Source organism: Rutidosis leptorrhynchoides, chromosome 9 (genome assembly GCF_046630445.1).
Source record: "Rutidosis leptorrhynchoides isolate AG116_Rl617_1_P2 chromosome 9, CSIRO_AGI_Rlap_v1, whole genome shotgun sequence".
Lineage (NCBI taxonomy): Eukaryota > Viridiplantae > Streptophyta > Magnoliopsida > Asterales > Asteraceae > Rutidosis > Rutidosis leptorrhynchoides.
The window spans coordinates 100996449-101068537 of record NC_092341.1 but is presented as its reverse complement, the minus strand read 5'-3'; the positions used below and the strand labels follow the sequence as shown (position 1 = coordinate 101068537).

Genomic DNA, 72089 nt, shown 5'->3' with positions numbered 1-72089 from the left:
AGTCCCATATGCGTCTGCCATTGGGTCAATCATGTATGCAATGATATGCACTAGACCGGATGTGTCATGCGCTCTTAGCCTGACAAGCAGATACCAGAATAACCCAGGAAACAGTCATTGGATTGCTGTTAAAAGTATATTGAAATACCTTAGGAGGACTAAGGATATGTTTCTAATATATGGGTCTGGTGAGGAGGAACTCGCTGTAAGAGGTTACGTGGACGCGAGTTTCCAAACTGATCGTGATGATTCTCGATCACAATCCGGTTATGTCTTCACATTAAATGGAGGTGCAGTCTCTTGGAAGAGTTCAAAACAGGATGTTGTTGCATTATCCACTACAGAGTCGGAGTACATTGCCGCCTCATTGGCAGCTCAGGAAGCTGCATGGATGAAGAAATTCATCGACGACTTAGGAGTAGTCCCTTCCATTCAGGACCCTCTTGAGATCTTTTGTGACAACGAGGGTGCGATTGCTCAAATCAAGGAACCTCGTGCTCACCAAAAGACCCGTCACATTAAGCGGAGATTCAACTACATAAGGGATGAAGTTGAAAAGGGAAAGATATGTATTCACAAAGTTCACACAGATCTTAATATAGCGGATCCACTCACGAAGCTCTTACATGGTGCGAAACATCAAGGGCATGTTAGCGCATTAGGGCTTCGATATTCTAGTGATTGGTTGTGATCTGTTTTAAGTATTGTAACGGAACGAAATTGTTCAAACTCATCAATATAATTATGGTATTAATTTATTTTGAGTCAAGTTCCTATTTTGCATATTTTATCCATGAATAAGTAATTATTCTAAATTTCGTAGTCGATCACATTTGTGGGAACAAGTGTGAGGTTTAGACTATTATGAACTTGGATTGGTATACATTCACGGGATGAATGTAGGGCAAGGTTGCAACCAAGGTTCATAGATATTTGTGGGATACAAATATTGAAAGACCCGCCCTCAAGATTTACTAAATGGAGCCTTTGTGGTTGATCACATGTAATCTTGAGTAAAGGCGAATATCATTGTATCCTCTGACCTGAGATACATATTGGGTTCGGATATTTACCAAGTATCGTGCCTTGATTCTTTCCTTCGCTATTCTGAAATATGGTAGTTCACAAGGAAGAGCTCAGGCATAATGCAAGGTACATATTTAGGACGTATGTGGTCAAGATGGAATTTGTCCCTCTTATTCGTTGAGAGTCAGATGTCTAAGGCCTGAAAAGTTAAATCTAAAAGAGAGTGATCATTCTGTGTCTCTTGGGTTTAACATGACATCTAGGATGAAAGGACATAATGAAAAGATTCACCTATTCATATTCGAGATGGGAACTCGAAAAGGATGATGTTATTGAATGGCACAAAGTCATAACATATTGGGGGTGATGGACGGTCGTTAGGTGGTATCCATCACTTGCATTAATTTCTTATGTCTCTCGTGCAAGTGGGAGATTGAAGGTTTTTCGTATGCCCGAGAGGCATATTAATTTAATGTGGCTAATATGTTATGATCCAAGTCGGGTCATACCCAATAACAAGCTTACCGACACCCTAAACGTATTCAAGCTTAACGATTAAATCATTAAGTAAATACGCGACACTTGGATTTTAGAAAAATCGGTTTTCTAAAATGTTATCACTTGAGATAAATTATTTGGATAATTTATATATAATTGTTTATAAGTTTTAAATGATTATATTGTGTTATATTTTATAAAAGGTTTATAAAATATGAAAGTAACATAAAAATATACATGTTTTATATATATATATCAAGTTAATATATATGTAAAGACATTATTATATAATATATATGGTGGCAGATTTTGGGTCTCCAAGACTCATAGGCATGCCATGGTATTGTTACTTTTAAGAACATAAAAAGTCCATATAAGCATGGGGAACTCTTGGACCAAAGCTAGACTTATTCTCTCAAGTGTAACTAGTGTTTAAAAGCTTAAAAAAAACTAATTTTCAGCTTCCTGCTGCTGTCCAAAATCGTGAGGTTTTACACATCAAAGGAGGTTCCAAGTTTGATTTTCAAGCTCACATTAAGTGTCTAATTAAATCCTAACTAAAGGCTAGGGTGTTGGTCATAAGTTTGGGGTATAATCTCTTGAGGTTTCATTGCTTTGAAGCTCCATTTTCGCATCATCTTCATCCACATTCTGCTGTCCATTTTCAGCCCTCAATCTATATTGAGGAGGTAAATTCTTATTCCCTCTTTTAGTTTGTAAGTATATTTTCAAGGCTTGATAACACATAATGGAATTCAATTAAAAGGGTTTAACATATACACTTGTTTATAAATAACATAATGCTTCCGCTTGTCTTAATATTCATGAAATCAGTTTTGTGAACATATACACATATGAATTTGTTGTTATGTTGAATTCCATCACACTTCACTCCAACAAATCGGAGACCTGCACTTTCTACCATAAAGTGCTTCAAACGGCGCCATCTCAATGCTTGAATGGTAGCTGTTGTTGTAGAAAAATTCTACTAACAGTAGATGTCGATCCCAACTGTTTCCGAAATCAATAACACATGCTCGTAGCATGTCTTCAAGCGTTTGTATCGTCCTTTCGCTCTGTCCATCAGTTTGTGGATGATAGGCAGTACTCATGTCTAGACGAGTTCCTAATGCTTGCTGTAATGTCTGCCAGAATCTTGAAATAAATCTGCCATCCCTATCAGAGATAATAGAGATTGGTATTCCATGTCTGGAGACGACTTCCTTCAAATACAGTCGTGCTAACTTCTCCATCTTGTCATCTTCTCTTATTGGTAGGAAGTGTGCTGATTTGGTGAGACGATCAACTATTACCCAAATAGTATCAAAACCACTTGCAGTCCTTGGCAATTTAGTGATGAAATCCATGGTAATGTTTTCCCATTTCCATTCCGGGATTTCGGGTTGTTGAAGTAGACCTGAAGGTTTCTGATGCTCAGCTTTGACCTTAGAACACGTCAAACATTCTCCTACGTATTTAGCAACATCGGCTTTCATACCCGGCCACAAAAATGTTTCTTGAGATCCTTGCACATCTTCCCCGTTCCAGGATGTATTGAGTATATGGTTTTATGAGCTTCTCTAAGTACCATTTCTCTCATATCTCCAAATTTTGGTACCCAAATCCTTTCAGCCCTATACCGGGTTCCATCTTCCTGAATATTAAGATGCTTCTCCGATCCTTTGGGTATTTCATCCTTTAAATTTTCCTCTTTTAAAACTCCTTGTTGCGCCTCCTTTATTTGAGTAGTAAGGTTATTATGAATCATTATATTCATAGATTTTACTCGAATGGGTTCTCTGTCCTTCCTGCTCAAGGCATCGGCTACCACATTTGCCTTCCCCGGGTGGTAACGAATCTCAAAGTCGTAATCATTCAATAATTCAATCCACCTACGCTGCCTCATATTCAGTTGTTTCTGATTAAATATGTGTTGAAGACTTTTGTGGTCGGTATATATAATACTTTTGACCCCATATAAGTAGTGCCTCCAAGTCTTTAATGCAAAAACAACCGCGCCTAATTCCAAATCATGCGTCGTATAATTTTGTTCGTGAATCTTCAATTGTCTAGACGCATAAGCAATCACCTTCGTTCGTTGCATTAATACACAACCGAGACCTTGCATTGATGCATCACAATAAATCACAAAAACATCATTCCCTTCTGGCAATGACAATATAGGTGCCGTAGTTAGCTTTTTCTTCAATAACTGAAACGCTTTCTCTTGTTCATCATTCCATTCAAATTTCTTCCCTTTATGCGTTAATGCAGTCAAGGGTTTTGCTATTCTGGAAAAGTCTTGGATGAACCTTCTGTAGTAGCCAGCTAGTCCTAAAAACTGGCGTATGTGTTTTGGAGTTTTCAGGGTTTCTCACTTTTCAACAGTTTCTATCTTTGCCGGATCCACCTTAATACCTTCTTTGTTCACTATGTGACCGAGGAATTGAACTTCTTCCAACCAAAATACACACTTTGAAAACTTAGCGTACAATTCTTCCTTCCTCAATACTTCTAACACCTTTTTCAAATGTTTACCGTGTTCTTGGTCATTCTTTGAGTAAATAAGTATGTCATCAATGAAAACAATGACAAACTTGTCAAGGTATGGTCCACTAACCTCGGTTCATAAGGTCCATGAACACAGCTGGTGCATTAGTTAAACCAAACGGCATGACCATAAACTCGTAATGACCGTAACGTGTTCTGAAAGCAGTCTTTGGAATATCATCTTCTTTCACCCGCATTTGATGATACCCGGAACGTAAGTCAATCTTTGAATAAATAGACGAGCCTTGTAGTTGATCAAATAAGTCGTCGATTCTCGGTAGTGGGTAGCGGTTCTTGATGGTAAGTTTGTTCAACTCTCGGTAGTCGATACACAACCTGAATGTACCATCTTTCTTCTTGACAAACAAAACAGGAGCTCCCCACGGTGATGTGCTTGGTCGAATGAAACCACGCTCTAAAAGTTCTTGTAATTGGCTTTGCAGTTCTTTCATCTCGCTGGGTGCGAGTCTGTAAGGAGCACGAGCTATTAGTGCAGCTCCTGGTACAAGATCTATTTGAAATTCAACGGATCGATGTGGGGGTAATCCCGGTAATTCTTTCGGAAATACATCGGGAAATTCTTTTGCAATGGGAACATCATTGATGCTCTTTTCTTCACTTTGTACTTTCTCGACGTGTGCTAGAACAGCATAGCAACCTTTTCTTATTAGTTTTTGTGCCTTCAAATTACTAATAAGATGTAGCTTCGTGTTGCCCTTTTCTCCGTACACCATTAAGTGTTTTCCTTTTTCTCGTATAATGCGAATTGCATTTTTGTAACAGACGATCTCTGCTTTCACTTCTTTCAACCAGTCCATACCGATTATCACATCAAAACTCCCTAACTCTACTGGTATCAAATCAATCTTAAATGTTTCGCTAACCAGTTTAATTTCTCGATTCCGACATATATTATCTGCTGAAATTAATTTACCATTTGCTAATTCGAGTAAAAATTTACTATCCAAAGGCGTCAATGGACAATTTAATTTAGCACAAAAATCTCTACTCATATAGCTTCTATCCGCACCCGAATCAAATAAAACGTAAGCAGATTTATTGTCAATAAGAAACGTACCCGTAACAAGCTCCGGGTCTTCCTGTGCCTCTGCCGCATTAATATTGAAAACTCTTTCGCGGCCTTGTCCATTCGTGTTCTCCTGGTTCGGGCAATTTCTAATAATGTGGCCCGGTTTTCCACATTTATAACAAACTACATTGGCATAACTTGCTCCGACACTACTTGCTCCGCCATTACTCGTTCCGACACCATTTGTTCCTTTCTTTCTGTTAACCCCTGGTCCGTAGACCTCACACTTCGCCGAGCTATGACCATTTCTTTTACACTTGTTGCAAAATTTGGTGCAGAACCCCGAGTGATACTTTTCACACCTTTGGCATAGCTGCTTCTGATTGTTGTTGTTGTTGCGGTTATTATTGTCATTGGGATGATTGTTGTAGTTGCTGTTGTTGTTGTTGTTGTTGTTGGGCCGTTTGTTGTAGTTGCGATTGATGTTGCGATTGTTGGGATAATTGTTGCAATTATTGTTGTAATTGCTGTTGGTGTTGTATTGGTGATTCTTATCACCGTTTTCCTCCCACTTTCTTTTGACTTGCTTCACATTGGCCTCTTCAGCAGTCTGTTCTTTAATTCTTTCTTCAATCTGGTTCACTAGTTTGTGAGCCATTCTACATGTCTGTTGTATGGAGGCGGGCTCGTGTGAACTTATATCTTCTTGGATTCTTTCCGGTAATCCTTTCACAAACGCGTCGATCTTCTCTTCCTCATCTTCGAATGCTCCCGGACACAATAGGCACAATTCTGTGAATCGTCTTTCATACGTGGTAATATCAAATCCTTGGGTTCGTAACCCTCTAAGTTCTGTCTTGAGCTTATTGACCTCGGTTCTGGGACGGTACTTATCGTTCATCAAGTGCTTGAATGCTGACCACGGTAGTGCATACGCATCGTCTTGTCCCACTTGCTCTAGATAGGTATTCCACCATGTTAACGCAGAACCTGTGAAGGTATGTGTAGCGTACTTCACTTTGTCCTCTTCAGTACACTTACTTATGGCAAACACCGATTCGACCTTCTCGGTCCACCGTTTCAATCCAATCGGTCCTTCGGTTCCATCAAATTCCAAAGGTTTGCCGGCAGTGAATTCTTTGTAGGTGCATCCTACACGATTTCCTGTACTGCTAGATCCAAGGTTATTGTTGGTATGTAGCGCAGCCTGTACTGCGGCTATGTTTGAAGCTAGAAAAGTACGGAATTCCTCTTCATTCATATTCACGGTGTGTCGAGTAGTCGGTGCCATTTCCTTCAAAATAGTCAAATGGAACAAGTTAATCATACAGAATATTAAGAGTAGTTAATAGTATTTCGTAGCATAATATGAACTCATTTATAAAAGATTTTTCTTCATATTAGCATTTTATAAGTTTAAATTCGGGTAGTACCTACCCGTTAAGTTCATACTTAGTAGCTAATATACAATTCAACTACTACAATTCTATATGAAAAACTGATTATAATAATATTTCGCGTTCAAACTTTTACACAATATTTTACAAACTTACAATACCGCTTATTTTACATATAGCATGAAATATAGCACACAATAAATTTGATACAAGATGGTTGTGAAGATAATTCTAGCTAGTACACAAGTCGTTCAGCAAAGGCAATAAAGACACGTAATTCATACGTCCAGAAACAAGTCATGCATTCTTTTTTTACTAGGATTACTTCCCATCCTTGGTCTTGTGGAACATAACCGTTATGGCCGTTGATAAGATAGCGTGTTTTAATGTCGTCAAAGGGACGAGGGTTACGTAATGTCCAACAGACCCGTAACAATCTAAAAACCTCATTTCTTACCCCAATTACTGACTCCGTCACTTGTGGGAACGTTTTGTTTAATAGTTGTAGCCCGATGTTCTTGTTCTCACTTTGGTGAGAAGCGAACATTACTAATCTGTAAGCATAACATGCATCTTTATGTTGCATGTTAGTCGCTTTTTCTAAATCACGAAGTTCAATATTCGGATATATTGAGTCAAAATAATTTCTTAACTCATTGCGTAAAATAGCATTTGGGTTCCCCGCAATATATGCGTCAAAGTAAACACATCGTAACTTATGGATTTCCCAATGTGATATCCCCCATCTTTCGAACGAAAGCCTTTTATAAACCAAGGCATTCTTGGAACGTTCTTCGAATGTCTTACAAACTGATCTCGCCTTAAATAGTTGTGCCGAAGAATTATGACCGACTCTAGACAAGATTTCATCAATCATGTCTCCGGGTAGGTCTCTTAAAATATTGGGTTGTCTATCCATTTTGTGTTTTTATACTGTAAAATAGACAAGAGTTAGATTCATAAAAAAAAAATACTTATTAATACAAGCAATTTTTACATATATCATAAAGCATAAGCTCACTATATTACATATATTACACCACACGAATACAACTATCTTATTCCGACTCGCTTGTTTCTTCTTCTTCGGTTTTGGTTCGTTTTGCCAAGTTTCTAGGGATATATGATGTTCCCCTAATACGAGCCGTCGTTTTTCACATTGGTTTAGAAAAACCTGGTGGTTTAGAGGTTCCCGGGTCATTGTTACAACTTAAGGACTTCGGGGGTTGACGATACATATAAAGTTCATCGGGGTTGGAATTAGATTTCTCTATTTTTATGCCCTTTCCCTTATTATTTTCTTTTGCCTTTTTAAATTCAGTTGGGGTAATTTCTATAACATCATCGGAATTCTAGTCGGAATCCGATTCATCGGAGAATTGGTAATCCTCCCAATATTTTGCTTCCTTGGCGGAAACACCATTGACCATAATTAACCTTGGTCGGTTGGTTGAGGATTTTCTTTTACTTAACCATTTTATTATTTCCCCCACCGGTTCTATTTCTTCATCCGGTTCCGATTCTTCTTCCGGTTCCGATTCTTCTTCCGGTTCCGACTCTTCTTCCGGTTCCTCTTCGGGAACTTGTGAATCAGTCCACGAATCATTCCAATTTACATTTGACTCTTCATTATTATTAGGTGAGTCAATGGGACTTGTTCTAGAGGTAGACATCTATCACATAATATCAAACGCGTTAAGAGATTAATATATCACATAATATTCACATGTTAAAAATATATAGTTTCCAACAAAATTTGTTAAGCAATCATTTTTCAAGTAAACACGGTCGAAGTCCAGACTCACTAATGCATCCTAACAAACTCGATAAGACTCACTAATGCAAAATTCTGGTTCTCTAAGACCAACGCTCGGATACCAACTGAAATGTCCCGTTCTTATTGATTAAAAACGTTCCATATTAATTGATTTCGTTGCGAGGTTTTGACCTCTATATGAGACGTTTTTCAAAGACTGCATTCATTTTAAAACAAACCATAACCTTTATTTCATCAATAAAGGTTTAAAAAGCTTTACGTAGATTATCAAATAATGATAATCTAAAATATCCTGTTTACACACGACCATTACATAATGGTTTACAATACAAATATGTTACAACAAAATAAGTTTCTTGAATGCAGTTTTTACACAATATCATACAAGCATGGACTACAAATCTCGTCCTTATTTAAGTATGCGACAGCAAAAGCTCTTAATAATCACCTGAGAATAAACATGCTTAAAACGTCAACAAAAATGTTGGTGAGTTATAGGTTTAACCTATATATATCAAATCATAATAATAGACCACAAGATTTCATATTTCAATACACATCCATACATAGAGATAAAAATCATTCATATGGTGAACACTTGGTAACCGACATTAACAAGATGCATATATAAGAATATCCCCATCATTCCGGGACACCCTTCGGATATGATATAAATTTCGAAGTACTAAAGCATCCGGTACTTTGGATGGGGTTTGTTAGGCCCAATAGATCTATCTTTAGGATTCGCGTCAATTAGGGTGTCTGTTCCCTAATTCTTAGATTACCAGACTTAATAAAAAGGGGCATATTCGATTTCAATAATTCAACCATAGAATGTAGTTTCACGTACTTGTGTCTATTTTGTAAATCATTTATAAAACCTGCATGTATTCTCATCCCAAAAATATTAGATTTTAAAAGTGGGACTATAACTCACTTTCACAGATTTTTACTTCGTCGGGAAGTAAGACTTGGCCACTGGTTGATTCACGAACCTATAACAATATATACATATATATCAAAGTATGTTCAAAATATATTTACAACACTTTTAATATATTTTGATGTTTTAAGTTTATTAAGTCAGCTGTCCTCGTTAGTAACCTACAACTAGTTGTCCACAGTTAGATGTAGAGAAATAAATCGATAAATATTATCTTGAATCAATCCACGACCCAGTGTATACGTATCTCAGTATTGATCACAACTCAAACTATATATATTTTGGAATCAACCTCAACCCTGTATAGCTAACTCCAACATTCACATATAGAGTGTCTATGGTTGTTCCGAAATATATATAGATGTGTCGACATGATAGGTCAAAACATTGTATACGTGTCTATGGTATCTCAAGATTACATAATATAAAATACAAGTTGATTAAGTTATGGTTGGAATAGATTTGTTACCAATTTTCACGTAGCTAAAATGAGAAAAATTATCCAATCTTGTTTTACCCATAACTTCTTCATTTTAAATCCGTTTTGAGTGAATCAAATTGCTATGGTTTCATATTGAACTCTATTTTATGAATCTAAACAGAAAAAGTATAGGTTTATAGTCGGAAAAATAAGTTACAAGTCGTTTTTGTAAAGGTAGTCATTTCAGTCGAAAGAACGACGTCTAGATGACCATTTTAGAAAACATACTTCCACTTTGAGTTTAACCATAATTTTTGGATATAGTTTCATGTTCATAATAAAAATCATTTTCTCAGAATAACAACTTTTAAATCAAAGTTTATCATAGTTTTTAATTAACTAACCCAAAACAGCCCGCGGTGTTACTACGACGGCGTAAATCCGGTTTTACGGTATTTTTCGTGTTTCTAGGTTTTAAATCATTAAGTTAGCATATCATATAGATATATAACATGTGTTTAGTTGATTTTAAAAGTCAAGTTAGAAGGATTAACTTTTGTTTGCGAACAAGTTTAGAATTAACTAAACTATGTTCTAGTGATTACAAGTTTAAACCTTCGAATAAGATAGCTTTATATGTATGAATCGAATGATGTTATGAAAATCATTACTACCTTAAGTTCCTTGGATAAACCTACTGGAAAAGAGAAAAATGGATCTTGCTTCAACGGATTCTTGGATGGCTCGAAGTTCTTGAAGCAGAATCATGACACGAAAACAAGTTCAAGTAAGATCATCACTTGAAATAAGATTGTTATAGTTATAGAAATTGAACCAAAGTTTGAATATGATTATTACCTTGTATTAGAATGATAACCTACTGTAAGAAATAAAGATTTCTTGAGGTTGGATGATCACCTTACAAGATTGGAAGTGAGCTAGCAAACTTGAAAGTATTCTTGATTTTATGTAACTAGAACTTGTAGAATATATGAAGAACACTTAGAACTTGAAGATAGAACTTGAGAGAGATCAATTAGATGAAGAAAATTGAAGAATGAAAGTGTTTGTAGGTGTTTTTGGTCGTTGGTGTATGGATTAGATATAAAGGATATGTAATTTTGTTTTCATGTAAATAAGTCATGAATGATTACTCATATTTTTGTAATTTTATGAGATATTTCATGCTAGTTGCCAAATGATGGTTCCCAAATGTGTTAGGTGACTCACATGGGCTGCTAAGAGCTGATCATTGGAGTGTATATACCAATAGTACATACATCTAAAAGCTGTGTATTGTACGAGTACAAATACGGGTGCATACGAGTAGAATTGTTGATGAAACTGAACGAGGATGTAATTGTAAGCATTTTTGTTAAGTAGAAGTATTTTGATAAGTGTATTGAAGTCTTTCAAAAGTGTATAAATATATATTAAAACACTACATGTATATACATTTTAACTGAGTCGTTAAGTCATCGTTAGTCGTTACATGTAAGTGTTGTTTTGAAACCTTTAGGTTAACGATCTTGTTAAATGTTGTTAACCCAATGTTTATAATATCAAATGAGATTTTAAATTATTATATTATCATGATATTATCATGTATGAATATCTCTTAATATGATATATATACATTAAATGTCTTTACAACAATAATCGTTATATATATGTCTCGTTTAAAAATCATTAAGTTAGTAGTCTTGTTTTTACATATGTAGTTCATTGTTAATATACTTAATGATATGTTTACTTATCATAGTATCATTTTAACTATATATATCCATATATATGTCATCATATAGTTTTTACAAGTTTTAACGTTCGTGAATCACCGGTCAACTTGGGTGGTCAATTGTCTATATGAAACATATTTCAATTAATCAAGTATTAACAAGTTTGATTACTTAACATGTTGGAAACATTTAATCATGTAAATATCAATCTCAATTAATATATATAAACATGGAAAAGTTCGGGTCACTACATTTCCCTAGCAGACCCTAAAGAACTAGTCTTCTCCCCCCATTCTAAATTTTTATTTTTATTTAGGAAATGAAGACTTCCTGTGAACTAAACCATGGTCTAATGCTACACGCTTTGATCACTAAACGTAATAATGACACACTTCCGAGTGAACTAGTATTAGTAATCAGAGAAAGATTGGACGGAGTAAGAAAAGAATCCAGATGCGAAGATAATAAGTTACAATTTGGTAAAGGAAAATCAAAATCCGCAGCGAAAAGAAGAGCACGACACCTTGAAAGATGTCACAAATGCGGAAAATGGTCACATGGAGGTAAATGTTCAAATAATCAAACCTATTCAAACACCGAATTTGTTACTTTATGCAGAGATGGACCGTTCATATGTTTAGAAGAAAAAACACTGAATGCTCGAGGTTACGCCTATGTAGCCATGGAAAATCAATTAAACCGACTATCTTATGAATGGGATAGATCGTATCACTAAGAATACTATCTCACAGGTAAGTCTGTACAGTTTTTATTTTTTATTTTTATTTTTAACCTTTTGATAATAAACGCTAATTTGTTCTCTATAAAGTATTAAATTGGTATTGAATAAAATTAGGTTTGGCGACCGAAATTATTGATATCATTCAAAAATTTATTACATCACTGCGAAATTTAACGTTTATTCTTAAGGTATAAATATCTTTAATCAATCAACCCAAAATATTTTAAAAATTCGTCATGAGTTAAATTAGGTCATGGAACCGAAATTACTTTACCGAAAAGAGGGGCGTATATTTTTGATAATATTTGATTGATTAAAGTGGGATAAAAGCCAAAAAGATTTTTAATTTTATTTTTACCATGTTTTAAAATTAATATATAAAAATTAAAATAATATTGTAAACTTTTTAAAATTAATATATTTAAAATTGTAAATATTTGAAAAATTAATCTTTTTAATATAAGTTTGTATGTATAATAACAAAAATATAATATAAGTTTGGTGTGAATTTATAATATAAATTTTTAATTAAGTTTGGTGTGAATTTTTAATTTTATGCATTTTAAATTTAAGTTTGGTGTGAATTTAAAATTTTATGCATTTTAAATTTAAGTTTGGTGTGAATTTAAAAACAAAAATTTACTTTATTTCGCTAAGTTAAAAATATGTTTTTTAAAATTCGTCGTGAGTTGAAGACTAGGTCGTTGAACCGAAATTGCTTTACCCGAGGGAGGGACGAGAACTTTTATTATCATTATTTTTAATCTTATTGAATTAAAGTATGCCAAAAACATTAAAAAACCCAAAAATCTTTACTTTTAAAACCGCGCTTTGATTTGACAAATTTTAAAAATTTTGTCAAGGGACAGACTAGGACATCGATCCGAAACACCCTCGCACCTAAAGGAAAACAAATTTTTAAAATTTAATTAATTATAAGTTTTATGAAGTATAAGGTTTTATTTAAAAAAAAAAAGGGCAAAACACTATAGCCGGGTACCCATGCGATCGCATGGGAATCACCCTATACCTCCATGCGATCGCATGGAGGCAAATTTCTGGCCAGATCAAAACAGACAGCGAGTCTGTTCTTCAACACAAACACACACATTTACACGAACCAACCCCAAAATCCTCTCTAAAATTCGCCATTTTTCACCGTAATTCATCATTTTTCTTGCTCTAATCATGCCTAGATTCTCATTCTTCAGCAAAATGGTAAAAATTACACCCATAAACTCATAAATTTGCTAGTTTTTGTGATAAATTCCAATTTTTTACCTAATGAAATTTTGTTAATTTCTAGTGTAATTAGTGTTAAATTGTTAGTATTTTATGCATGTATAACCTAGATTGATGCTATTTAACATGATTTGAAGCCAAAAACTTCAAAATTTTTAGAAATCTAGGGTTTGTGTTCTTGAGCAATTTGGGGCTTTTTGATATAAACAGGTTATGGCCGATTTTTGTCATGAATTATTGCTAAATTGAGTAGTGTAACATGTTTAGATAGTTAAATGATCCAAACATTGATCCTAAACATGATTTTTAGAGATTAAAGTGAACTTTTTAAGTCCAAAATTCATGAACTTGATTAATTTGATATATTTGTCATTTGAGACTTGTTTAATTATTAGTAATGACTATTTTGACATGTTATTTGAGTTAAATGCTTATGAATTTTGTATATATTTTCATATGTGCTTATTTGAAAAGTGTAGAATTGTGAAAAATTGTGAAAATGTGTATAAGTTTAATTTTGATTTAACATGTTATAGTGATTGTTTTAAGTTGTTATTTTGCTAACACTAATGCATATTTGGATGCACAAATATTGTGTTTAATGTGTTTTGCAGAAAGCCGATACGGGAGGTTCAGGAGCATCATCATCTAGACGACCAGCACCGGCACCAGAACCAGAACCAGAAATGCAACACGAACAAGAACCACAACAAGAACCACAACAACAGCCTGATCAGCACATACCTTATTATGATCCGGTACAGTTTGTTGATGAATTCATAGTATTCCCAATGAGGCCGCCAGTAGAATTCCCAACGATTCCTGAGCACACTCTGCATCCTAATCTAAGATTTGATAGGAGATGGAGAGATTACGAGGCATATCAAAGGAACAAATTCAAATTGGTAACAAAAAATGTAGAGGTGCCAAGGGTAATCGATTGGGCCCCTTTGGAAACGGTCCATCTAGCTGACCGTGTTAGACAGCTTTTGGTACAAAGGTATGGCAGTTCTTCTTTTACAGATTGGGAACGTCTTTTCACCATTCGTAGACCTGTATATAAGGAATGGTGTGTTGAGTTGATGAGTACTGTATCACTTGATACAAATATAGTTAGAATAGATGATAGAAGATTTCTTAGGTTTATCCTTGGCGGTAGGATGTACAGAATGTCCAAATAATTACGTGCCTACTCGACCTGCTCATTTTCCGCCACACAGCCCCGATATCTGACCACCCTTTAACCGGTATGACTATAACCAAGCCTATCAGAACACCTATAACCAACAATGAAACCCACCTGATGAGATGAACTGGAACCCCTATCCAGACTGATTTGGTTCCATTTGGTTATTTATATGATTTTTATGTTTTTATCTTTTTACTTATTCATGTTTAAACTTATGTTATTGAATATACTTATGTAATCTTTATCATTTTTATTATTATTGTGTACTAATATTTCACATTTAGGATTTGAAAGTGGGATATTAAGTCCCATTTCAAATTGCCATGCATGTTTATATTTGTATGTATGTATATTGTAAATTGTATAAAATAGGGTAAAAAGCGTATTTTCAAAAACTGGCATTAAGTTCAGCAAAAGCTACTAATTTTGACGACAAGATGACAAATAAATGTGATGTAACAACAGACGGAATGAACAAATGATATGCACCATTTATCATTCAGCAAACAAACGCCAATATGTTTGGAAACTTTCGTAAAATTTAATCATTTTTCTACGCTAATCACCCTCAATAATTTAAAATTGTTACTGATTTCTTGCAAATGAGGGCATTGCAAGATCTTAAGTGTGGGAAGGGGTTAAATTCTTTCGAATTTTTAAATTTTTTTTACTTTAAACACTTGGTTACCATTAGAAATACTAGTAAAGTAGTAGTTGTATTAGAATCTAGTGCTCTCTGATAATAAAGAACAGCCCTAGTCTTATATACTGACTACCCAATTCTAGTAAAATTTTTCAAACTTTTCAATTAAATGAACTCAAAATCATGTTTATACATATTTATGAACGATAAAACTAGGTGTTAACACCGAAATTATTGTTACCTCGGAAAGGACATAAATTGAGAAACAAACCAAAATGTTAAAATTCATTTAAAATGGAATAGAGGACCATAAAAAGGAAAATAAAAGCCAAGTGTGGGAAAAATTACCAAGTTATCTTAAACATATGTCACATATTTCTGTAACAAATAATTGAAGATACTTTTGCTTTGGACTAAACTAAACTGTTTTACCTGATGAAAGAAAAGAAGAGATGTATCTACACGATGAATCAATTCCATCGTTAAAAGGAAGTAAAGTCTTTCGAAAAAGAAACGCGCTTCTTGATTTAGGTCATGAAGTTGTCTTCCAGACCAGCTGTAGGTTGATGAAAAATCTAGAAAAGTCATCTCTAAAATCAGCAGGAAATCCACGGACCTCAGCATAAAACAGGGTCGCCAAGTGGTCAGATTTATCCTAACCATGAGAAGGATTTATCTCGTACAATGGGGGAGCACCGTGCAAATTAGCTTGATAAGACTAATAAATCAGATCCCCAAAAAGGATAATCTCCTTTAAAGATCAAAAATCAGCTTTTAAGACTGATATTACTCAATCCTAGAGATTGACCTTAAAGATTGAGAATTACAAACTCATGGAATCCAATGATATCTAAACTCGAGCTTGAACGAGAAAATATTTTGATAAAATTACAAACCGATTTGTTTTCTGAAAACCCATTTTCAATGCGTTCATTACCATTGAACGTAAAATCCTAGGAATTCATCTGGAATTCATTAGGTCATCTGAACCAAATCGGGTGTCAACCGTAAGAACGGTGGTTGCATAGCATGGTCAAAGACAGGACCTTGTGCCAGACTGAAAAATCATAAGGGTGAGCTTTACTATTGCTCCTACCAAGGATAGTAATTGCGTCCGACACGTTATAGACCATAATTAAAAGCATGTCAGGGGACATTGCCTTAACAGTTGCTTGTTCAACGCTTTCCTTTACAACCGGATGGTAGTTTATCAAAAGGTAATATACGGAGCAAGTAAACTGGACGCGTTGCTTTCCCAATAAAAGGTTAGCAAGTGGGTGACACAAAACCGCAAGTTTTGAGCTAAAGTTTTCAAATCTGAAACCCACCAAACCCACAAAAATATTTTGCAAACACCGGTGAAGGGTTATTCCGGAAAACTTATCCAGGGTAAAAGCTAGATTTAATTTTCAAAAAAATCAAATGTTTTCATAAAGATCCAATTTCCTAAAGGATCTAAATTTTCATAAGTCATGTGAGACTGTAAACCACATCGTTACTACCATTGTTTATACCGCCGTATTGAAATCACTGATGTACAAAGTGTGAAGAATAAAGAAGTGATTCTAGTATTTCAAGACGATATTGCTTGAGGACAAGCAACGCTCAAGTGTGGGAATATTTGATAATGCTAAAAACGAACATATATTTCATAGCATTATTCCTCAAGAAAGACAAGCTTTTAGCTGCAATTGTTCTATTTACAAGTGATATTCGTTTAAATAATAAAAGGTGAAGACACAAGACAGATTCGACGAATTGAAGACGCAAACGGCCAAAAAGCTCAAAAGTACAAAATACAATCAATAAGGTTCCAATTATTGATAAGAAACGTCTCAAAATTACAAGAGTACAAGATTCAAAATGCAAAGTACAAGATATTAAATTATTCGCAAGGACGTTCGAAAATCCGGAACCGGGACCAGAGTCAACTCTCAACGCTTGACGCAACGGACTAAAAATTTCAAGTCAACTATGCACATGAATATAATATAATATATAATTAATTCTTAAAATTAATATATATTATATTATATTTAAAAACCGTCGGCATAAAAAAACAAAGACTTTTGAGTCTCCCCAGCTGGCCATGCGATCGCATGGCCTGGAAGGCATAAATGCATGCGATCGCATGGTGCACAGTTCCAGCCCACATGCCTATAAAAATCGAGCTTTGGTGCACCACAAAAACACATCTTTTTCTTCTCCTCATTCAACGTATAATATTTATATTTATATTATAATTTTAATTTTAATTTATAATAATAAGGGTGTGTTAGCGAATGTTGTAAGGGTGTAAGTCGAAATTCTGTCCGTGTAACGCTACGCTATTTTTAATCATTGTAAGTTATGTTCAACCTTTTTAATTTAATGTCTCGTAGCTAAGTTATTATTATGCTTATTTAATCCGAAGTAATCATGATGTTGGGCTAAAAATATTAAAATTGGGTAATTGGGCTTTGTACCATAATTGGGGTTTGGACAAAAGAACGACACTTGTGGAAATTAGACTATGGGCTATTAGTGGGCTTTATATTTGTTTAACTAAATGATAGTTTGTTAATTTTAATATAAAGATTTACAATTGAACGTCCCTATAAATAACCATATACACTCGATCGGACACGATGGGCGGGGTATTTATATGTACGAATAATCGTTCATTTAACCGGACATGGGAATGGATTAATAGCCACTAGAATTATTAAAACAGGGGTGAAATTATGTACAAGGACACTTGGCATAATTGATAACAAAGTATTAAAACCTTGGGTTACATTCAGTCGACATCCTGGTGTAATTATTAAACAAAGTATTAAAATCTTGTTACAGTTTAAGTCCCCAATTAGTTGGAATATTTAACTTCGGGTATAAGGATAATTTGACGAGGACACTCGCACTTTATATTTATGACTGATGGACTGTTATGGACAAAAACCAGACGGACATATTAAATAATCCAGGACAAAGGACAATTAACCCATGGGCATAAAACTAAAATCAACACGTCAAACATCATGATTACGGAAGTTTAAATAAGCATAATTCTTTTATTTCATATTTAATTTCCTTTATTTTATATTTAATTGCACTTCTAATTATAGCACTTTTATTTATTGTTATTGTATTTAATTGCACTTTTAATTATCGTACTTTTTAATTATCACAAGTTTATTTTATCGCACTTTTATTTATCGCAATCGTTATTTACTTTACGCTTTAAATTAAGTCTTTTATTTATTTAATATTTTACATTTTGTTTTAACTGCGACTAAAGTTTTAAAATCGAAAAACCGGTCATTAAACGGTAAAAACCCCCCTTTATAATAATAATATTACTTATATATATTTGTATTTTTATAAAATAAAACTAATATAGCGTTAAACTTTGATTAAAAGATTTTCCCTGTGGAACGAACCGGACTTACTAAAAACTACACTACTGTACGATTAGGTACACTGCCTATAAGTGTTGTAGCAAGGTTTAAGTATATCCATTCAATAAATAAATAAATATCTTGAGTAAAATTATATCGTATTTAATAGTATTTCCTTGTAAAATATAAGCTATTTTATATACACCTCGCATAACATCATTACCATTTTAGATAATTTAACTTATGGGATCAGAAGCTGCACTTCATCATTTCCTCAATTGGAAGCATACAAAACTGTACAAGATCAACGGCTACAAGCACCAAGACAAAACAGCTTTTTCCTTATTTGTAGAGGTGGTTCCAAAAAGTTTAATGGAGCCTAACCTCAAACTAGAATTAGCTGTTATATCTCTAAGTGTATATAAACACACTTCAACTTGTAAAAACACAGAACACAAGTGTATCAATTCAAAGTTTATGAAAAACTGATCAATACATACAATTACAATCTTTATTTCTCTTAAACAAACATGGTATCAGAGCTAAAGGGATCGATCCATTGATCAAGATTCTCTTTTATGGCTCAATCACTTACCAAAGATGAAGCTACCATGTCCAAAAGTGACAGCAGCTCAAACCAAACTGCCATGTCAAATTTGGACGGCAGCTCAAAACAAAATGAAAGAACATACCTTGATATTCTTTGCCAAACACCACCCATCATCAGAACTGAAAATGCTGTTACGAATCTAGCACCACAACCATTGAGTTGTATTTATTGTGGGAAGTCTTATCACATGGTAATTCAGTGTTTCGAGCTTATCGGTTATCCCAAAGGGTGGAATAAATAGAAGCAGGGCAAAATTGAGATGACAGGAACAAAAGTAACCGGTAGCTACCATAAGGTTACCAGCAACGGTTGTTCTACATCATCTCGGAAAAATGAAAAAGGTATCTCTGATCTCCAATACTTCCGTTCAATTAAAAGGAAAAACCCTAAATTAAATAAATCTGCTGAATGGGTAAGGGTTAAACCCTCAAACCCTAAAGCAACTTAGACCCAAAAACAATCAGACATCCATAGACTCCCTAAATCAGCTTCGTTTAATCACCCAAACCGATTTCAATGTTTACAAACGATTGAAGAAGGAAGGTTAAACTCCTATCATCAATCGAAAGTTTTCTCAATCAACCCTAATTTTATAAAATTAACGTTATCAGATATTCATAAAGAAAACGTAACCTGTGATAAATTTAGGGATAAAATCGATGAAGGGTTGAATCCATGGATGGACTGTAAAGTTCTTGAGGGAAACGATGGGTTAGGAGAACCTTTTAACATTGGGAAACGACAGATACAGGAACCAAGAAGCACGCGTAATAAAGTAGGTGATAAAGTAGGTGCCGATTTTTTAAATACTGGATATAAAACCTGTTCTGGCCTCTTAAACAAGCGTGAAAATGAAAAGACTGGATATAAAACATGTGGGCCTATTTTTTATAAAGAAAGGAGTACAATTAGGCCAAAACTTAATTTGAATATTAACTATGGGCCGATTAAAAATAGTTTTTCTAGGCCAGAACATGGTCAGGCCCAAAATCCAAAACGTTTTGTTGAAAAAACCCAATCTTTGAATTTAAACTGTTTTTATAAAACCCATACTATTGCTACACAAAATCAGGCCCAAAAATGTTACGATTTTAAAAAGGGTAAATGGCTCGAAAGGGTAACCTATGTTGTTAAATTTGACAATCAAGGTAACCCCCAATTTGTCTAAGCCCGAAAGGGACTCTATTTTAATTTTTGCTCGCTAAAAGGACTGCGTGTTTGAAAATTTTAAAATTGGGGTAATTTTCGTCAAATTCATTAACAATCATTAATGATAAATACATAACTGATCCATGAGGTTTGTTAAAAAATTAGGTCAAAAGTCCTCTTCATCATCTTCATTATAAAATCTCAAAAATTCATGAAAATCACCTCAAAAGCCAACCTATTAGTCAATCATGTATTAATTCGAGCTAATTTGACCCAGTTGATATTTACCAAGTTCATGTTATAGTACAGAATTCTATGGCAAACAACTTGTGTTCATCATCATCACCAAACAGCTTCATCTATGGTCTCATGATAACATCACAACAGCTTCATCATCATCACCAAACAGCTTTGTGTTCTTCGTTTTGCAGATTCCGGCGACCATTCCGGCGGCGACAGCTGGTGGTTGGTGGCGGCTAACATGGAAACCACCTCAAAACATGATATAAACGCACCAACTTGTGCAGATTGTAGCGGGTTACCATCACCAATCTTTCTCCATTCTTAGATTTCACAAAAAACATAACGAAATCGTGCCCAAATGAACGAATTCGGAAACTATTTTCGAACACAAAAATGGTGAGATCTCGAGCAATACTTCGAATTAGGACCTGAGATTTAGAGGATATAATCACAAAATTATTTCCAACCTTTCCACGTTTTTAGATTTTTCAGATTCGATCTAATTTTTTAAAACCCTAAAATGAAGCTGTGAATGTACGAATACAATTTGGGATACTGTATGTATTTTTTATTTGATTAATAATTTGAGGACTTTTGAAGAAACTTTTTAACAAACTTCAGGGACCAATCCGATAGTTTCAATAACGACCGTTAATGAATGAGGACCTATGGTACAATTTTATAACAAACATGAGGGACTAATTTTGTATGATTTTTGATGAATATTACCCCAATTTTAAAATTTTCAAACACGCAGTCCTTTTAGCGAGAAAAAATTAAAATAGAGTCCCTTTCGGGCTTAGGCAATTTGGGGGTTACCTTGATTGTCAAATTTGACAACATAGGTTAACCTTTCGGGCCATTTGCCCTTTTAAAAAGGCCCAAAACCCCGTTAATTTTAAAAATAAAAATAAAAATTTAACGAGTAGCCCGTGTTTTACCGGAAAAGCCAACACTGTTTCGAATCATGTTAAGAATAACGAATGGATTTTTGACTGCGGTGCTAACCACACCATGAGTTTTGAAAAATCTTATTTTTATGCTTAATCGAAACCTCGGGTCAATAAAATTCAAACGGCTAACGGGGGCATTGTACAAGTAGAAGGGGGTGGAAAAATTGAAATTACTCCGACTATGAACTTATCAAATTGTTTATATATTCCAACCCTGTCCCATAAGTTGTTGTCCGTTAGCCACGTTACAAAGGAACTAAATTGTTCTGTCGTATTACACCCTACCTTTTGTATCCTTCAAGATATTAGGACTGGGGTGATTATTGGGCGTGGTACCGAACGGGGTGGGTTGTACTATGTGGACGAAGTAACCCAACAAGGTACCGTGATGCTTGCTCACGGAACACCTACGAGGGAAGCTTGGTTATGGCATAGAAGGTTAGGTCACCCATCTGCCGAATACTTACACTCTTTATTTCTAAGTCTTTTTCCATCCAATGTTACGTTAAATTGTGAAACTTGTATTTTGGCTAAAAGTCATCGAAATACGTTTAAACCTAGTAACACTAGGAAAGAAATTCCTTTTGCTTTAATCCATTCTGATGTGTGGGGTCCTGCACCCGTTGTTGGGGGAAATTTTTTTCTATATTTTGTCTTATTTATTGACGATCATACCCGAATGACTTGGATTTATTTTCTAACCCACAAATTAGAGGTTTTTGAGAAATTTTCCCATTTTTATAAAATGATACAAACCCAATTTAACAAAAATATACAAATTTTGAGATCCGATAATGGGAGTGAATTTGTCAATACTTCAATGAAACAATTTTGCGAAAACAACGAGATCATTCACCAAACATCTTGCGCTCATACTCCCGAATAAAATGGCGTAGCCGAACGAAAAATCGACTACTTTTAGAAATGACAAGAGCATTATTAATTGAATCCAAAGTTCCGAAGAGTTTTTGGCCAGAAGCTCTTGCTTCCGCTACTTATCTTATCAATCGTTTACCTACCAAAGTTTTGGGCACAAAAACCCCTAAAGATACCCTTTCCAAATCTCATACCCTTCCGACTTCATTTAGCATCGAACCTCGAATATTTGGGTGCTCGGTCTTTGTATGAGCGCACCAAACTAGATCCATGTGCGGAAAAATGTGTCATGGTTGGCTATGGGATAAACCAAAAAGGATATCGATGTTATAGTCCAAAAAGGCGTCATGTTTTTACCACAATGAACTATGATTTTGTTGAAACTGAATATTTTTACAACAATACCCAACTCACGAGTGAGGGGGAGAATGAAAGTAATGACACTCTCAGTTGGATGACGTGGGTGCCACATCAAATACCTCAAACTCAAATCCCTGAACCTCAAACACAAACCCCTGAACCACCTCAAACACGAGAGCCCGAGCCAACACAAAACCTCAAACCTATTCAAACTCCAACACTAAACCCCGAGCCAACAAAACCAACACAAGACCATGAACCAACGGAAACTATCCCACTAAATCATGAGACTACTGAAACCTCCTCGAACAATGAACATCAAACCCTTGACACAAATCCCGACGAAACCACCCAACGATATGTCCTACCTCAAAGAGCCAATAGAGGTGTCCCACCAAAATGATATTCTCCATAAAAAGAAGCGCAAAGATCTAGATATCCTATGGCTAATATAGCACAAGGAAATCTGTCAAATGAAGCTCAAAAATTTAATTCCGCAATTTACTCTGAAAATATTCCAACTTCTGTTGAACAAGCGTTTAAATCAAAAAACTGGAAAAAGGAAATTGTGACAACCCGGAAATTATTGACCAAATTTAAACTTTATCTTTAAATGATTTAACGTTTCCGACACGATAAGCAAAGTCTATGAAGTTGAATCTTAAAATTTTAGAACTGTTTCATGTATTAAATTACATTTGACTGCTCTCGACGATTCATGAACAATTATATGTATGTATATATATATATGTACAAGTAAAAACGACTTTCCTACCGTAAAACACTATTTGCTACAGTAAAACACTATTTGCTACAGTGAAACCGTATTTTGCTACATTGCTACAGTGAAAACGGCTTTGCTACAGTGATTTGCTACAGTAACCACTATTTGCTACAGTAACACTATTTGCTACAGTAAACACTATTTGATGTTTGCGAACTAGCAAACAAAAACAGGATAAGGCGGCCATGCGATCACATGGCAAAAACAATGAAAACTCATGCGATCGCATGAGGTACTGTAGCAGGCCACATACTATAAAAGCTCGATTCATTCCTCTGTATTATTATTTTTTTATATTATTATTATTATTATTATTATTATTATTATTATTATTATTATTATTATATTATTATTATTATTAAGATTAATATTATTATTATTAATCTTATTATAATATTATTATTAGTAGTATATATACCTAAAATACTACGACAAGGTTATGAGCGTGTCACCTTCAAAATGGGTTTTTGAGCGGGATAGAGCTAAGGAAATTATGGGTTATTGTCAAGGAGGTTATGGGTAATGTTCGAGGGTATATTTGTGAATTCAAATCTAGTGTTTATCATCTCTGTTACGTTTACGTACTTTCCTACAATATTAAATCTCAATATTGATACGTAAGGACTCATATTTTATCTTTTATACATTAATTGTGTATCCATGTCTAGTGCTCGAGTATATATATTTATGCATGCTTGTATGCTAAATTTTGTCGTTAAACAGTTATGATGAATCACGAAGTAAATACATATATTACTGGTAAAAGGTATATGATATACATGTTTTTGGAAAGCTGGCGAAAAATCAATAACTTTTCATTTAGATATCGAATAATTTCGATGAACGGATTAAAAGATATGATCAACTGAATTATGATTAACGTTAATTGAAATTGCTTTTGAATCTACAATTAAGATTTAAACAACTTGTTTACGAGATTGATAAATTGGATTTTTGAATATTACCAACTGAGTAAATGAATCCTTATATAAGGTATGTCTCGTTTTGTTGAACTATTGTCAAAATTGACTTTTTGAAACGACTTTGGATAGCTTTTGTATGTCGATCTCGAGCATTAGGATTGTTATACACTATGACCTAACCTAGCTTGATAGACATTTATTGACCAACATTGTTCTCTAGGTTGAGATCTACGGTTATTTGATATTCCGAGTTTCGGTCACGTTTTGGTGAACAACTTTATGTGCTGCTAAGGTGAGTTTCATTTAATCCCTTTTTAATTGCTTTTGCAATATATTTTTGGGATGAGAATACATGCACTTTATTTTAAACGCAATGGATACAAGTACATACTAAATTCTACACCGAGTTTGAACCGAAAATCTCTTAGCTTTGGTAACTAGTAACTGCCGGTTATAAGAACTGGTGGGCGCGAGTAGTTGTATATGGATCCATAGGGCTTGATATCCCCGTCCGAGCTAGAGCACTAGCCTTTTAACGGACTTATGCTATTTGAGAAGCGTACACGTTGGTTTGCGTGTATTATTAAGATGATTATACAAAGGGTATAAATTATATATACGTTAAGTTTAGTTACCAGGGTGCTCAATTTCGTAGAATATTTTGATAAACGTTTCTGGATGAAACAACTGAAAACCTGTGATCCACCTTTATATATAGATTATACGAAACATTAAAACTATGAACTCACCAACCTTTGTGTTGACACTTGTTAGCATGTTTATTCTCAGGTTTCCTAGAAGTCTTCCGCTGTTGCTTATATGTTAGACAAGCTATGTGCATGGAGTCTTACATGACATACTTTTCAAGGAAACGTTGCATTCACCAAATTATCACCATGTATCTTATTTTGACTGCAATGTCAACGGAAGTACTATTGTAAACTATTATTTACGGTGATTGTCTATATGTAGAAATCATCAGATGTCGAAAACCTTTGATTTAAATATTCATTTATGGTGTGCCTTTTCAAAAGAATGCAATGTTTACAAAACGTATCATATAGAGGTCAAATACCTCGCAATGAAATCAATGAATGACGTATTGTCCATATGGATTTGGAGCGATCGTCACAGTTAGTATCAGAGCGTTGGTCCTAGCGAACCAGGTCTTGCATGAGTGTATCTAACTGATAGTTGTTAGGATACATTAGTAAGTCTGGACTTCGACCGTGTCTGCATGTTAAAAGTTTTGCTTATCATTTCTTGTCGAAAATTACATGTTTATCATTCTTAAGTCTAGACACGTTTTCTTGCATTTATTGCATAAATAGTGTATAGACAAAAATTCATATCTTAGCGTATCTGTTACTGTAAACGTTTCCTGACATCTTCCGAAAATTCCTCCGTGATTTATGGAATTTTGGTATTATATATACATATGTAAATTATGTATTGAAGAGTACCAATCTAAATTCTATAATCTATTTCATATCAAAAATCATCTCTCTAATTATACAAGATGGATCCCGTATCTAGTTCAAATTCCTTAAACTCCGACAGCTATTCCGATATGGATATTCACCTGAATTCCGAAGACAGTGTAACCGGAATGGATCAACCAATCAGCCATCATCTATTCTGGATGAATTGGGGATGGGTTCGTAGCCTACTTAATTATTGGAGACAAGAAGAAGGCGGTCCCTTCCATCCACCACATTGCCCTCTTGGCGAAGAACCTGAAGCACTTACCGGCGAACCTGTTCGTAATACCATTTTCTCTCTCATCTCCAGAATATTTCATCATGATCATATACTCTCTCAAATTCTAGATCTTATTCATCTGCTCGTCCGAACCGCCAATCATCCCGGTGTAGTAGAAGAAGTCAACGAGCTTCGCGCTCGGGTAGTGGATTTGGAGAATATGGTGCAAAGGTTACAAGCAACAGCAGCATCACCGGCATCAACAGTACCACCGACAACAACACCAACAGTACCATTACCACCACCAACAACATCTGCATTGCAAACCTCAACTTCACAATCTGTCCCACGAGCATCAACGTCATACACACCGTAGTTACCAAGAAATACCATCAACAATAACCGATGAAGCATTAACTCATTTTTCCTTGAAGAAATTTTATGTATATTTAATATATATGAATTTTGAAATCAAAATAAATCTTTTTGTACTAAGATATTACGTGTGAACCTTAACTGGCAGGTACTACTAGGTTAGTTCATATTACTAATATGCAATTATGTACATCCTTCCTTAACAACTTAACCATTGTTAACTACAATATCTGTTTCAACTTAATGAATTCCACTTCATAATAAACCAAGTGTATTATTCAATTACATAATTGATTTTACATTTTCATTTACGATGTACTCGAAACTTTTCAGAAAATATCATCTGTGCCTTGTAAGGTTCACAAAAATTCCACGAGCACCAACATCCTTCACTGAGGAATATCAATAAGAATAAATAATGAAGTGTTGATTTCATTAGTGAAATACTCCGCAAAGACTATGTAATCTTTAATGTTTTAGAGATTAATCATTTTTAAGTCAAGTCGAAAATCAAATGAGCTTAATATGATATTAACTCATTAAATCCGTATTACATCTGAAGAAATATACATACATATATTTTCATAAAGACTGTAATAAAAATTCTTTTGTACAAAATATTACTTGTGAAATCTTTAACGGGTAGGTAATTCCCGGGAAATATATAAGTTCACAATTAATATGTTATATGGTACATTCTTCAATTTTGATTCAAAAATCATTAACTATACTCACTATCTTCACAATGATACACAATCATTTCATACAAATTCAATCACTTATTCTGATATCGACGTATCATAATCCAAGCCATAACTCTGAACCGGTGACATCATTCTTAGATCTCTACATCTTTCAAAGCTATATTTTGACTTCAAAACTGTGCAAGATCCTTTAGCGTTATTTTTACCGAAAATAATCTTGCAATCCTTTTCAAAGTATCCAGTTTTATCACACTTCCAACCAACTTCGACTTTTCATATTAGCCTTATTGTGACTTTGATATATACGTTCTTGTTACTGGGAAACCTTTCATGTTCCACCACGTTAACAGTAAATTTACCAACAACTTCATTGATCTTTGACCTTTCGGGAAATCCTTATACTCATTGAAACCCTATCATTTACTCATCAGCATCTTGTAACGAGAATTGCCATAAGAATTATCGGGAATTAGCAATCAGTATTTTGAAATTTTACAGCACGCCTACACCAACAGTTATATGTGTACATATAAACGTCTACCTCCTGGATTCACATACTTCGAATGTGAAGTTTCTGAAAAACATCTCAAACTATGAACTAGTTCTCTGAAATTGGAACAATGCTGATGAAGCAGCAAAAACTGTGAACGACCTTAACAGTCAAAAGTTTGATGATAAAGAATAGTATGGTGGTAAAGCTGAGAAAAAGAGAAGATTTGGAACTTGAAAACGGATTGAGCAAAGTATGAAGGAGGCTGTGGATAAATCACAAAGACTGAACCTGCCTTCAAAGAATCCAAATGATTCAGTGTCTGCTGAAACCATTAGTAAGAACCTTACTTCTTATTCTAAACCTTCACAGACAGATTTTCCTCATCATCCTCTGATATTAGAAATTCTAAGATATCATCGTATCTTCCATTATAAATATCCTCCATATTTCTGAAGATATTTTCATAACTATTCTTATCTGAAATCATTTATCTCTTCACGCTATCTTTGTTACATCATAAAAGAAACTATTTTAGTTTCTAAAATCTGAAAAATTCGAAAAATGGATGTTTTGAAGTAATGTTGGGAACTGAAGCATGAATTAGTATAATATAATGACACTTGATCAACGTGATTATATTACAGTAAGTCATGCTGAGTTTCTAATGGAACGTGATAAAGGTTCACAGATCCCACCCTCATCATGAACCATGTTACATAACTCTTTCATTCTATATAATCTCTAAATATATCAAGAAAATATATTTCTTGATGATTTGGTCTTTTTCGAGGTATTCTAGTAATTTGACAAGTCAGATTGTACTATTACCATTTCTTTCTTAGAACATTAGTTATGTTCATCTGAAACTTCATACCTACGAATTCTGGACCATTATCCGCTTGACTTAAGGTCGGGAAGAGAAAACGAAAGCATGAAGCTCCGTAATATAATGGAGAATATAAAGTCCGATAGCAACCCCGAAATTACAAACCGTGTATATCAATGCGTATAGCAATATAAAGACACGGGAGAATGAAAAACACTATAACCCCAAGGTAATAGTAGAAGAAAATAACTTCCTCTGGTGGCAGATAAAAAAGAAGAATGAAGGATACAATAGCCAGGAAAATATCAAGAATCAGAACTGGATTAAGCATTTTCACAATCTATTGGGATGTATGAAATAAGAAAGAAGATTATAGGAGTGGTGAAAATAAATGAAACGGAAGAGGTCAATTTATAGCGAAATATCAGACATAGCAATCGACGCAGATTACGCATTTAATCAAAGAAAATCCTAATTTCCGCAAATTTCGAAGAATCAAATTTTATTTAGATTATGAAGATTTTCTATTCCTTAAATTCCGGAAATCAATCGTAACTACGTCAAAAGTTAAGACGAATCTCTATTCTTTCATTTCACTCTTTTACGATAACTTCTCTTATACGCTTCGAGAAATCGGATTGTTTTATCCATATAATTCAACGGTGATAAAATTCTATGTATCAACTCATATCTGTCATGAAAACATTTTTATTATCAGCCATGACGACCTCACTCAAATTTCGGGACGAAATTTCTTTAACGGGTAGGTACTGTGACAACCCGGAAATTTTTGACCAAATTTAAACTTTATCTTTAAATGATTTAACGTTTCCGACACGATAAGCAAAGTCTATGAAGTTGAATCTTAAAATTTTAGAACTGTTTCATGTATTAAATTACATTTGACTGCTCTCGACGATTCATGAACAATTATATGTATGTATATATATATATATATATGTACAAGTAAAAACGACTTTCCTACCGTAAAACACTATTTGCTACAGTAAAACACTATTTGCTACAGTGAAACCGTATTTTGCTACATTGCTACAGTGAAAACGGCTTTGCTACAGTGATTTGCTACAGTAAATACTATTTGCTACAGTAAACACTATTTGCTACAGTAAACACTATTTGCTACAGTAAACACTATTTGATGTCGACGAACTAGCAAACAAAAACAGGATAAGGCGGCCATGCGATCGCATGGCAAAAACACTGAAAACTCATGCGATCGCATGAGGTACTGTAGCAGGCCACATACTATAAAAGCTCGATTCATTCCTCTGTATTATTATTTTTTTATATTATTATTATTATTATTATTATTATTATTATTATTATTATTATTATTATTATTATTATTATTATTATTATTATTATTAAGATTAATATTATTATTATTAATCTTATTATAATATTATTATTAGTAGTATATATACCTAAAATACTACGATGAGGTTATGAGCGTGTCATCTTCAAAATGGGTTTTTGAGCGGGATAGAGCTAAGAAAATTATGGGTTATTGTCAAGGAGGTTATGGGTAATGTTCGAGGGTATATTTGTGAATTCAAATCTAGTGTTTATCATCTCTGTTACGTCTACGTACTTTCCTACAATATTGAATCTCAATATTGATACGTAAGCACTCATATTTTATCTTTTATACATTAATTGTGTATCCATGTCTAGTGCTCGAGTATATATATTTATGCATGCTTGTATGCTAAATTTTGTCGTTAAACAGTTATGATGAATCACGAAGTAAATACATATATTACTGGTAAAAGGTATATGATATACATGTTTTTGGAAAGCTGGCGAAAAATCAATAACTTTTCATTTAGATATCGAATAATTTCGATGAACGGATTAAAAGATATGATCAACTGAATTATGATTAACGTTAATTGAAATTGCTTTTGAATCTACAATTAAGATTTAAACAACTTGTTTACGAGATTGATAAATTGGATTTTTGAATATTACCAACTGAGTAAATGAATCCTTATATAAGGTATGTCTCGTTTTGTTGAACTATTGTCAAAATTGACTTTTTGAAACGACTTTGGATAACTTTTGTATGTCGATCTCGAGCATTAGGATTGTTATACACTATGACCTGACCTAGCTTGATAGACATTTATTGACCAACATATGTTCTCTAGGTTGAGATCTACGGTTATTTGATATTCCGAGTTTCGGTCACGTTTTGGTGAACAACTTTATGTGCTGCTAAGGTGAGTTTCATTTAATCCCTTTTTAATTGCTTTTGCAATATATTTTTGGGCTGAGAATACATGCACTTTATTTTAAACGCAATGGATACAAGTACATACTAAATTCTACACCGAATTTGAACCGAAAATCTCTTAGCTTTGGTAACTAGTAACTGCCGGTTATAAGAACTGGTGGGCGCGAGTAGTTGTATATGGATCCATAGGGCTTGATATCCCCGTCCGAGCTAGAGCACTAGCCTTTTAACGGACTTATGCTATTTGAGAAGCGTACACGTTGATTTGCGTGAATTATTAAGATGATTATAAAAAGGGTATAAATTATATATACGTTAAGTTTAGTTACCAGGGTGCTCAATTTCTTAGAATATTTTGATAAACGTTTCTGGATGAAACAACTGAAAACTTGTGATCCACCTTTATATACAGATTATACAAAACATTAAAACTATGAACTCACCAACCTTTGTGTTGACACTTGTTAGCATGTTTATTCTCAGGTTTCCTAGAAGTCTTCCGCTGTTGCTTATATGTTAGACAAGCTATGTACATGGAGTCTTACATGACATACTTTTCAAGGAAACGTTGCATTCACCAAATTATCATCATGTATCTTATTTTGACTGCATTGTCAACGGAAGTACTATTGTAAACTATTATTTACGGTGATTGTCTATATGTAGAAATCATCAGATGTCGAAAACCTTTGATTTAAATATTCATTTATGGTGTGCCTTTTCAAAAGAATGCAATGTTTACAAAACGTATCATATAGAGGTCAAATACCTCGCAATGAAATCAATGAATGACGTATTGTCCATATGGATTTGGAGCGATCGTCACAGAAATGGATGTTGAAATGGAAGCTCTGAATGATAATGACACTTGGGAAAAATGTGTCATACCTCAAGGAAAGAAACCAGTGGGATGTCGATGGGTATTTACGATAAAATATAAACCCGATGGAACTATTGAAAGATACAAATCACGACTGGTTGCGAAAGGGTACACTTAGACATACGGGATTGATTACTCCGAAACCTTTTCACCAGTCGCAAAGAGTGATACCATTAGAGTTCTCTTCTCTATCGCGGTAAATGAAAATTGGCCACTTCATCAATTTGATGTGAAGAATGCTTTTCTCCATGGCGAATTAAAAGAGGAAGTCTATATGGAAGCACCTCCTGGATTCACCGACAACTTTAAAATAGGAAAGTTTGTCGACTTAAAAAGGCTTTATATGGGTTAAAACAATCACCACGGGCTTGGTTTGGGAGATTTACACTATTTATGAAAAAATATGATTTTAAACAAAGCAACTCGGATCATACTCTCTTTTTTAAACGAAAAGGAAATTTAATTACATGCTTAATCATTTATGTTGATGATATGATAATAACAGAAAATGATAAAGAGGAAATTTTTAACTTAAAAATGAACTTATTTAAAGAATTTGAAATGAAAGATTTGGGCAGACTTAAGTATTTTTTGGGGATTGGGGTATTACGATCCCAATGGAGAATATTTATCTGTCAAAAGAATATGTTCTTGATTTTCTTGCAGAAACATGTATGATTGATTGCCAACCAGCTGATACTCCAATGATTCCAAACCAAAAGTTATATATGGAAGACGAAGCTGATCTTGCGGACAAAGGGCAATACTAAAGGATGGTGGGAAAACTCATCTATCTTGCTCACACTCGGCCAGATATAGCACATGCAGTTGGAATTGTGAGCCAGTTTATGCATCAACCACAGGTTCACCATATGGAAGCTGTAATAAGGATCATCAGATACTTAAAGAAAACAGTAGGCAATGAAGTTGTATTCAAAAAGAATGGGCACCTTGAAGCGCAAGTTTATACGGATGCAAGTTGGGCTGGAGAAAAAGGAGATAGACGATCAACTTCAGGTTTCTTCACAATAGTTGGAGGAAACTTAGTTGCGTGGAAGAGTAAGAAACAAAAGGTCGTTGCCCTATCAAGTGCTGAATCAGAATTTAGAGGAATCGCAAAGGGAGTGGTGGAAGCTTTATGGATTCGAAAACTCTTGACAGAAATAGGATTCCCTCCAAAAGAAGCTATTCAGATCCTCTGCGATAATGAAGCAGCAATCGCAATCTCAGAAAATCCAGTTCAACATGATCGAACAAAACATGTTGAAGTGGATAGACACTTTATCAGAGAAAAGTTGGATGCAGAAATAATTTCTTTAACATACATAAGATCAGAAGACCAATTTGCCAACATTCTTACTAAATCTGTAAACGGAAGACTCTTCAGTGATGTTCTTGGGAAGTTGAATATTGGGAACCTCACTATTCAACTTGAGGGGGAGTGTCAGAATGAGTCACCAATAAGTCAACAATAGTCAAATTACCATTTTAGGTAATTAGACTTACGGGATCAGAAGCTGCACTTCATCATTTCCTCAATTGGAAGCATAAAAAACTGCACAAGATCAACGGCTACAAGCACCAAGACAAAACATCTTTTTCCTTATTTGTAGAGGTGGTTCCAAAAAGTTTAATGGAGCCTAACCTCAAACTAGAATTAGCTGTTATATCTCTAAGTGTATATAAACACACTTCAACTTGTAAAAACACAGAATACAAGTGTATCAATCCAAAGTTTATGAAAAACTGATCAATACATACAATTACAATCTTTATTTCTCTTAAACAAACATCGACTTCGTATATTTTAATGGCAATATCGATGTCATTTTTGTGTGTTGAGTCTATTTCATAAACTTTAGCTACTTATTTTATAATGAAATCGATTTCCACTCACGCAAATGACAGGGGTTGCTGGATAAGGAGTCAAAACAGGAACATGACATGCATCCGAAACACTAGCATATAGGTGAACATTAATTAATAAACAACATGCATATATAGGTTGTTTACTATACTTCATTTACAATTTTACATATGCAAAGCCTTTGGTTAAACATAATAAAAACCATCTGGCTCTAGTCCATAAAACCAGAGTCTTAAACCTTAAACCTTATAATGGACTCAAACTTGAGACACTAAATTGAAGGTCATCGGGCGCGGTCTACACTTGGCTAACAAAGGATGAGCCTTGGCCATGGTGAACCCGGGACCCTCGCTCATATCAACCATCTCTTCACCAACCCTTTCCCAGTTGAAACATTGAATAAGTAACCCCAATATTAACTCGATCATACGCATAGACAATTCGTCCCCAGGACAAATCCTCCTTCCAGACCCAAATGGCATGAACCTAAAATCATCTCTTGTCCCTTCAATCCCTTTAAACCTTTCTGGATCAAACGTTTCAGGTTCACTCCATAAATTGGGGCCATGATGTAAGGACCATAGATTTACGATAAGAGTGGTCCCACGTGGGATATGATAGCCTCCGACCACACAATCTTCGGATGACTCGTGTGGTAATGGAAGTGGGGCGGGATGGTACATCCGCAAAGTCTCGTTCACAATACAATGAAGGTAATGTAAGCTGGTTATGTCTGATTCATCAACAAGACGGTGTTCGCCCACATGAGTGTCAATTTCATTTTGAGCCTTCTTTAGAACTTGTGGATGGTTTAGCAAAAGTGCAAAAGCCCATTCCATAGTTGCAGCAGTAGTATCAATACCAGCTGATATTAGGTTCTAATTAATCATCATACAAATATTAATTAGCCATGAAATTTAGTAAAGCGCAAAATTTGAAGTGGACACTATAAGATCACTAATAGTCATAAAATCAAAATAGTATTCATGAGAAATAACCTCACTAGCACCATAACTTATGGTGGTCAGGGAAAAGGTCAGTAACGGATACGAAATAATCCGGTTAGGCTGCGCAAATCTAAGACCCTTTCAGGTAGCTTAAACAGAGAAAACCTTGCCTGTTATTACAAGGGTGTAACTAACCCCACCATAAATTGCAAACAAGTTTTAATGACATTTTAAACTTTACATTGTGCCACCACCCTGTAGGGATGGCAACTGGATAGATATGGGCAGGATATAGGTAGTTTCAGCCTGAACTCGATTAATAAACCCCGTCCCAAACCCGGATCCATACTTAGTTGGATCCTCATTTATTTACTAATTGTTGGGTTTACGGGTGTTTTCTCCATCCGTACTATGTCCCTATAGATGGCTTATGATATCTTACCAAAACAAAGGTTTTAATAAGTTCATTGGTGTAGTACTCAGGATCTGTTTCTTGCAACTTCAACAACACTTGAATCATTGTGTTTTTCTTATTACCAACTTCAATGTTTCTATGTTGATCAATCAACCCTTGAAAGAACTCATCTCTCATCTTTTGCAACGCGATCAATCTAGGCTCCAATCCTTTCACTCCTAACCAATTTAAAATCGGTATGTAATCGCCTAAATTCGACGAACCAGCTAACAAAACCGATTCCCTCAATATCTCCTTAAACCGATTTCCTTCAACATCCATATCGTCTCCACCAAAATACCTTTTCCCAGCTATCATCCTCATCATCAAGTTTAACGTCAACTCATGAAACATCGTCTTTAAGTTAACCGGTGACGAACATTCAGATAACAATTTCCCTACAACAAGTTGTCCTTCATTCGCGCGAATGTATTGAAGTTCTTGGAGACGGTGAGATGAGAAGATCTCAACGGTTGAGATCTTGCGAAGGTTGCGCCAGTGGGCCCCGTATGGGGCCCAACCTATGCTGGTGTAGTTGGACCCGAGAATCTTTCCGGTTAGTAAACGAGGACGGTTAGCGAATATGATATCGTTTTTGGTAAAGCATTCATTGGCGAGCGATGGGGACGAGACTAAGAGGACGCAGCGGGACCCAAACCGGAGTAAAAGAATTGGTCCGTGTTTTGCGGAAAGAGTAGCAAAGGTTTTATAGAGTGGTTTTTTTAAGAGGTAAAGGTGACCGATAATTGGGATTGTTGGGAAGATAGTTGGTGGAAGGTTGGGTGGTTTGCGACGGAATTTAGTGACGAACAAAAATGAAAAAGCAGAGAGTATTGCGAGGGTTATGTACACATGATCCATAATATGATGTTCAACAGACCATGAAGCAGCTGGTATATATATAAATAACTGTTTATATGTAGAACAGACAAAGTTTGTATATTTGCATTAGTTTATGAAGCGTGGGAATAATATAATAAGTGAACTTAGATATTAATAAAAGTAGTTGGTATTCATCTTTTTTTCTTAATGGGGTGTATTCAAATAGATTTATTCTTACTGTCGCCATCATGCTTAGGAGTAGTTAATATTCATACTTTGCATATAAAATATTTTATTTAATTTAATTATTAAAAAAGATATATATATATATATATATATATATATATATATATATATATATATATATATATATATATATATATATATATATATATATAACTACTTTAACACAGTTTATTTTAATATAATAAGATTAATTATAGCCCTTACTCTAATATGTTAAACTATATATTTCATAATTTATTATAAATTTCTAAAGTTTTGTCCATGTTGAATCATCTCTTTAGTGAATCATCTTTCTCATCACCTCTAACCTCCATTAAACCTTACTCTAAAATCTCAAAATTTTTCTTAAAAATTTGATTGTATATATTTGATGCCCTTGGATTTGTGATGCCCAGTGCGGTCGCACTTGCCGCCCTACCCTAGGTCCGGCTCTGATTATAGAAAAGTGCTACTGAGGAGCAAGTATAAAAAGTATAGGTTTATTATTTAAATTAAATAATATATTAATATATACTCCCTCCGTCTCATTCCAATAGTCCACAGACAAAAACACGCAGTTTTAGGAAATTCCACTAACTTCATTTCTCCACCAATGAAATATTTTCTCTCTCCAGATTCACCAATGAAATATATTCTTTCCTTTCTATTTATGGAAGTGGACTATCAGAATGGGACAACCCAAAATGGAATACTGACCTATTGGAATGAGACGGAGGTAACTAAGTACAATTGTCTGTAATGGGGATAACTAGTGAAAATACGGACCGTGCGTTGCGGCGGTGATATTTGGTAGTACATTTTTTTATGAAAAATTGCTATGCGGTTTTGTAGAGCTTATATTATTCGACTTCATTTATAGAATTGCTATGTTCGTCGACATAGCTTCTATACATATTAGGTTCCTAATATTGTCTGCTGATTACACAAATATTACCTACTTAGTACTACAAACCTTACATACTGCATAAGTATTACAAAATTAACATCAAAGCATACCTAATATTACACAACTTAGTATTGTCTTAAATAGCATTTATACACATATAGTAATATCAAAGTTAGTCGTTCTCCTCTTTGGTTCTTGTTCTTCAGTTGAGATGAAGAGTGGTCTTTTTGTGGATGGATTGACTTCGTGTTCTTTTTCTTGGCTTGGTGTCTTTGGGACGGGTGTTGGGTTGCCTAAGGTGCTGCATCTGCTTTGGCTGCAACATATGACTTGTGTTAATTAGTATTATTTTCATAATTATGTACCATTTATCATCGTACCCCATTGTTGTGACCCATGTGTTAGGAATTTATGGACCCAACAACGATCACCAATCAATAGATTGTGATCCCACAAACGACAAACGGACTAAATAAATGCAAGAAAAGTAAAAGACACAAGAATTTACGTGGTTATATGCAATCGGTATGATTGCTTTAGTCTACGGGCAACTAGAGAGCTTTTTTTATTGATTTTCGTACATAGGGTTACAGAATACAAAGGGTATATTTATAGTGCTAATCAAAATTAGGAAACAAATCAAATAACTTGATGGCCACGAACAATGTCGCGTTTCGCGACACCCCGTCGCGTTTCGCGACACCCCATCGCGTTACGCGATGAACTGCATCCACACGCGACAACCTTGATCAAAACGCGATAGTCATCAAGCCCTGATTACTGATTGATATGTCGCGTTCCAGCTCCACATGTCGCGTTCCAAACCGTCGCGTTTCGCGACAAACCATGCCCGAACGCGACCTGGTACCTGTTTCTCTGTTTTGATCTTCTTTGCACATCCAACAATCTCCCACTCAAAGGAGAGCAAAACCCAGAAATCTCGTCAACCCAAAAAACCATCCATTTCAACCAAGAACGTCGAACCACCTTTCATACCGCCAATCAAACATGGAACACGCAAACTCAACATCGCTGGAAGAGCAGACTTTCGATACAAGGTCTTCAACACTACTTGTCGAAATCAAAACCAATAACCCTTAGAGCTCTCTAGTTGCCGTCTTCTTTCATCAAGTAACAAGAAGACCAGTTGAAGCTATGCAAAGCTTCAACTTTTCGATCGTAACCACCTTAGTACACATATCAGCAGGATTCTCCGTACCAGGAATTTTCTTAACAACTAAAGTACCATCTTCAATAAGTTCACGAATTTTATGATACCTTATCTTTATGTGTTTCGTACGACCATGAAACACCGGGTTCTTCACCAAATGAATAGCACTTTGATTATCACAGTGCAAGACATAGTCTTGTTGAACTCGTCCCAACTCAAACATAAAATTCTTCACCCATACAAGTTCTTTGCATGCTTCTGCTGCTGCCATATACTCAGCCTCCGTTGTTGACAGCGCAACACAACTTTGAAGCTTGGACATCCAACTAACCGCCGTCTTACCAACCGTGAAAACATACCCCGTAGTGCTTCTTCCCGAATCGTCACAACCACCCAAATCAGCATCAACGTACCCTCTCAAAATGGAATCACCTTTAGTGAATTGCAACCCCATTTTAGAAGTACCTTTCAAGTAGCGCAAAAGCCACTTTATACCTTCCCAATGCTCTTTACCCGGATTCGACATAAAACGACTCACAACTCCCACTGCATAAGCTATGTCGGGTCTTGAACAAATCATTGCATACATAATACTACCTACTGCCGACGCATATGGAATTTGAGCCATCTCCTCTTTGTCTACTTCCGTTGTATGTGCTTGACTTTTTGTTAACTTTAAGGTACCGCCTAAAGGCACGGATCTTGCCTTTGAATCACCCATGTTGAACCGCTCTAACACTTTCTCGATATACTTGGTTTGAGACAAAGTTAAAGTACTTTCAACTCGATTCCTTTCAATACTCATCCCGAGTATCCGTTTAGCAGCCCCTAAGTCTTTCATCTCGAATGCGTGAGACAACTTTCTCTTCAACCTGTTGATCTCTAACATGTCCGAACCTGCAATCAACATGTCATCAACATAAAGCAACAATAAAATATAGGAGGACTTGAATTTCTTCAAGTAGCAACAATGATCCGACTCGCTTCTTGTAAAACCACTCCTTGTCATAAATTCATCAAACTTCAAGTACCATTGCCGTGGTGCTTGTTTTAACCCATACAGACTTTTCTTTAATTTGCAAACCCATCTCTCTTTACCAACTACCTCGAAGCCCTTTGGTTGCACCATATAAATCTCCTCTTTAAGATCCCCATGTAAAAATGCGGTCTTTACATCTAATTGTTCTAGATGTAAGTCATCAGCAGCAACAATACTCAAAACCAAGCGAATAGTAGTCATCTTCACAACCGGAGAAAAGATCTCATTATAATCAACTCCTTCTCTTTGTTGAAACCCCTTAACTACCAACCGAGCTTTGTACCGCTTTTTCCCGTTCAACTCATCTTTGACCCGAAAGACCCATTTACTGTGCAACGCCTTTTTCGTTGGAGGTAATTTCACTAAAGACCATGTCTTATTCTTGATAAGTGACCCCATTTCTTCTTTCATAGCAAGCTCCCACTGTATGGATTCTTTAGATTGTCTTGCTTCAAAATAACTCTCGGGTTCACCATTTTCGGTATAGAGCAAATAGTTTGCCGATGCAGAAAACCTAACAGTAGGTTTGGGCGTTCTACTAGAGCGTCTCAATGGTGGAGTAACGGGTGGTGGTGATCGAGTTAAGTCACCATCATCCCCACCAATAGAGCTCTCATCATTTTCGGAGCTAGCACCACTCTCCGAATCATCTCCATCACTTTGATCCTCACCGTCAATTGGCAATTCAATAGTTCCCAAACTCCCACTAGAACCTGTATTCACATCAACAAACTTATCAAGCATAACCGGACTATGACTAGAATTAACCGTTACCTTGGTGTCATACAACGAGCTTTCATCAAAAGTAACATCTCTACTACGAATCACCTTCCTTGCCTCATTGTCCCAACACCTATAACCCATGTCATCCAACCCATACCCGATAAAAGTACACTTTCTTGATTTTGCTTCAAGCTTGTCTTTGTCAATGTCTTTGGTTTTCACATACACATTACAACCGAAAACCCTTAACGGTGTTTTGAGCCAAACTCACCTTTTTATCGGTCCACTCTTCCTCTGGAATTCGAAACTCTAACGGTGTTGAGGGTCCCCTGTTAATCAAATAAGCTGCCGTATTCACTGCATCTGCCCAAAACATCTTTGGTAGACCCGCATGTAACCGCATACTCCTAGCCCGCTCATTGAGCGTCCGGTTCATGCGTTCGGCAACCCCATTGTGCTGTAGTGTTTCCGGAACTGTTTTCAACATACGAATACCATGTTCCGCACAATAGTCTTTAAATTCTTTACTACTGTATTCTCCTCCATTGTCAGATTTCAAGCACTTAACTTTCAAGTTAGTCTCGTTTTCAACAGCAGCTCTCCACACTTTAAAAGTAGAAAACACATCAGATTTAACTTTAAGAAAGTAAACCCATACCTTTCTTGTGGAGTCATCAATGAAGGTGACATAGTAGCGGGAACCACCATGCGACTCAACCGTTGTAGGTCCATAGACATCAGAATGAACAAGTTCAAGCTTCTCCTTCTTTGGCGCAATTCCCGATTTCCCGAATGATACCTTCTTTTGTTTCCCCATAGTACATGGCTCACAAAACCGATATTCACTTTCTTCAAACCCGGAATCTTCCCATTAGAAACTAGCAACTTCATCCCCTTCTCACTCATATGCCCTAGTCTTCGGTGCCATAGAGTAGAATCGGCCCCTACATTACTCGTCACATTAACCTCATCATCATCGAACACCTCGACCATGTATAAAGTTCCCCTTTTATGTCCCGATACCTTGACTTGACCATCCTTTAGAACACGCCATTTGCGATCACCGAAGGTAGTATGATTACCTTCTTCATCCAATTGACCTATAGAGATAAGCTTCCTTTTCAAATCCGGAATATACCTCACATCTTTCAAAGTCCAATTGGAACCATTGGATGTCTTCAATATCACATCTCCAATGCCTCTTATGTCTAAGCGTTTGTCATCTGCCAATCTCACCTTCCCCCGATACGCCTTAAAATTCTTCATCATCTCCTTACTAGGATTAGCATGGAATGATGCACCCGAATCCATGATCCAAGCTTCAACCGAATTTTCAACACAACACACCAAGGCGTCATCCGTATCGTCGGAAGTGAAGTTCACCCTAGCTTTATCCACCTTTGGATTCTTACATTGAGTGCTAAAGTGACCCTTTTGATTGCAATTCTAACAAACCGCAGATTCTCGGTCCTTAGAGTTAAACCTCTTTTTGAATTTCTTACCCTTCTTCGTACCCTTATCGTTCTTCCTGCCCCTGTCGGTATTTAAGAGCGACCCCGATGATTCCCCGGAATTCCTCCTACGAGTTTCTTCCCCTAGAATCAAATCCTTGATCCTCTCAAGCTTGAGCTTAGTGGTTCCTGTGGAACTACTAACTGCAGTAACTGTACCCGACCAACTTTCAGGCAAAGACGAAAGCAAAATCTGTGCCTGAAGTTCATCATCAAACACAATCTCCACCGAGGCCAATCTTGTAATGAGATTGTTAAAATCATTGATATGATCTGCAGTACACGCACCTTCTTTCATCTTTTGGTTGAACAATTGACGCATGAGAAAAACCTTATTAGCGGCGTTAGGTTTTTCATACATGTTTGTAAGTGCCTTTAAGCACCCAAACGTAGTATTCTCGTTAATAACGTTATATGCAACGTGTTTTGCAAGAGACATCCTAACCGCTCCTAAAGCTTGGCGATCTAGGAGATCTCAATCTTCTTGTTTAACGCTATCCGGCTTATTCTCTTCAAGTGGTAAGTGTAATTTTTTCTGGTACAAATAGTCTTCTATTTGCATCTTCCAAAATCCAAAATCTTTCCCATCGAACCGATCAATCCTAAACTTTCCTTCGTCCGCCATCGCACCCAATACGAACCTTGTGCTCTGATACCAGTTGTTAGGAATTTATGGACCCAACAACGATCACCAATCAATAGATTGTGATCCCATAAACGACAAACGGACTAAATAAATGCAAGAAAAGTAAAAGACACAAGAATTTACGTGGTTATATGCAATCGGTATGATTGCTTTAGTCCACGGGCAACTAGAGAGCTTTTTTTTTTATTGATTTTCGTACATAGGGTTACAGAATACAAAGGGTATATTTATAGTGCTAATCAAAATTAGGAAACAAATCAAATAACTTGCTGGCCACGAACAATGTCGCGTTTCGCGACACCCCATCGCGTTACGCGATGAACTGCATCCACACGTGACAACCTTGATCAAAACGCGATAGTCATCAAGCCCTGATTATTGATTGATATGTCGCGTTCCAGCTCCACATGTCGCATTCCAAACCGTCGCGTTTCGCGACAAACCATGCCCGAACGCGACCTGGTACCTGTTTCTGTGTTTTGATCTTCTTTGCACATCCAACACCATGGTTCTTCATCTAATGCCTACTAATTCGTCAGTAGAATATGAGAAGAATGTGAATACTGTTGTTCCAGAGTCGTTAGTGAAACTTACCTTAAAAGGGTAGTTGTTAAGTGTTGTCATTGGCAACGTTATTAATATGTACATAATATCGTGTACATAATTGTACCAAGTCCATCACTAAGTCAACCACAGAGTGACAGTAGTTCAATAATCTTAGGTTATTGCATAGAGTAACCTTAGTGTTTCAGAGAGTCAATCTCGAAATATTGTTAGCTGAATAATCTTAGGTAATTACATAGATGTAATTAGTCAAGCAGAGAGTCAAACACAAAATAGAAGTAGGTCAATGGTCTTTGCTTAAATCAAGAAGTATGTAACTTAGTAAACAGTCTCCGTTTGTTTCATGATTCAGCTACTCCAAATTTGGTGGGGTTCCTTCTAACACTTTTTACATGACGTGCAGCCGTAGTATAATCAAATTTTATTTGTCATTATATGTCTGATTATTCCTTCACACATATACAAACGTCCCTACAAATGTTGTTTTTTTTAGTTTATGCGTATAAGGCATTTGTGGGTATTTATTGTTTATACCTTATATATGCTTGGGTTATATTGCAACAGTTGGGCCAATGTAACTGTTGGGTCGGTGAGGTACATGTTGTCTGTCTGCAATAGAGGTTTGTCTTCGAATTTTTCCTGCAATTGTTATGGATATTTGGTTTGATTATTGTTGGTTCCATTTGCTATTTTTTGTCTTTTATTATTTAGGTGGTACTTACAGCTCTATTGTTTCGTGGAACTCGTCAATATATGGATTGTAGTAGTAGGGCGTGCCGGAAGTTCCTCAAAGCCGAGTTTCCCCTATATATGTGGAATGTGCATATTAGATGTTAGTGGGATCATATCTGCATTACCACACTGTTTTAATATTATTTTTTTCTGTATTCATTCCAAACTTACACTGGTTGTCTTTAACCCAACAAACAGTCACCACTAAAATAACTGTCTTTGGCAGACAGTGGTACGTTTCCATGTCAAAGTTTATTGCAATGTCGTTTCATAGTGTTAGCTCGATCGGTATGAAACTGTATGAAAAGGTCAATGTTTGTTGTTGTTATATTAGATCCGGAGTTTCTTATGGTATGAAAAGTGAAGTAAATTAATATTCTATAAATTTTTAGTTGCAAATTGTGTTAGAATTAATATGCAAGTCATAATACAAATCTATACTACCGTTTATATACGGGCATATAGGGTCACACACTTTAGCATTTAGACACCAATTATTATATATTGTTCATATATATAATTTATAACATATAATTTGAAAAGCATTATTTAATTAAATATGATTTAATTAAATTTTTTAAAGAAAAAGTTTTAAGTAGTAGAGTGGTTGAATTATATATAATTTGGTTAACAACTTCAAAAGAGTCATATATTACTCCATATTTCGTTTGGCATAAAGATGCGAAAGCAACACAAATAATTAAAAAAGGTTTTCAGTGGTATTTAAAGATTAGACTACTTGTCCAACATGCAGTTTTTGAAACCACTCTCACTTATTCATGATATACAAATCAAAATGAATATTTTGCTTCTATGGACTCCACTGAAATAAGAGTTGATCTAGATCAACATCATGACCTTACAAAGGGTTGTGTTGAATTTGTTCCTCCAGCTGAATACATGGTTCGGCCACCAATGCCACCATTATATTTTTTCTTGATCGATGTATCAATATATTCCGTTAAAAGTGGAATGCTTTAGGAGCAATAGGAAGATTGTGAATTTATTTTGCTCTTCAATGTTGTAAACAATATTTGATATTGTTTGAGGTTATATACGGACTAGCATCCGATTGGTGTTGTTCGAGGTGCTGTGTGGATCAACCATGGAGATATTCATACACTTTGAATATATGTTTCAACCTAGACATGAAGAGTTCTTTCTACCATTTTTGCATCGCTCGTTAAAGGTATATCTAAACTCCACTTTGTGAATTATTTAGTTGACAATTATTAGTGGTGTAATTGAATCTTGTTGGGATCGTTAATCGTGTGAATGTTTTACTTGAAAGTTTATAATAAAATAAATGATGTTTATTTTAAAGTTAATAAAAGATGTTTATTTTACATTCCGCCGCGATTACACGGTTTTCCATCGGTGGTATCAGAGCCGCTTTTACACCATCTTAATTGTCTCGTGATTTTCTTTAGATTTAGCTTTGTGGTGTATTGGTCAAAGTCAAAACCTTTTTGGGTTTTAAAGTCAACTCGGTTGATCTAGACTTAACCTCATGCCGCACAAATATGGTTGAAAGAATATCACTACTTTAAATTGTAGATTTAATTATTATGGCTTGAATAATTGTTATAATTGTTGAGTGTTTATTTTCATGATTATACACATGCATTGTAACCATAGACAAGCCATATGTAGATTTTTAATAATGAAGTTATTAAAATTATGATTGCATACATAGACCGTAATGCCCCGACCTATGTGTTTGATTATATGTGAATGTTATGATTGTTGGTCATGGCAATTTTAAGCCATGTTGGTTATTGATTTATTGAAAGGCTATTTTGAAGTCAAAGTTGTATTATATTTATTTTTTATTTTCATAGTATTGTATTTATGTTTATTCTAAATTGTAAAAGTATTAGATTAGTTGTATTTTTCAATTTTAAATAAATACAATAAGATGAAGATTGGAGATAAAGATGCAACATGAAGTTTGACTTAGAACATGGCGAACATGTCAAGTTAACAACGGTGGCGTTTGAAAATTTTTCACTTGGTTCTTGAATCAAGTGGGAGCTATGATATTATCATTAGTTTGACGTCTTGATCTCATGTCGGCTCATGGGATCAAGCATAGGATTTTGGGCTAGGCTATGTATATGTGATGCATGATTATGTTTTATTTTTACGCATTTATATTTAATTGTTGATTATAATATATGCTAAATGTTTTTAATGAAAACATCAAATAAAACTAGTAACAAGTTTCAAAGATTAAAATTGATGATTTTAAAAAAGTTAAACTCTAATGAGTTTAAAGTTAAATGTTTTTGAAACTCAAATAATATATATGGGCGACATCTTTTAAAACTGTTTTAAAACGATACACAATGTGTATTTTTTATTTTTATATATAAAATAAAATAACAAACTAGACGCATAAACACGATTGACATATATATAATTGGTTATAATGTTTTTTTTAACTAATAGTGTAGCGAATCTTGTATGCATGCATTATTCGTTGACACGAACTTTTTCTAAAATACCCGTCAAATTTAAGTCATGCCATCCAATGAGCTTGCAAACACTCCTCGTTATTTTTCTGATCTAGTGAGATTAGGCTGAATTATAGCCACGAGGTGGAGTTTTCGATCTAGTAAGACTAGCGTGAATTTCCACTGTTTTCAAATTGGACGACTTAATCGTATTCACGGTGAGACCTGAGTTCGAGGCAAGGATGGGACAAACATGCCATTAGATAATAGTGGTTTGTTGGACTACATATATCTCTAGGTCCCATAAAGATCTAAGAGTTGTATTTGTAATGCAATTGGTACCCGCAACATACTAATAGACTCCATAACTGCTAGTTGATCAACAGATGTGGCTATGGAACCTCTATGTGGATCTTAGGCTTTCGTAAATTAATTGTTTTTAAATACAATAAAAACTTGGGTAGTTAATTTATTAAAGCTTAATATCAAAAATACTAAATTGAATCTTATATCTGTTGTAGATTTCAAATAATGAACACGTAAACCAAAACACACATCCTTCTTTGTTGGAGAAGGATAAACTCAATGTTCAAACTTCCTATACTGGCACAGTGAAATGTCCCGTTCATATTGATTATAAACGTTCCATATTAATTGATTTCGTGGCGAGGTTTTGACCTCTATATGAGACGTTTTTCAAAGACTGCATTTATTTTTAAAACAACCATAACCTTTAATTTATCGATAAAGGTTTAAAAAAATTACGTAGATTATCAAATAATGATAATCTAAAATATACCGTTTACACACGACCATTACATAATGGTTTACAATAAAAATATATTACATCAAAAATAAATTTCTTGAATGCAGTTTTTACATAATATCATACAAGCATGGACTCCAAATCTTGTCCTTATTTTAGTATGCAACAGCGGAAGCTCTTAATAATCACCTGAGAATAAACATGCTTAAAACGTCAACAAAAAATGTTGGTGAGTTATAGGTTTAACCTATATATTTATCAAATCGTAATAATAGACCACAAGATTTGATATTTCAATATACATCCCATACATAGAGATAAAAGTCATTCATATGGTGAACACCTGGTAACCGACCTTAACAAGATGCATATAGAATATCCCCTATCATTCCGGGACTCCCTTCGGACATGATGAATTCGAAGTACTAAAGCATCCGGTACTTTGGATGGGGCTCGTTGGGCCCAATAGATCTATCTTTAGGATTCGAGTCAATTAGGGTGTCTGTTCCCTAATTCTTAGATTACCAGACTAAAAAGGGGTATATTCGGTTTAATAATCCAGCCATAGAATGTAGTTTCATTTACTTGTGTCTATTTTGTAAAACATTTATAAAACTGCATGTATTCTCATCCCAAAATATTAGATTTTAAAAGTGGGACTATAACTCACTTTCACAGATTTTTACTTCGTCGGGAAGTAAGACTTGGTCACTGGTCGATTCACGAACCTATAACAAATATGTACATATATATCAAAGTATGTTCAAAATATATTTACAACATTTTTAATACGTTTTAATATTTTAAGTTTATTAAGTCAGCTGTCCTCGTTAGTAACCTACAACTAGTTGTCCATAGTTAGATGTACAGAAAATAAATTGATATATATTATCTTGACCCAATCCACGACCCAGTGTATACAAGTCTCAGGCTAGATCACAACTCAAAGTATATATATTTTTGGAATCAACCTCAACCCTGTATAGCTAACTCCAACATTACTGCATATAGAGTGTCTATGGTTGTTCCAAATAATATATATAGATGGGTAGATATTGAAATGTCCCGTTCTTATTGATTAAAAACGTTCCATATTAATTGATTTCGTTGCGAGGTTTTGACCTCTATATGAGACGTTTTTCAAAGACTGCATTCATTTTAAAACAAACCATAACCTTTATTTCATCAATAAAGGTTTAAAAAGCTTTACGTAGATTATCAAATAATGATAATCTAAAATATCCTGTTTACACACGACCATTACATAATGGTTTACAATACAAATATGTTACAACAAAATAAGTTTCTTGAATGCAGTTTTTACACAATATCATACAAGCATGGACTCCAAATCTCGTCCTTATTTAAGTATGCGACAGCGGAAGCTCTTAATAATCACCTGAGAATAAACATGCTTAAAACGTCAACAAAAATGTTGGTGAGTTATATGTTTAACCTATATATATCAAATCATAATAATAGACCACAAGATTTCATATTTCAATACACATCCCATACATAGAGATAAAAATCATTCATATGGTGAACACCTGGTAACCGACATTAACAAGATGCATATATAAGTATATCCCCATCATTCCGGGACACCCTTCAGATATGATATAAATTTTGAAGTACTAAAGCATCCGGTACTTTGGATGGGGTTTGTTAGGCCCAATAGATCTATCTTTAGGATTCGCGTCAATTAGGGTGTCTGTTCCCTAATTCTTAGATTACCAGACTTAATAAAAAGGGGCATATTCGATTTCGATAATTCAACCATAGAATGTAGTTTCACGTACTTGTGTCTATTTTGTAAATCATTTATAAAACATGCATGTATTCTCATCCCAAAAATATTAGATTTTAAAAGTGGGACTATAACTCACTTTCACAGATTTTTACTTCGTCGGGAAGTAAGACTTGGCCACTGGTTGATTCACGAACCTATAACAATATATACATATATATCAAAGTATGTTCAAAATATATTTGCAACACTTTTAATATATTTTGATGTTTTAAGTTTATTAAGTCAGCTGTCCTCGTTAGTAACCTACAACTAGTTGTCCACAGTTAGATGTACAGAAATAAATCGATAACTATTATCTTGAATCAATCCACGACTCAATATATACGTATCTCAGTATTGATCACAACTCAAACTATATATATTTTGGAATCAACCTCAACCCTGTATAGCTAACTCCAACATTCACATATAGAGTGTCTATGGTTGTTTCGAAATATATATAGATGTGTCGACATGATAGGTCGAAACATTGTATACGTGTCTATGGTATCTCAAGATTACATAATATACAATACAAGTTGATTAAGTTATGGTTGGAATAGATTTGTTACCAATTTTCACGTAGCTAAAATGAGAAAAATTATCCAATCTTGTTTTACCCATAACTTCTTCATTTTAAATCCGTTTTGAGTGAATCAAATTGCTATGGTTTCATATTGAACTCTATTTTATGAATCTAAACAGAAAAAGTATAGGTTTATAGTCGGAAAAATAAGTTACAAGTCGTTTTTGTAAAGGTAGTCATTTCAGTCGAAAGAACGACGTCTAGATGACCATTTTAGAAAACATACTTCCACTTTGAGTTTAACCATAATTTTTGGATATAGTTTCATGTTCATAATAAAAATCATTTTCTCAGAATAACAACTTTTAAATCAAAGTTTATCATAGTTTTTAATTAACTAACCCAAAACAGCCCGCGGTGTTACTACGACGGCGTAAATCCGGTTTTACGGTGTTTTTCGTGTTTCCAGGTTTTAAATCATTAAGTTAGCATATCATATAGATATAGAACATGTGTTTAGTTGATTTTAAAAGTCAATTTAGAAGGATTAACTTTTGTTTGCGAACAAGTTTAGAATTAACTAAACTATGTTCTAGTGATTACAAGTTTAAACCTTCGAATAAGATAGCTTTATATGTATGAATTGAATGATGTTATAAACATCATTACTACCTTAAGTTCCTTGGATAAACCTACTGGAAAAGAGAAAAATGGATCTAGCTTCAACGGATCCTTGGATGGCTCGAAGTTCTTGAAGCAGAATCATGACACGAAAACAAGTTCAAGTAAGATCATCACTTGAAATAAGATTGTTATAGTTATAGAAATTGAACCAAAGTTTGAATATGATTATTACCTTGTATTAGAATGATAACCTACTGTAAGAAACAAAGATTTATTGAGGTTGGATGATCACCTTACAAGATTGGAAGTGAGCTAGCAAACTTGAAAGTATTCTTGATTTTATGTAACTAGAACTTGTAGAATATATGAAGAACACTTAGAACTTGAAGATAGAACTTGAGAGAGATCAATTAGATGAAGAAAATTGAAGAATGAAAGTGTTTGTAGGTGTTTTTGGTCGTTGGTGTATGGATTAGATATAAAGGATATGTAATTTTGTTTTCATGTAAATAAGTCATGAATGATTACTCATATTTTTGTAATTTTATGAGATATTTCATGCTAGTTGCCAAATGATGGTTCCCACATGTGTTAGGTGACTCACATGGGCTGCTAAGAGCTGATCATTGGAGTGTATATACTAATAGTACATACATCTAAAAGCTGTGTATTGTACGAGTACGAATACGGGTGCATACGAGTAGAATTGTTGATGAAACTGAACGAGGATGTAATTGTAAGCATTTTTGTTAAGTAGAAGTATTTTGATAAGTGTATTGAAGTCTTTCAAAAGTGTATAAATACATATTAAAACACTACATGTATATACATTTTAACTGAGTCGTTAAGTCATCGTTAGTCGTTACATGTAAGTGTTGTTTTGAAACCTTTAGGTTAACGATCTTGTTAAATGTTGTTAACCCAATGTTTATAATATCAAATGAGATTTTAAATTATTATATTATCATGATATTATCATGTATGAATATCTCTTAATATGATATATATACATTAAATGTCTTTACAACGATAATCGTTACATATATGTCTCGTTTAAAAATCATTAAGTTAGTAGTCTTGTTTTTACATATGTAGTTCATTGTTAATATACTTAATGATATGTTTACTTATCATAGTATCATGTTAACTATATATATATATCCATATATATGTCATCATATAGTTTTTACAAGTTTTAACGTTCGTGAATCACCGGTCAACTTGGGTGGACAATTGTCTATATGAAACATATTTCAATTAATCAAGTCTTAACAAGTTTGATTGCTTAACATGTTGGAAACATTTAATCATGTAAATATCAATCTCAATTAATATATATAAACATGGAAAAGTTCGGGTCACTACAGTACCTACCCGTTAAATAAATTTCGTCCCGAAATTTTAAGCAGTTGGAGGTGTTGACGTATCTTCTGAAAATAAATGCGGGTATTTCTTCTTCATCTGATCTTTACGCTCCCAGGTGAACTCGGGTCCTCTACGAGCATTCCATCGAACCTTAACAATTGGTATCTTGTTTTGCTGAAGTCTTTTAACCTCACGATCCATTATTTTGACGGGTTCTTCGATGAATTGGAGTTTTTCGTTGATTTGGATTTCATCTAACGGAATAGTGAGATCTTCTTTAGAAAAACATTTCTTCAAATTCGAGACGTGGAAAGTGTTATGTACAGCCGCGAGTTGTTGAGGTAACTCAAGTCGGTAAGCTACTGGTCCGACACGATCAATAATCTTGAATGGTCCAATATACCTTGGATTTAATTTCCCTTGTTTACCAAATCGAACAACGCCTTTCCAAGGTGCAACTTTAAGCATGACCATCTCTCCAATTTCAAATTCTATATCTTTTGTTTTAATGTCAGCGTAGCTCTTTTGTCGACTTTGGGCGGTTTTCAACCGTTGTTGAATTTGGATGATCTTCTCGGTAGTTTCTTGTATAATCTCCGGGCCCGTAATCTGTCTATCCCCCACTTCACTCCAACAAATCGGAGACCTGCACTTTCTACCATAAAGTGCTTCAAACGGCGCCATCTCAATGCTTGAATGGTAGCTGTTGTTGTAGGAAAATTCTGCTAACGGTAGATGTCGATCCCAACTGTTTCCGAAATCAATAACACATGCTCGTAGCATGTCTTCAAGCGTTTGTATCGTCCTTTCGCTCTGCCCATCAGTTTGTGGATGATAGGCAGTACTCATGTCTAGACGAGTTCCTAATGCTTGCTGTAATGTCTGCCAGAATCTTGAAATAAATCTGCCATCCCTATCAGAGATAATAGAGATTGGTATTCCATGTCTGGAGACGACTTCCTTCAAATACAGTCGTGCTAACTTCTCCATCTTGTCATCTTCTCTTATTGGCAGGAAGTGTGCTGATTTGGTGAGACGATCAACTATTACCCAAATAGTATCATAACCACTTGCAGTCCTTGGCAATTTAGTAATGAAATCCATGGTAATGTTTTCCCATTTCCATTCCGGGATTTCAGGTTGTTGTAGTAGACCTGATGGTTTCTGATGTTCAGCTTTGACCTTAGAACACGTCAAACATTCTCCTACATATTTAGCAATATCAGCTTTCATACCTGGCCACCAAAAATGTTTCTTGAGATCCTTGTACATCTTCCCCGTTCCAGGATGTATTGAGTATCTGGATTTATGAGCTTCTCTAAGTACCATTTCTCTCATATCTCCAAATTTTGGTACCCAAATTCTTTCAGCCCTATACCGGGTTCCGTCTTCCCGAATATTAAGTTGCTTCTCCGATCCTTTGGGTATTTCATCCTTTAAATTTCCCTCTTTTAAAACTCCTTGTTGCGCCTCCTTTATTTGAGTAGTAAGGTTATTATGAATCATTATATTCATAGATTTTACTCGAATGGGTTCTCTGTCCTTCCTGCTCAAGGCATCGGCTACCACATTTTCCTTCTCCGGGTGGTAACGAATCTCAAAGTCGTAATCATTCAATAATTCAATCCACCTACGCCGCCTCATATTCAGTTGTTTCTGATTAAATATGTGTTGAAGACTTTTGTGGTCGGTATATATAATACTTTTGACCCCATATAAGTAGTGCCTCCAAGTCTTTAATGCAAAAACAACCGCGCCTAATTCCAAATCATGCGTCGTATAATTTTGTTCGTGAATCTTCAATTGTCTAGACGCATAAGCAATCACCTTCGTTCATTGCATTAATACACAACCGAGACCTTGCTTTGATGCGGCACAATAAATCACAAAATCATCATTTCCTTTAGGCAATGACAATATAGGTGCTGTAGTTAGCTTTTTCTTCAATAACTGAAACGCTTTCTCTTGTTCATCATTCCATTCAAATTTCTTCCCTTTATGCGTTAATGCAGTCAAGGGTTTTACTATTCTGGAAAAGTCTTGGATGAACCTTCTGTAGTAACCAGCTAGTCCTAAAAACTGGCGTATGTGTTTCGGAGTTTTCGGGGTTTCCCACTTTTCAACAGTTTCTATCTTTGCCGGATCCACTTTAATACCTTCTTTGTTCACTATGTGACCGAGGAATTGAACTTCTTCCAACCAAAATGCACACTTTGAAAACTTAGCGTACAATTCTTCCTTCCTCAATACTTCTAATACCTTTCTCAAATGTTCACCGTGTTCTTGGTCATTCTTTGAGTAAATAAGTATGTCATCAATGAAAACAATGACAAACTTGTCAGGGTATGGTCCACACACTCGGTTCATAAGGTCCATGAACACAGCTGGTGCATTAGTTAAACCAAACGGCATGACCATAAACTCGTAATGACCGTAACGTGTTCTGAAAGCAGTCTTTGGAATATCATCTTCTTTCACCCGCATTTGATGATACCCGGAACGTAAGTCAATCTTTGAATAAACAGAGGAGCCTTGTAGTTGATCAAATAAGTCGTCGATTCTCGGTAGTGGGTAGCGGTTCTTGATGGTAAGTTTGTTCAACTCTCGGTAGTCGATACACAACCTGAATGTACCATCTTTCTTCTTGACAAACAAAACAGGAGCTCCCCACGGTGATGTGCTTGGTCGAATGAAACCACGCTCTAAAAGTTCTTGCAATTGGCTTTGCAGTTCTTTCATCTCTCTGGGTGCGAGTCTGTAAGGAGCACGAGCTATTGGTGCAGCTCCTGGTACAAGATCTATTTGAAATTCAACGGATCGATGTGGGGGTAATCCTGGTAATTCTTTCGGAAATACATCGGGAAATTCTTTTGCAATGGGAACATCATTGATGCTCTTTTCTTTAGTTTGTACTTTCTCGACGTGTGTTTGAACAGCATAGCAACCTTTTCTTATTAGTTTTTGTGCCTTCAAATTACTAATAAGATGTAGCTTCGTGTTGCCCTTTTCTCCGTACACCATTAAAGGTTTTCCTTTTTCTCGTATAATGCGAATTGCATTTTTGTAACAAATGATCTCTGCTTTCACTTCTTTCAACCAGTCCATACCGATTATCACATCAAAACTCCCTAACTCTACTGGTATCAAATCAATCTTAAATGTTTCGCTAACCAGTTTAATTTCTTAATTCCGACATATATTATCTGCTGAAATTAATTTACCATTTGCTAATTCGAGTAAAAATTTACTATCCAAAGGCGTCAATGGACAACTTAATTTAGTACAAAAATCTCTACTCATATAGCTTCTATCCGCACCCGAATCAAATAAAACGTAAACAGATTTATTGTCAATAAGAAACGTACCCGTAACAAGCTCCGGGTCTTCCTGTGCCTCTGCCGCATTAATATTGAAAACTCTTTCGCGGCCTTGTCCATTCGTGTTCTCCTGGTTCAGGAAATTTCTAATAATGTGGCCCGGTTTTCCACATTTATAACAAACTACATTGGCATAACTTGCTCCGACACTACTTGCTCCGCCATTACTCGTTCCGACACCATTTGTTCCTTTCGTTTTATTAACCCCTGGTCCGTAGACCTCACACTTCGCCGCGCTATGACCATTTCTTTTACACTTGTTGCAAAATTTGGTGCAGAACCCCGAGTGATACTTTTCACACCTTTGGCATAGCTGCTTCTGATTGTTGTTGTTGTTGCGGTTATTATTGTTGTTGGGATGATTGTTGTAGTTGATGTTGTTGTTATTGTTGTTGTTGTTGTTGTTGTTGGGCCGTTTGTTGTAGTTGCGATTGATGTTGCGATTGTTGGGATAATTGTTGCGATTATTGTTGTAATTGCTGTTGTTGTTGTATTGGTGATTCTTATCACCGTTTTCCTCCCACTTTCTTTTGACTTGCTTCACATTAGCCTCTTCAGCAGTCTGTTCTTTAATTCTTTCTTCAATCTGGTTCACTAGTTTGTGAGCCATTCTACATGCCTGTTGTATGGAGGCGGGCTCGTGTGAACTTATATCTTCTTGGATTCTTTCCGGCAATCCTTTCACAAATGCGTCGATCTTCTCTTCCTCATCTTTGAATGCTCCCGGACACAATAGGCACAATTCTGTGAATCGTCTTTCGTACATGGTAATATCAAATCCTTGGGTTCGTAACCCTCTAAGTTCTGTCTTGAGCTTATTGACCTCGGTTCTGGGACGGTACTTCTCGTTCATCAAGTGCTTGAATGCTGACCACGGTAGTGCGTACGCATCGTCTTGTCCCACTTGCTCTAGATAGGTATTCCACCATGTTAACGCAGAACCTGTGAAGGTATGCGTAGCGTACTTCACTTTGTCCTCTTCAGTACACTTACTTATGGCAAACACCGATTCGACCTTCTCGGTCCACCGTTTCAATCCGATCGGTCCTTCGGTTCCATCAAATTCCAAAGGTTTGCAGGCAGTGAATTCTTTGTAGGTGCATCCTACACAATTTCCGGTACTGCTAGATCCAAGGTTATTGTTGGTATGTAGCGCAGCCTGTACTGCAGCTATATTTGAAGCTAGAAAAGTACGGAATTCCTCTTCATTCATATTCACGGTGTGTCGAGTAGTCGGTGCCATTTCCTTCAAAATAGTCAAATGGAACAAGTTAATCATACAGAATATTAAGAGTAGTAAATAGTATTTCGTAGCATAATATGAACTCATTTATAAAAGCTTTTTCTTCATATTAGCATTTTATAAGTTTAAATTCGGGTAGTACCTACCCGTTAAGTTCATACTTAGTAGCTAATATACAATTCAACTACTACAATTCTATATGAAAAACTGATTATAATAATATTTCGCGTTCAAACTTTTACACAATATTTTACAAACTTACAATATCGCTTATTTTACATATAGCATGAAATATAGCACACAATAAATTTGATACAAGATGGTTGTGAAGATAATTCTAGCTAGTACACAAGTCGTTCAGCAAAGGCAATAAAGACACGTAATTCATACGTCCAGAAACAAGTCATGCATTCTGGTTTTACTAGGATTACTTCCCATCCTTGGTCTTGTGGAACATAACCGTTATGGCCATTGATAAGACAGCGTGTTGTAACATCGTCAAAGGGACGAGGGTTACGTAATGTCCAACAGTCCCGTAACAATCTAAAAACCTCATTTCTTACCCCAATTACCGACTCCGTCACTTGTGGGAACGTTTTATTTAATAGTTGTAGCCCGATGTTCTTGTTCTCACTTTGGTGAGAAGTGAACATTACTAATCCATAAGCATAACATGCTTCTTTATGTTGCATGTTAGCTGCTTTTTCTAAATCACGAAGTCCAATATTCGGATATATTGAGTCAAAATAATTTCTTAACTCATTGCGTAAAATAGCATTTGGGTTCCCCGCAATATATGCGTCAAAGTAAACACATCGTAACTTATGGATTTCCCAATGTGATATCCCCCATCTTTCGAACGAAAGCCTTTTATAAATCAAGGCATTCTTTGAACATTCTTCGAATGTCTTACAAACTGATCTCGCCTTACATAGTTGTGCCGAAGAATTCTGACCTACTCTAGACAAGATTTCATCAATCATGTCTCCGGGTAGGTCTCTTAAAATATTGGGTTGTCTATCCATTTTGTGTTTTTATACTGTAAAATAGACAAGAGTTAGATTCATAAAAAAAAATACTTATTAATACAAGCAATTTTTACATATATCATAAAGCATAAGCACAATATATTACATATATTACACCACACGAATACAACTATCTTATTCCGACTCGCTTGTTTCTTCTTCTTTGGTTTTGGTTCGTTTTGCCAAGTTTCTAGGGATATATGATGTTCCCCTAATACGAGCCGTCGTTTTCCACATTGGTTTAGAAAAACCTGGTGGTTTAGAGGTTCCCAGGTCATTGTTACAACTTAAGGACTTCGGGGGTTGACGATACATATAAAGTTCATCGGGGTTGGAATTAGATTTCTCTATTTTTATGCCCTTTCCCTTATTATTTTCTTTTGCCTTTTTAAATTCAGTTGGGGTAATTTCTATAACATCATCGGAATTCTCGTCGGAATCCGATTCATCGGAGAATTGGTAATCGTCCCAATATTTTGCTTCCTTGGCGGAAACACCATTGACCATAATTAACCTTGGTCTGTTGGTTGAGGATTTTCTTTTACTTAACCGTTTTATTATTTCCCCCACCGGTTCTATTTCTTCATCCGGTTCCGATTCTTCTTCCGGTTCCGATTCTTCTTCCGGTTCCGACTCTTCTTCTGGTTCCTCTTCGGGAACTTGTGAATCAGTCCACGAATCATTCCAATTTACATTTGACTCTTCATTATTATTAAGTGAGTCAATGGGACTTGTTCTAGAGGTAGACATCTATCACATAATATCAAACGCGTTAAGAGATTAATATATCACATAATAGTCACATGTTAAAAATATATAGTTTCCAACAAAATTTGTTAAGCAATCATTTTTCAAGTAAACACGGTCGAAGTCCAGACTCACTAATGCATCCTAACAAACTCGATAAGACACACTAATGCAAAATTCTGGTTCTCTAAGACCAACGCTCTGATACCAACTGAAATGTCCCGTTCTTATTGATTAAAAACGTTCCATATTAATTGATTTCGTTGCGAGGTTTTGACCTCTATATGTGACGTTTTTCAAAGACTGCATTCATTTTAAAACAAACCATAACCTTTATTTCATCAATAAAGGTTTAAAAAGCTTTACGTAGATTATCAAATAATGATAATCTAAAATATCCTGTTTACACACGACCATTACATAATGGTTTACAATACAAATATGTTACAACAAAATAAGTTTCTTGAATGCAGTTTTTACACAATATCATACAAGCATGGACTCCAAATCTCGTCCTTATTTATGTATGCGACAGCGGAAGCTCTTAATAATCACCTGAGAATAAACATGCTTAAAACGTCAACAAAAATGTTGGTGAGTTATAGGTTTAACCTATATATATCAAATCATAATAATAGACCACAAGATTTCATATTTCAATACACATCCCATACATAGAGATAAAAATCATTCATATGGTGAACGCCTGGTAACCGACATTAACAAGATGCATATATAAGAATATCCCCATCATTCCGGGACACCCTTCGGATATGATATAAATTTTGAAGTACTAAAGCATCCGGTACTTTGGATGGGGTTTGTTAGGCCCAATAGATCTATCTTTAGGATTCGCGTCAATTAGGGTGTCTGTTCCCTAATTCTTAGATTACCAGACTTAATAAAAAGGGGCATATTCGATTTCGATAATTCAACCATAGAATGTAGTTTCACGTACTTGTGTCTATTTTGTAAATCATTTATAAAACCTGCATGTATTCTCATCCCAAAAATATTAGATTTTAAAAGTGGGACTATAACTCACTTTCACAGATTTTTACTTCGTCGGGAAGTAAGACTTGGCCACTGGTTGATTCACGAACCTATAACAATATATACATATATATCAAAGTGTGTTCAAAATATATTTGCAACACTTTTAATATATTTTGATGTTTTAAGTTTATTAAGTCAGCTGTCCTCGTTAGTAACCTACAACTAGTTGTCCACAGTTAGATGTACAGAAATAAATCGATAACTATTATCTTGAATCAATCCACGACTCAATGTATACGTATCTCAGTATTGATCACAACTCAAACTATATATATTTTGGAATCAACCTCAACCCTGTATAGCTAACTCCAACATTCACATATAGAGTGTCTATGGTTGTTCCGAAATATATATAGATGTGTCGACATGATAGGTCGAAACATTGTATACGTGTCTATGGTATCTCAAGATTACATAATATACAATACAAGTTGATTAAGTTATGGTTGGAATAGATTTGTTACCAATTTTCACGTAGCTAAAATGAGAAAAATTATCCAATCTTGTTTTACCCATAACTTCTTCATTTTAAATCCGTTTTGAGTGAATAAAATTGCTATGGTTTCATATTGAACTCTATTTTATGAATCTAAACAGAAAAAGTATAGGTTTATAGTCGGAAAAATAAGTTACAAGTTGTTTTTGTAAAGGTAGTCATTTCAGTCGAAAGAACGACGTCTAGATGACCATTTTAGAAAACATACTTCCACTTTGAGTTTAACCATAATTTTTGGATATAGTTTCATGTTCATAATAAAAATCATTTTCTCAGAATAACAACTTTTAAATCAAAGTTTATCATAGTTTTTAATTAACTAACCCAAAACAGCCCGCGGTGTTACTACGACGGCGTAAATCCGGTTTTACAGTGTTTTTCGTGTTTCCAGGTTTTAAATCATTAAGTTAGCATATCATATAGATATAGAACATGTGTTTAGTTGATTTTAAAAGTCAAGTTAGAAGGATTAACTTTTGTTTGCGAACAAGTTTAGAATTAACTAAACTATGTTCTAGTAATTACAAGTTTAAACCTTTGAATAAGATAGCTTTATATGTATGAATCGAATGATGTTATAAACATCATTACTACCTTAAGTTCCTTGGATAAACCTACTGGAAAAGAGAAAAATGGATCTAGCTTCAACGGATCCTTGGATGGCTCGAAGTTCTTGAAGCAGAATCATGACACGAAAACAAGTTCAAGTAAGATCATCACTTGAAATAAGATTGTTATAGTTATAGAAATTGAACCAAAGTTTGAATATGATTATTACCTTGTATTAGAATGATAAACTACTGTAAGAAACAAAGATTTCTTGAGGTTGGATGATCACCTTACAAGATTGGAAGTGAGCTAGCAAACTTGAAAGTATTCTTGATTTTATGTAACTAGAACTTGTAGAATATATGAAGAACACTTAGAACTTGAAGATAGAACTTGAGAGAGATCAATTAGATGAAGAAAATTGAAGAATGAAAGTGTTTTTAGGTGTTTTTGGTCGTTGGTGTATGGATTAGATATAAAGGATATGTAATTTTGTTTTCATGTAAATAAGTCATGAATGATTACTCATATTTTTGTAATTTTATGAGATATTTCATGCTAGTTGCCAAATGATGGTTCCCACATGTGTTAGGTGACTCACATGGGCTGCTAAGAGCTGATCATTGGAGTGTATATACCAATAGTACATACATCTAAAAGCTGTGTATTGTACGAGTACGAATACGAGTGCATACGAGTAGAATTGTTGATGAAACTGAACGAGGATGTAATTGTAAGCATTTTTGTTAAGTAGAAGTATTTTGATAAGTGTATTGAAGTCTTTCAAAAGTGTATAAATACATATTAAAACACTACATGTATATACATTTTAACTGAGTCGTTAAGTCATCGTTAGTCGTTACATGTAAGTGTTGTTTTGAAACCTTTAGGTTAACGATCTTGTTAAATGTTGTTAACCCAATGTTTATAATATCAAATGAGATTTTAAATTATTATATTATCATGATATTATCATGTATGAATATCTCTTAATATGATATATATACATTAAATGTCTTTACAACGATAATCGTTACATATATGTCTCGTTTAAAAATCATTAAGTTAGTAGTCTTGTTTTTACATATGTAGTGCATTGTTAATATACTTAATGATATGTTTACTTATCATAGTATCATGTTAACTATAAATATATCTATATATATATGTCATCATATAGTTTTTACAAGTTTTAACGTTCGTGAATCACCGGTCAACTTGGGTGGTCAATTGTCTATATGAAACATATTTCAATTAATCAAGTCCTAACAAGTTTGATTGCTTAACATGTTGGAAACATTTAATCATGTAAATATCAATCTCAATTAATATATATAAATATGGAAAAGTTCGGGTCACTATAGATATGACATGTCAAAACATTTGCATACGTGTCTATGGTATCCTAAGATTACATAATATATTAGAATACATGTATAGTACAATATAAGTTAGCTAGGATATGATTAATATAGATTTGTTACCAATTTTCACGTAGCTACAACAAGCAAAAATATCCAATCTTGTTTTACCCATAACTTCTTCGTTTTAAATCCGTTTTGAGTGTTTTAAGTTGCTATGGTTTCATGTTGAACTTAAGTTTATGAATATAAACAGAAAAAGTATAAGTTTATAGTCAAAAATACAGGTTACAAGTCGTTTTGTAAAGGTAGTCATTTCAGTCGAAAGAACGACGTCTAGATGACCATTTTTGAAAACATACTTTCACTTTGAGTTTAACCATGATTTTTGGATATAGTTTCATGTTAATAAGAAAAATCATTTTCCCAGAAGAACAACTTTTAAATCAAAGTTTATCATAGTTTTTAATTAACTAACCCAAAACAGCCCGCGGTGTTACTACGACGGCGTATATCCGGTTTTACGGTGTTTTTAGTGTTTTTCGGTTTTAAATCATTAAGTTAGCATATCATATAGATATATAACATGTGTCTAGTTGATTTTAAAAGTCAAGTTAGAAGGATTAACTTTATTTGTGAACAAGTTTAGAATTAACTAAACTATGTTCTAGTGATTACAAGTTTAAATCTTCGAATAAGATAGTTTTATATGTATGAATCGAATGATGTTATGAACATCATTACTACCTTAATTTTAGTAGGTAAACCTACTAGAAATGAGAAAAATAGATCTAGCTTCAAAGGATCCTTGGATGGCTTGAAAGTTCTTGAAGCAGAATCATGACACGAAAACAAGTTCAAGTAAGATTTTCACTCGAAATAAGATTGTTATAGTTATAGAAATTGAATCAAAGTTTGAATATGAGTATTACCTTGTATTAAAAAGATATCTTACTATAAATAAGAAAGATTTCTTGAGGTTGGATGATCACTTTACAAGATTGGAAGTAAGCTAGCAAACTTGGAAGTATTCTTGATTTTTATGAAACTAGAACTTATAGAATTTATGAAGAACACTTAGAACTTGAAGATAGAACTTGAGTGAGATCAATTAGATGAAGAAAGTTGAAGAATGAAAGTGTTTGTAGGTGTTTTTGGTCGTTGGTATATGGATTAGATATAAAGGATGTGTAATTTTGTTTACATGTAAATAAGTCATGAATGATTACTCATATTTTTGTAATTTTATGAGATATTTCATGCTAGTTGCCAAATGATGGTTCCCACATGTGTTAGGTGACTCACATGGGCTGATAATAGCTGATCATTAGAGTGTAAATACCAATAGTACATACATCTAAAAGTTGTGTATTGTACGAGTACGAATACGGGTGCATACGAGTAGAATTGTTGATGAAACTGAACGAGGATGTAATTGTAAGAATTTTTGTTAAGTAGAAGTATTTTGATAATTGTCTTGAAGTCTTTCAAAAGTGTATGAATACATATTAAAACACTACATGTATATACATTTTAACTGAGTCGTTAAATCATCGTTAGTCGTTACATGTAAATGTTGTTTTGAAACCTTTAAGTTAACGATCTTGTTAAATGTTGTTAACACATTGTTTATTATATCTAAAGAGATGTTAAATTATTACATTATCATGATATTAGGATATATTAATATATCTTAGTATGATATATATACAGTTAAATGTTGTTACAACGATAATCGTTACATATATGCCTTGTTTCGAAATCCTTAAGTTAGTAGTCTTGTTTTTACATATGTAGTTCATTGTTAATACACTTAATGATATATTTACTTGTCATTTAACATGTTTAACAAAGTATATCAATATCTTAATATGATTCATATGTACTTAGTAAGACGTTGTTATAACGATAATCGTTATATATATCGTTTTCGAGTTTCTTAATTCAATAGTTTCATTTTTATGTATATAACTCATTGTTAAAATACTTAATGAGATACATACCTATCATAATAACATGTTAACTATATATATATATATATATATATATATATATATATATATATATATATATATATATATATATATATATATATATATATATATATATATATATATATATATATATATATATATATATATATATATATATATATCCATATATATATATGTCATCATATAGTTTTTTTTACAAGTTTTAACGTTCGTGAATCACCGGTCAACTTGGATGGTCAATTGTCTATATGAAACCTATTTCAATTAATCAAGTCTTAACAAGTTTGATTGCTTAATATATTGGAAACACTTAATCATGAAAATAACAAATTCAATTAATATAAATAAACATGGAAAAGTTCAGTCACTACAGTACCTACCCGTTAAATAAATTTCGTCCCGAAATTTTAAGCAGTTGGAGGTGTTGACGTATCTTCTGGAAATAAGTGCCGGTATTTCTTCTTCATCTGATCTTCTCGTTTCCAGGTGAACTCGGGTCCTCTATGAGCATTCCATCGAACCTTAACAATTGGTATTTTGTTTTGCTTAAGTCTTTTAACCTCACGATCCATTATTTCTACGGGTTCTTCGATGAATTGAAGTTTTTCGTTGATTTGGATTTCGTCTAACGAAATAGTGAGATCTTCTTTAGCAAAACATTTCTTCAAATTCGAGACGTGGAAAGTGTTATGTACAGTCGCAAGTTGTTGAGGTAACTCAAGTCGGTAAGCTACTGGTCCGACACGATCAATAATCTTGAATGGTCCAATATACCTTGGATTTAATTTCCCTCGTTTACCAAATCGAACAACGCCTTTCCAAGGTGCAACTTTAAGCATAACCATCTCTCCAGTTTCAAATTCTATATCTTTTCTTTTAATGTCAGCGTAGCTCTTTTGTCAACTTTGAGCGGCTTTCAACTGTTGTTGAATTTGGATGATCTTCTTGGTAGTTTCTTGTATTATCTCCAGACCCGTAATTTGTCTATCCCCCATTTCACTCCAAAAAAATTGGAGACCTGCACTTTCTACCATAAAGTGCTTCAAACGGTGCCATCTCAATGCTTGAATGGTAGCTGTTGTTGTAGGAAAATTCTGCTAACGGTAGATGTCGATCCCAACTGTTTTCGATATCAATAACACATGCTCGTAGCATGTCTTCAAGCGTTTGTATCGTCCTTTCGCTCTGCCCATCAGTTTATGGATGATAGGTAGTACTCATGTCTAGACGAGTTCCTAATGCTTGCTGTAATGTCTGCCAGAATCTTGAAATAAATCTGCCATCCCTATCAGAGATAATAGAGATTGGTATTCCATGTCTGGAGATGACTTCCTTCAAATACAACTGTGTTAACTTCTCCATCTTGTCATCTTCTCCTATTGGCAGGAAGTGTGCTGATTTGGTGAGACGATCAACTATTACCCAAATAGTATCAAAACCACTTGCAGTCCTTGGCAATTTAGTGATGAAATCCATGGTAATGTTTTCCCATTTCCATTCCGGGATTTCGGGTTGTTGAAGTAGACCTGATGGTTTCTGATGTTCAGCTTTGACCTTAGAACACGTCAAACATTCTCTACATATTTAGCAACATCGACTTTCAAACCCGGCCACCAAAAATGTTTCTTGAGATCCTTGTACATCTTCCCCGTTCCAGGATGTATTGAGTATCTGGTTTTATGAGCTTCTCTAAGTACCATTTCTCTCATATCTCCAAATTTTGGTACCCAAATTCTTTCAGCCCTATACCGGGTTCCGTCTTCCCTATTATTAAGATGCTTCTCCGATCCTTTGGGTATTTCATCCTTTAAAGTTCCTTCTTTTAAAATTCCTTGTTGCGCCTCTTTTATTTGAGTAGTAAGGTTATTGTAAATCATTATATTCATAGTGTTTACTCGAATGGGTTCTCTGTCCTTTCTGCTCAAGGCGTCGGCTAACACATTTGCCTTCCCCGGGTGGTATCGAATCTCAAAGTCGTAATCATTCAACAATTCAATCCACCTGCGCTGTCTCATGTTCAGTTGTTTCTGATTAAATATGTGTTGAAGACTTTTGTGGTCGGTATATATAATACTTTTGACCCCATATAAGTAGTTCCTCCAAATCTTTAATGCAAAAACAACCGCGGCGAATTCCAAATCATGCGTCGTATAATTCTGCTCGTGAATCTTCAATTATCTAGATGCATAAGCAATTACTTTCGTTCGTTGCATTAATACACAACCGAGACCTTGCTTTGAGGCGTCACAAAATATCACAAAATCATCATTCCTTTCAGGTAATGACAATATAGGTGCCATAGTTAACTTTTTCTTTAACAATTGAAATGCTTTCTCTTGTTCATCTTTCCATTCAAATTTATTCCCTTTATGTGTTAATGCAGTCAAGTTGCTATTCTGGAAAAGTCTTGGATGAACCTTCTGTAGTAACCAGCTAGTCCTAAAAATTGGCGTATATGCTTCGGAGTTTTCTGGGTTTCCCACTTTTTAACAGTTTCAATCTTTGCTGGATCTACCTGAATACCTTCTTTGTTCACTATGTGACCGAGGAATTGAACTTCTTCCAACCAAAATGCACACTTTGAAAATTTAGCGTACAGTTTTTCTTTCCTTAACAACTCTAGCACTTTTCTCAAATGTTCTTCGTGCTCTTGGTCATTCTTTGAGTAAATAAGTATGTCATCGATGAATACAATGACAAAATTGTCAAGGTAGGGTCCACACACTCGGTTCATGAGGTCCATAAACATAGCTGGTGCGTTAGTCAACCCAAACGGCATAACCATAAACTCGTAATGACCGTAACGCGTCCTAAAAGAAGGCTTTGGAATATCATCCTCCTTCACCCTCATTTGATGATACCCAGAACGTAAATCAATCTTCGAATAAACCGATGAGCCTTGTAGTTGATCAAATAAGTCGTCGATTCTCGGTAGTGGGTAGCGGTTCTTGATGGTAAGTTTGTTCAACTCTCGGTAGTCGATACACAACCTAAATGTACCATCCTTCTTCTTGACAAACAAAACAGGAGCTCCCCATGGTGATGTGCTTGGTCGAATGAAACCACGCTCTAAAAGTTCTTGTAACTGACTTTGTAATTCTTTCATTTCGCTGGGTGCGAGTCTGTATGGAGCACGAGCTATTGGTGCAGCTCCTAGTACAAGGTCTATTTGAAATTCAACGGATCGATGTGGGGGTAATCCCGGTAATTCTTTCAGAAATACATCGGGAAATTCTTTTACGACGAAAACATCACTGATGTTCTTTTCTTCAGGTTTAACTTCCTCGATGTGTGCTAGAATGACGTAACAACCTTTTCTTATTAGTTTTTGGCCTTCATACTACTAATAAGATTTAATTTCACGTTATTCTTTTCTCCGTACACCATTAAGGGTTTTTCTTTTTCCCGTACATTGTGAATTGCATTTTTGTAATATACGATCTCTGCTCTCACCTTTTTCAACCAATCCATGCTAATTATCACATCAAAACTTCCTAACTCTACTGGTATCAAATCAATCTTAAATGTTTTACTAACCAGCTTAATTTCTCGATTCCGACATATATTATCTGCTGTAATTAATTTACCGTTTGCTAATTCGAGTAAAAATTTATTATCCAAAGGCGTTAGTGGACAACTTAATTTAGCACAAAAATCTCTACTCATATAGCTTCTATCCGCACCCGAATCAAATATAACATAAGCGGATGTATTGTCAATAAGAAACGTACCCGTAACAAGCTCTGGGTCTTCCTGCGCTTCTGCCGCATTAATATTGAAAACTCTTCCGCGGCCTTGCCCATTAGTATTCCCTTGGTTTGGGCAATTTCTAATAATGTGGCCCGGTTTTCCACATTTATAACAAACTACGTCGGCATTATTTGTTCCGACCTTATTTGTTTCTTTATTTTTGTTGTTCTTTGGTCCGTAAACCTCACATTTTGCCGCGCCATGACCACTTCTCTTACACTTGGTGCAAACTGTTGTGCAAAATGCATTCGGATGGTACTCTGCACACCTGAAGCATGGTTGTTTCTGTTGTTTGTTGTTATTGAGGTTGTTGTTGGGATTGTTATTGTTGTTGAAACGGTTGTTGTTGTTGTTGTTGTTGTTGTTGTTGGGACGTTTGTTGTAGTTATTGTTAGGATTGCGGTTATTGTTGCGATTGTTGTTGCGGTTGTGGTTGTAATTGTTATTGTTATTGTTGTTGTACTGGCGAATCTTGTCGCTGTTTTCCTCCCACTTCCTCTTGAGTTGTTTCGTGTTGGCTTCTTTGGTCGCCTGTTCTTTAATTCTCCCCTCAATCTGATTTATGAGTTTATGAGCCATTCGACTTGCCTTCTGTATGGAAGCGGGCTCGTGTGAACTCACATCTTCTTGAATCCTTACTGGTAACCCTGTTACAAACGCGTCGATCTTCTCTTCTTCATCTTCGAACGCTCCCGGACACAATAAGCACAACTCTGTGAATTGTTATTCATATGTGGTAGCGTCCAACCCTTGTGTTCGTAACTCTCTAAGTTCTGCCTTGAGCTTATTGACTTCGTTTCTAGGACGGTACTGCTCGTTCATCAATTGCTTGAATGCCGACCACGGTAGTGCGTAAGCATCATTTTTTCCTACATGTTCAAGATAGGTGTTCCACCACGTTAACACAGTACCTGTGACGGTATGCGTAGCGTACTTAACTTTGTCCTCTTCAGTACACTTACTTATGGCAAACACAAATTTTGACTTTCTCAGTCCACCGTTTCAATCCAATTGGTCCTTCGGTTCCATCAAATTCCAAAGGTTTGCAGGCAGTGAATTCTTTGTAGGAGCATCCTACACGATTTCTTGTGGAATTTGTTCCACTGCTAGATCCAGAGTTATTGTTATTTTTCATCGCAGCCTGCACTGCGGCTATGTTCGCAGCAAGGAAAACACGGAAGTCTTCCTCACTCATGTTCAAGTTCTGATGAGTCGCCGGTGCCATTTCCTTCAAAAATAGCCAAAAGAATTGAGTTAATCATATATAATTTAAGAGTAGTCAATAGTATTTCGTAGCATAATATGAACTCATTTATAAAAGCTTTTTCTTCATATTAGCATTTTATAATTTTAATTCGGGTAGTACCTACCCGTTAAGTTCATACTTAGCAGCTATTATACAATTCAACTACTACAATTCTATATGAAAAACTTATTACAATAATATTTCGCGTTCAAACTTTATACAAATTTACGAACTTACAATACCGCTATTATACATATAGGATGAAATATAGCACATAAAAACTTTGCTACTCGGCAGCTATAAAGGCAATTCTAGTTAATACGCAAGTCGTTCAGCAAAAGAAATAAAGAAACGTAATTCATAAGTCCAGAAACAAGTCATGCATTCTGGTTTTACTAAGACGACTTCCCATCCTTGGTCTTGTGGAAAGTAACCGTTATGACCATTGGCTAGGCAGCATGTTGTAACGTCGTCCAAAGGACGAGGGTTTCGTAATGTCCAACAACCCCGTAATAATCTAAAAACCTTGTTTCTCACCCCAACTACTGAATCCGTCACTTGTGAGAAAATTTTATTTAAAAGTTGTAATCCGACGTTCTTTTTCTCACTTTGGTAAGAAGCGAACATCACTAACCCGTAAGTATAACATGCTTCTTTATGTTGCATGTTAGAAGCTCTTTCTAACTCACGAAATCCTATGTTGGGATATGTTGAGTCAAAATAGGTTCTTAAGCCGTAGCGTAAAATTGCATTTGGGTTCCCCGCATTTAACGATTTAAAGAAAACACGGCGTAACTTACGGTCTCCCCAATGTGATATACCCCACCTATCAAAGGAAAGCCTTTTATAAACTAAGGCATTTCTGGAAAGTCTTTCAAATGTTTGACAAGTTAATTTCGCCATAACTAAATGTGCTGATGAATTCTGACTGACTCTAGACAAGATTTCCTCAATCATATCCTCTGGTAGGTCTTCTAAAATATTCGGTTGTCTACCCTTAACTTCCATTTATTTTTATACTGTAAAATAGACAAGAATTAGATTCCCAAAAGATAATTAACAAACAATACAAGCAATTTTTACATGGAACATAAAAGTACAAGCACACTACAATACATATAATATACAACATGATTACAACCCTCTAATCTGAATCACTGGTTTCTTCTTCTTCGGACTTGGTTCATTTTCCTAATTTTCTAGGGATATATGGTGTTCCTCTAATATGAGCCGTCGTTTTCCACAAAGGTTTAGAAAAACCTGGTGGTTTAGAGGTTCCCGGGTTATTGTTACAATTTAGGAAATACGGACGTTACCGATACATATAAAGTTCATCGGGGTTGGAATCAGGTTTCTCTATTTTTATACCTTTTCCTTTATTATTTCCTTTTGCTTTATTAAATTGGGTTGAGATAATTTCTATAACATCATCGGAATCCTCATCGGGATCCGATTCATCAGAAAATTGGTGATCTTCCCAATATTTTGCTTCCTCGGCGGAAACACCATTGACCATTATTAACTTTGGTTCGTTGGTTGAGGATTTTCTTTTATTTAATCGAATTACTGTAGGTATCAATATTTCTTCCTCCGGAACCTCTTCTTCTTCTGGTTCATCTTCTTCCGGTTCCTTCTCTTCCGGTTCCTCCTCTTCCGGTTCCTCTTCGGAAATTTGTGAATCTTCCCAAAATATATTCGACTCTTCATTATTATTAGGTGAATCAATGGGATTTGTACTAGTGGTAGACATCTATCACACAATATCAAACACATTAAGAGGTTAATATATCACATAATATTTACATGTTAATATGTGACGATCGCTCCAAATCCATATGGACGAACACGTCATTCATTGATTTCATTGTGAGGTATTTGACCTCTATATGATACGTTTTGTAAACATTGCATTCTTTTGAAAAGACACACCATAAATGAATATTTAAATCAAAGGTTTTCGACATCTGATGATTTCTACATATAGACAATCACCGTATATAATAGTTTACAATAGTACTTCCGTTGACAATGCAGTCAAAATAAGGTACATGATGATGAATTGGTGAATGCAACGTTTTCTTGAAAAATATGCCATATAAGACTCCATGCACATAGCTTGTCTATCATATAAGCAAATAGCGGAAGACTTCTAGGGAACCTGAGAATAAACATGCTAATAAGTGTCAACACAAAGGTTGATGAGTTCATAGTTTGTATGTTTCGCATAATCTGTATATAAAGATGGATCACAAGATTTCAGTTGTTTCATCCAGAAACGTTTATCAAAATATTCTACGAAATTGAGTACCCTGGTAACTAAACTTAACGTATATATAATTTGTACCCTTTGTATAATCATCTTAATAATACACGCAAACCAACGTGTACGCTTCTCAAATAGCTTACGTCCGTTAAAAGGCTAGTGCTCTAGCTCGGACGGGGATATCAAGCCCTATGGATCCATATACTACTACTCGCGCCCACCAGTTCTTATAACCGGCAGTTACTAGTTACCAAAGCTAAGGGATTTTCGGTTCAAACTCAGTGTAGAATTTAGTATGTACTTGTATCCATTGTGTTTAAAATAAATTGCATGTATTCTCAGTCCAAAAATATATATTGCAAAAGCAATTAAAAAGGGATCAATGAAACTCACCTTAGCAGGACATAAAGTTGTTCATCGTAATGTGACAGAAACTCGATATATCAAATAATCGTAGATCTCAACGTATTAATATTGAGATTCAATATTGTAGAAAAGTACGTAGACGTAACGGAGATGATAAACACTAAGTTTGATTCACAATTATACCCCCGAACATTACCCATAACCTCCTTGGCAATAACCCATAATTTCCTTAGCTTTAATTCACTCGAAAATCATTTTTGAAATCGTTTGAACATGACCTCGTCATAGTATTTTATGTGTAATACTAATAAAAATAATATTAATACTACTGATAATAATAAGATTAATATTAATATTAATCTTTAATAATAATAATTATAATAATTATAATAATAATATTAATAATAATAATATAAATAATATAAATATTACGGAGTATATATCTATATCTGTGTAATTGTGTGTGATGTTCGAGCAAAACAATTGAATTTATAGTACCTTTTCTGAAAAAGCACCCCATGCGATCGCATGAGATTTGTGCTTCAAGGCCATGCGATCGCATGGCCCTCTGATCCAGCTCACAAACTTTTAACTTTTTGTTTGTCGACATAATTTTATATAATATATATAATATATTTAATTTATATAATTAATTATATATTATATTAAATTCACATGCATAGTTGACTTGTAATTTTTATTCCGATAAGTCGTACGTCATCACTCGACTTATGTCCCGGTTCCGGTTTTTCAAATGTCCTTTCGTACGCTGAGAAAACTTGTATTTTACATTTCGTGTCACGTACCTTTGTCAAAATATAGCCTTAAATTATCCCTAAACTATACCACTCAAAGTATATCTTAAACTTTTGAGTATTTTGATCATTTACTTCTATAAATCATCGTCTCGCTATTTTTTAATATATATATATAATAACAATTCGTTTTTATGACCAAGTTAATATTATATTTTATCGTATTGTTAAATATATATTTTCGATATTAATAAACACGTTTTAAAATACATATCACAAGTTATTCATATATCTAATTCCAACAGTTGATATTTCTTATTATTGTATGTGTCCAAATTACGTTATTTAAACAAACACTTTACCATTTATTCCGAATACCGTTAAGAATGAATGATTTCCCAAATCAACGTGGACCTTACAACAGAGACACGTAATAATATCATAATCCTTAAGGGACTCAATAATTATCTTTTAAGTCAATCGTTTGGCATAATCTTTTAACTCTGTATCTAAATATATCAATCGGATAATCAAACCAATAAGTTTAATGCACAGTATCATATACTCAACACTTTGTTTCGTTTTCAAGTTATGGTATATATATGTATCTATTTACCTATAATTGTTCGCGAATCGTTGAGAACAATCGAAAGGTAATTGAATAGTTCAAAAATTTTGAGATTCAACTTTACAGACTTTGCTTATCGTGTCGGAAACGTTAAAGATTAAGTTTAAATTTGGTCAAAAATTTCCGGGTCATCACAGTACCTACCCGTTAAAGAAATTTCGTCCCGAAATTTGAGTGAGGTCGTCATGGCTGACAATAAAAATGTTTTCATGACGAATATGAGTTAGTAAATAGAATTTTATCACCATTGAATAATACGGATAAAACAATCCGATTACTCGAAGCATACGAGAGAAGTTATCGTAATAGAGTGAAATGGAGAATAGAGATTCGTCTTATCTCTTGATGTAGTAACGATTGATTTCCGGAATTTAAGGAATAGAAAATC

General features: G+C 34.8%; 1 protein-coding gene across 1 annotated transcript; it reads right to left on the bottom strand.

Annotated features, from left to right (window-relative positions):
* Positions 1-33829: 33829 nt before the first annotated feature.
* On the bottom strand, positions 33830-35834 carry LOC139867211 (cytochrome P450 81Q32-like). The gene is made up of 2 exons (XM_071855543.1): positions 34962-35834; positions 33830-34450 (listed from the first exon to the last, which is right to left on the bottom strand). The coding sequence occupies exons 1-2, from the start codon at positions 35832-35834 to the stop codon at positions 33830-33832; spliced, it is 1494 nt and encodes a 497-aa protein (XP_071711644.1).
* Between the last annotated feature and the right edge of the window lie 36255 nt (positions 35835-72089).

Coding starts and splice junctions, on each gene's coding strand:
- LOC139867211 (XM_071855543.1), bottom strand. CDS start 35,834: ATGGATCATGTGTACATAACCCTCGCAATACTCTCTGCTTTTTCATTT. Junction 34,451..34,961: donor TTATTAAAACCTTTGTTTTG/GTAAGATATCAT, acceptor ATGATTAATTAG/AACCTAATATCAGCTGGTAT.